This window comes from Cucurbita maxima, unplaced genomic scaffold (genome assembly GCF_002738345.1).
Source record: "Cucurbita maxima cultivar Rimu unplaced genomic scaffold, Cmax_1.0 Cma_Scf00028, whole genome shotgun sequence".
NCBI lineage: Eukaryota > Viridiplantae > Streptophyta > Magnoliopsida > Cucurbitales > Cucurbitaceae > Cucurbita > Cucurbita maxima.
The window spans coordinates 1823237-1894473 of NW_019272044.1; the positions used below are offsets into that span (position 1 = coordinate 1823237).

The 71237-nt window shown below is 34.5% G+C and overlaps 6 protein-coding genes and 1 long non-coding RNA gene across 12 annotated transcripts; 2 read left to right on the forward strand and 5 right to left on the reverse strand.

Moving 5' to 3' along the window:
- The first annotated feature begins 7821 nt into the window (after positions 1–7821).
- On the forward strand, positions 7822–10196 carry LOC111500252 (pentatricopeptide repeat-containing protein At5g46580, chloroplastic-like). Its single transcript, XM_023151956.1, has one exon. The coding sequence runs from the start codon at positions 7986–7988 to the stop codon at positions 10104–10106; it is 2121 nt and encodes a 706-aa protein (XP_023007724.1). The 5' UTR covers positions 7822–7985; the 3' UTR covers positions 10107–10196.
- Positions 10197–10243: 47 nt separating this feature from the next.
- Positions 10244–16358, reverse strand: LOC111500235 (protein phosphatase 2C 29-like). 2 transcript variants are annotated; one of them, XR_002721059.1, is made up of 5 exons: positions 14311–16358; positions 13310–13423; positions 11347–11611; positions 10722–10917; positions 10244–10642 (listed from the first exon to the last, which is right to left on the reverse strand). XR_002721059.1 is itself a non-coding variant. In XM_023151937.1 (4 exons), exons 1-4 carry the CDS (start codon positions 16222–16224, stop codon positions 10793–10795), a joined length of 2418 nt encoding a protein of 805 aa, XP_023007705.1. In that variant the 5' UTR covers positions 16225–16358; the 3' UTR covers positions 10244–10792. The 2 variants fall into 2 exon arrangements, 1 of the variants encoding a protein (XP_023007705.1); XM_023151937.1 differs by having other exon boundaries at positions 10244–10917.
- On the reverse strand, positions 14538–33708 carry LOC111500298 (beta-amyrin 11-oxidase-like). Of its 2 annotated transcripts, XM_023152028.1 has the most exons (10): positions 33574–33707; positions 32451–32748; positions 31122–31605; positions 28397–28663; positions 28188–28277; positions 27522–27600; positions 27336–27442; positions 26608–26729; positions 26386–26501; positions 14538–14549 (listed from the first exon to the last, which is right to left on the reverse strand). In XM_023152028.1, the coding sequence occupies exons 2-9, from the start codon at positions 32681–32683 to the stop codon at positions 26411–26413; spliced, it is 1473 nt and encodes a 490-aa protein (XP_023007796.1). In that variant the 5' UTR covers positions 32684–32748; positions 33574–33707; the 3' UTR covers positions 14538–14549; positions 26386–26410. The 2 variants fall into 2 exon arrangements, with proteins under 2 accessions (XP_023007796.1, XP_023007797.1); XM_023152029.1 differs by lacking the exons at positions 14538–14549; positions 32451–32748 and having other exon boundaries at positions 26278–26501; positions 33574–33708.
- Positions 21686–37623, forward strand: LOC111465164. Its single transcript, XR_002714162.1, has 3 exons — positions 21686–21817; positions 32909–32914; positions 37612–37623. It is a non-coding gene; the product is annotated as an uncharacterized LOC111465164 (long non-coding RNA).
- Positions 37624–39056: 1433 nt separating this feature from the next.
- On the reverse strand, positions 39057–44354 carry LOC111500299 (beta-amyrin 11-oxidase-like). Of its 2 annotated transcripts, none has more exons than XM_023152030.1 (8): positions 44035–44354; positions 42697–43177; positions 41590–41856; positions 40856–40945; positions 40676–40754; positions 40476–40582; positions 39353–39474; positions 39057–39264 (listed from the first exon to the last, which is right to left on the reverse strand). In XM_023152030.1, the coding sequence occupies exons 1-8, from the start codon at positions 44265–44267 to the stop codon at positions 39171–39173; spliced, it is 1473 nt and encodes a 490-aa protein (XP_023007798.1). In that variant the 5' UTR covers positions 44268–44354; the 3' UTR covers positions 39057–39170. The 2 variants fall into 2 exon arrangements, with proteins under 2 accessions (XP_023007798.1, XP_023007799.1); XM_023152031.1 differs by lacking the exon at positions 44035–44354 and adding an exon at positions 43329–43714.
- Positions 44355–49405: 5051 nt separating this feature from the next.
- LOC111500300 (beta-amyrin 11-oxidase-like) lies at positions 49406–56036 on the reverse strand. Its single transcript, XM_023152033.1, has 8 exons — positions 55762–56036; positions 54597–55080; positions 53480–53746; positions 51062–51151; positions 50910–50988; positions 50732–50838; positions 49842–49963; positions 49406–49584 (listed from the first exon to the last, which is right to left on the reverse strand). The coding sequence occupies exons 1-8, from the start codon at positions 55986–55988 to the stop codon at positions 49491–49493; spliced, it is 1470 nt and encodes a 489-aa protein (XP_023007801.1). The 5' UTR covers positions 55989–56036; the 3' UTR covers positions 49406–49490.
- Positions 56037–63224: 7188 nt separating this feature from the next.
- LOC111500295 (beta-amyrin 11-oxidase-like) lies at positions 63225–68611 on the reverse strand. 3 transcript variants are annotated; one of them, XM_023152024.1, is made up of 8 exons: positions 68339–68611; positions 67168–67651; positions 66085–66351; positions 64860–64949; positions 64711–64789; positions 64538–64644; positions 63680–63801; positions 63225–63428 (listed from the first exon to the last, which is right to left on the reverse strand). In XM_023152024.1, exons 1-8 carry the CDS (start codon positions 68578–68580, stop codon positions 63335–63337), a joined length of 1485 nt encoding a protein of 494 aa, XP_023007792.1. In that variant the 5' UTR covers positions 68581–68611; the 3' UTR covers positions 63225–63334. The 3 variants fall into 3 exon arrangements, with proteins under 3 accessions (XP_023007792.1, XP_023007794.1, XP_023007793.1); XM_023152026.1 differs by having other exon boundaries at positions 68304–68376; XM_023152025.1 differs by having other exon boundaries at positions 63227–63428; positions 68354–68611.
- Positions 68612–71237: the final 2626 nt, after the last annotated feature.

A 71237-nucleotide genomic window follows, 5' to 3' on the forward strand; every position in this document is an offset into this window, starting at 1 on the left:
TACGTGTATGTGCAACTGCGCTTAGATTACTTAGTATATCTTTGGACACTAACATGCGTCCATGCTGCAACATGATTCAAGGGTTAACGGCTGTTGAGGCTTCTGCCTGTGTTTGCGTTTCTCTCCGGGTTGCTAACATTCTCACTGCAGACATTAATGTTCCCCTCGTACTTAACCGATGCAACCAAACTGCTCCTGCTGGAACCCAGTGTGCCATCTAATTTACGCTATACAACTTCAATAACACAACAAATAAAGAACTTGTTTTACTTAATGTCTTTTTAGTTCAATAAATTTGAAGCGTAAGCGAAGGTGGGGAGTGATCGACCTTTGACCTTGAAGTCCGAGGTTTAGATAATCATCTTAACCACTAAACTATACTCTTCTTTGTGTTTGTTATTTTCATGTTTACTTACGTTGTTGTGTGTTGTACGTGTTTATGTACAATCATCAATAAAAATATGTCTGGTATGTGAAGGTAAGTCTATACTTTTCTTTTTTATTTTATTTATTGTTCATCTTACCCTGACAAATAAGAGTACATGATTTGAGTATTTTAAAAAATGTTAATGGATAAATATGACAACAGAGGGTTACAGGGAACACGTCATCATACATAATACAATTCATCCAACCAAGCCTAGGTCGAAGTCATTACTCTCTTGATGCTAGATTAACGTTGCTCTTTGAAAATTAATTCTACCTAAAGAGTCTCATAGTCATAACTTATAATTCTATTATTGATATTGGCTCACCTAATTTTATATAAAATAATTTACATTTTACTTCGAAAAGTTGAAACTAATTTTCAAAGGTGGAAGGGTTCGAGCTTATCAGACTCAAGTTGGATCAGCTGAGAACCTGGCCTGGAGCTGTCAGAAAATATATTATTCAACTGGCTCTAAACCATTTCATGGAGCAATTATTGTAACTTATAAGTCCCCCGAGACACTCATCTAGCAATGCTCGCTCTCATTGTGACACACATGTGCTTCAAGGCCCAAGGATGGTGGGGAGTTGACATCATGTCTCTCCCTAAGGAACATTTTGATGCATTTCCGATCTGAGATATGGTTAGACTTGACTCCAGAACTACATGCAAATTCCCTCTAGTATCTCGACTTTTGAGGTTAAGGCCCGGGGCCCTACCTAATCCTTCAACAAGCCTATCTTTGACACTTTTATCTATTTATTGCCTCTATCTTACTTATGCCTCATCTTCTCTTCAATCCACACATCATATAGTATGTTGGATGATGTACCATCCTCCTCCGTCGCATCATGGCACTCATCTGTCTTGACCCTCGCGTGGCCAAATGGGTACTACTTGAGAGCCACCACTTTGCTTATCACAATGTGAGGATCACAGCATACTCTTTTCATAGTATAGTTGTGATATACTGCACCATTATCGTAGTTGGCAAGAGTTCTAGAGAGGTAGCGTCATCGTTGGCTATCACAATCAGCAGATATACTCAAGGAAGTATACTCAGTGACCAGTTAGGTTAGAATCAAACCATTTAATGATGGTTTTTACTTCCCATCTAATCTTTCTCATTCAATTGAATGTGTGCTTGCCAAACTCTATTATTTAAAAACTGTTTGCCCAACTCAATCAAGAAACTCCTTTTATTAGAATACTACAATCAAATTATTGTATATTTGACTTCTAAAATGAGGAGTTATTAGTGTTTTCTAAAGGGCTTATAATGGCTTTAAGTTAGTACTCCTTAAGAAGCCACTAATACTCATAAAAATACCCCTACTAGCAATTAAATTCCCAAAGACACAAAAGCTTTTGTTGGTACACTTCATCTTGTTATCTACCAATATACAAATCCCAAAGAACAAATCTATGGGCACATACGCAACTTAATTGAGTTGAACAATAAATTTTCTTACTCACTTTGGTTGTCTTCAAACTAAAAAAAAAAAACATTTTACAACTATTTGGATTTTTTTGATAATTTTTTTTTGTATTATTATATACTTTCTAAAAATCTTAATCTCTATTGAAGTTAAAGTGAAATTCAATCTTTTCGTACTCAAGTACCTCTCCTATTTCATCCTTCAAAAGCGGGTTGGTTACCTGAAAATTAAAAACGTGTTTTGAAATATTTTATTTAGTTTTTATAATTGGATTAGGAATTTAAATGTTATTTAGAAAATTGTGAAAATCATGTAACAACCAACAGAAAACAAGCATAATTTCTTTTAAAAAAAATAAAACTATAAAACTAAGATTTTTCCTTTTTTTTTTTTTTTTTTTTTGACTTTGTAATTATAGTATATTGATCTTGTTATATTTTCATACATTTTTTGTGATGGAATCCGAAGTCGAATCACGACAGAAAGGAGGTCCGAAAAGCCTAAAAAAAACGGTAAGAATATGTAGACTTTAATGTTTGAGTGCAATTATATCAAGTCTGTGGGTATCTAAATATTATAAGAAAAATAACAATGTACCGGGATGAAAACTCTACTACTTTTGATGAATGAATTAATTCAATCCAAGTTGTGTGCATGAATATGTGAAATTTCAAAGAAATAGATTGAAATGAATTATCATCGGAATCTGGAAATCGCGCAAGTGCATGACTATCGAAGGGACACACGTCACGAGAAGAGATGCGCAAAGCGTCGCGCAACGTGTCACGAGAAGAGATGCACAAAGCGTCGCGCAACACGTCACGACACCAGCAGTAGCAGAGACTTGATTCATTTGCACGACCCGCAAATCGGGCCCGAGCTCGATTACTCGAACTGAATCATTTGTGACATGTGTCGGAGGGAAAGTCCAACTGATCCACGCACTGTAGGATTTGAACGCGTGCTGTGTGACCGTGGCCACCAATCATCTAGCGACAAGTGGTGGCACAAAGGCGCGACTTTCCCTCCCCCGCAGGCACGTGACACTCGCACATGGTGCCACGTGTGGAAGCTACTCTTCACCTGTGGTGGAGCGGGCAAGATCATTTTTGGACTGTTCATCCTCTGTTCTATTTTTTTTTTTTTTTTTTTGTCTCGGTTTCAATACTAACCATAATTGAGCTTGATTCAAGACCCACTTTATTAGATTTTAGGAAATTTGGAGCCTCTTAGGAGCAGAAACGCAAGCTACAAAGGGCAAGTTTTATTATCGTAAGTAACCATACGAACTCTAGGTGTGTATGTATGTAAAGAGAAGAAAATTACAAAAAGGTTTGTATGTATGTAAAGAAAAATTATGAAAGTACCCCTATATGAAAATAGATGATGCATGTATATTAAATTATTTCCACTTAACTTATATGGAGGATGGGATACACTACAAGTGTTGGATGGACTTTATCTCCCCCATTGAGCATGGTATGGTAGATTCATGTGGTATGTTTGTATGAAATACCTATAGTTAATTTTTAAAAATTGCAAGAACACTTAAATCATGATTTCAATACATTAGATGATTGATACATTATCTCTCTTATGGGGCATCTATGAACTGAAATAAGTTTGGGGTGGTAGAGCTAGAGCGGTATACGCATTAACCTGTTAGTACGTAACCGTCACGATGACTAACCACGAGCAACTTGGTAAAGCGAGATGTGATCTAACCGTCGAAATGCCTTAGAACCTAATATATCTCATGACATTCAAGTGAGATTATGAGACCTTATGAGACTGATGGTTACGTGAACAGAACATCTCGAGGAGTCACTACTGTGTGTAGAATGTGTGTAGAATGTAACTCATCTTGCTAGGAGATGAGAGACTACATAAATAGTTGAATCAGACACTCACTACTACGTGTAGGATGGAATACGCCTTGAAAAGGGACAAGAAACTGCTACTGACCCACCTTGAAGCTTTATACCTATAATGTGCCTAAGAAGTAAATAACATTCAAAAGATTGATACTTGTTGGACGATGAAAGTCTAATTTAGGGAATGATCATGAGTTTATAAGTGAGGAATACTAACTAAATTGGTATGAGGCCTTTTGGGAAGCACAAAGCAAAGCCATGAGAGCTTATGCTCAAAGTGAACAATATCATACCATTGTGGAGAGTCGTGTTCGTCTAACATGGTATCAGAGCGCACTTTGTTCGAGGGGAGGTGTTGGATGATGAAAGTGTAAAAATTGAGTAAACAAGGAGACAAATATTTACGTGATTCGGAGGGAAGAAATTTCACTACATCCACGAGTGGTAGCCAATCACTATAACTTCTCCAATACATCACAACTTACCTTGAGCAGATGACCAGTTTGGTTGTCATCAAGTCAATATTTATTTCTTTCATCCAATGTTGATCAAATCCAATCGATGTCAAAACTTTTCACAAGCAACTACCTTTGTCAACATATTCACAAGATTATCAACAGTTTCAATTTTCAATAAAGAATGTCACTATCATTAACAATTTCTCAAACAAAATGAAAAAGGATATCGCTATGCTTAGTACGAGCATGATGGACTTGATTTTTCGACAAACAAATAGCACTCTGGCTATCAAAAAACACTCCTATGTGTTCTTGAGAAATACCCAAGTGATTAATCAAACCATAGATCCAAATAGCTCCTTTAAAAGCTACTGTGACTATCATATGCTTTGTTTTGGTGGTAAACAATGCAAAATAGACTGCAATATTGAAGTAAACAAACAGGTCCACCAGTAATAGTGAACGGATAACCAGCAATGGATTGATGCTTATCAATCTCCACTCATTCCTTGGTGGAAGCAATTCACATGTCATCAACAAGATCAAATAGATGAACAAGTCATCAACAAGGAACCAAAAATATACATATATCATTGACAAAGAGAGCTGATACAAAGATTTCTTCAATCTAGATTCCAAACGTTGTTGTCCAACTACTCGAAAACCAACCGCTATGCCATATATATTTCTTCTTCCAAATCTCCATACAAGAAAATATTTTTTCATATCAAACTGTGCAAGCTCAAAATTAAATTGAGCCACCAAATCCAACAAAATTCAAATAGACGGAGACCGTCACAATTCTTGAAAATATGATTTTCAAGAACAAATATCACCAACAATCCATGCAAATATTTTTTTCAATCCGCATATCAAATGTTGTTGCCTAACTATTCGAATATTCGAAAATTTGTTTAGTAAAAATGGTTAATTATTGATTTGCATTATATTTTTAAAAAACTATCTTCCATTTTTCAATACTATGACTTTTCTTTCATTTATTGTGATATTAAAAGATATATTAAATAATATCACAATATTTTCAACCCTTGCTCATGCTCATTATTAAAGTTATTAATTTTACCCAATAATTATTGGAGTCAATTTGATTACAACTCAAGAGGCTACAAATATTTTTTTTTTTTTTTTTTTTTTTTTTTTTTTTTTTTTTTTTTTTTTTTTTTTTTTTTTTTTTTTTTTTTTTTTTTTTTTTTTTTTTTTTTTTTTTTTTTTTTTTTTTTTTTGTATGTGCTCTATTATATTATTATGTTAGGTTATAAATTGCGCTATGGTATGACTATGTCATTATGTGGATTTATGTTATCATAAGTCATGTGTAGGGAGATACTACACATCGAACCCTACCCAAATTGAAAAACGAAGCTCAAGGTCATGTCATGATGTTTTTATGAACGGAAGGTCCTACACGATTGCATGTGATTACATTTCCCAACCCCAACAATGAGCTTACTCAAGCCACATGCTATTTTATTTTTCAGGTAAAGTAAGGCACTCTGTACATATGACAATATTGCCATAAAAGTCATGAAACCGAACTAGGGTAGTTGCATTAATATTTAAATTGTAGCCCTTAGGTTAGCTCGTAGCGTTTTTGTTACTTTGAACATATGGTTATTTTATTTCTACTGTTTCGTTGATATTGACTTTTATTGAAATGAATTTACGAACGTTTGAGTATATAGCATCAGTTACAAAATGTTTAAATGAAATTTTTCGTGCAAAATAAACATGTCATACATACTAAACTACTCAAATTTAATAAATAAAAAAATAATGCCATAGGTAGTTCTTCAAAAAAAAAAAAAATTATATTGCAAATTTTTATTTTTTTAAAAATTTTCATATTATATTGTTAACAATATTCATGTGATGCATTAATTAAGACTTTGTCGTATGATGATTCAAAATTTTCGTTTTTATTTTTTAAAATTAAGCTTAAACATTTGCTGCAACGACGTATGTTCTATCCTTTGGCTCCGATTCAATAAGTTTTATAAAACGGGGCAAGGAGATTTCGAAGTTTTGAAAGCAAGATTTGAGAGACTGAAATTGGTGTTATATGTGATGAAAGCAAAAGGCAATAACAACGGCTTACAACATATAACTATCGGGTAAGGAGAAGTTGACAACTAGTTATATCCCTTATACTACATTTTGGGGCATTTTAGCCATTTCAAATGTAGACATGATTTTGGTGAACGGTCATACACCCCATACTGACCCAATATTGAATACATCTGTAAATTTGTTTTTAACATTATACGCTTTCTAATATATCTCATGACATTCAAGTGAGATTATGAGACCTTATGAGACTGATGGTTACATGAACAGAACATCTTGAGGAGTCACTATCGTGTGTAGAATGTGTGTAGAATGTAACTCATCTTGCTAGGAGATGAGACTACATAAATAGTTGAATCAGAGACTCACTACTACGTGTAGGACGGAATACGCCTTGAAAAGGGACAAGAAACTACACGAGTAGACTACGCGAGAAACTGCTATTGTATGCACAATAACTCACCTTGAAGCTTTATACCTATAATGTGCCGAAGAAGTAAATAACATTCAAAAGATTGATACTTAGGCGGCTATCCTAATGGGGTAATTGGATGTGTATTTACTGTTCTACACACGGTTCACATGTGCGAGTATGAACCCACCAGTCGATTGCACACCTTCTGGGCCCCTTTATTGTCAGGCGAGCATTCTCTGGTAGTTGTTGATGTTGGACACTCATTTAGGAATAGAAACCGTCGCAGCATTATAATAAATACAATAATCATTTTCCTGGCTCGCAGTGTACGTGCCCGTACCATCGTAAATGAAAAAGAGGAATCCCTCGATGCATGAACACACAATGATGCATGACAACATTTTTTCTTTTTCATTATCATGCATTACATTCTGTCTAGTGTTTTCCTTCATATCATATCATATCATTATCACTACTTTTCATGTAATTTCGGGGTTGTGTATCATGTCGAAACATTTTATTGCATGTCATTCATATCATACATCTTATCATGTCATATGTATCATATCATATGCATATCGTGTCTCCTAACATATCATGTCATACCGTACACATAGCATATCATAGAGCATACAAGTAGACTGAGAGGGGACGAGAGACTACACATGTAACTGATTGAGAATATACTATTGTGTGTAGAAAAAACCCGTCCAGAGAGTGGACGAGGGATTACATAGATAGTATATAGAGATATTGTTATATGTGTTGGGAACCAACCGTGAGAGGAGATGAGGAACTACATAAATAGTTTAGCTTATGAAAGATGCCACCACGGTGTGTGGTATTAGGTTGAAGATACCTCAACTAGGCCTAAACTTCTTAGAGCCTATGACAAGCCCGTAAAAACTTATTAAGAAAAAGATGCTATGAAAGCCTACACGGATTATTTTTATACTCACCCACTTTCCCTTTTCTATCTTCAATGATTATGGCCACACCAATATCATTTAATTTAAAGATAGATGGTAAAGCTTTAAATTTTTAAATTTGTAACAATTAAATACTAAAAATAATTTATCAAAATTAAATGTCATTTTTAATTATTGTTAAAATTTTGTGATTTATAAACATATTGAAACTTGGACCAAATTTCTCCGAACTCTCGGCGGCCGCTGCCAATCAGGCTCCTCCGTTGATCCTTTGATATTTGTGTTGGGGAATGGGATAAGGCACTGGAATCACCCATCTGCGATATTTCTTCCTCCAAGAACTAAGCTTCCTCCCATGGCGGCTCCTCTTTCTTCCTCTCTCGATATCAAACTCAGACTCAAACTCAAACCAACGCCGCCCTTGTTCTTCACTTCCCCTCTCCGGCGAAACAATTTCACCAAGCGATTAACAGTTCTCTGTACCTCCTCCAAATCCCCTCGATCCACCGACAAAAAGAACTCATCTCTATCGGAGCAGCTCAAAGACCTCTCCACATGCACGCTTTCCAATGCATCCAACGACGAATCCCATCTCTTATCGAACCCTAAATCCATTTGGGTGAATCCCACCAAGCCCAAGCGCTCGGTTCTGTCACTCCAGAGACAAAAACGTTCTTCTTACTCTTATAACCCCAAGATGCGAGAGCTTAAAACCTTTGCCCACAAGCTCAATGCATCCGATTTCTCTGAAGCTGCTTTCATGGCGGTTCTTAAGGAAATCCCTCATCCACCCACTAAAGAAAATGCCCTTCTCATTCTCAATAGCTTGAAGCCATGGCAGAAAACCCATTTGTTCTTCAATTGGATTAAGACCCAGAATCTGTTTCCTATGGAGACTATCTTCTACAATGTGGCTATGAAGTCTTTGAGGTATGGTAGGCAGTTTCAGCTTATTGAAGAACTAGCTAATGAGATGATTAACACTGGAATTGAGCTTGATAACATTACTTATTCTACTATTATCACTTGTGCTAAGAAATGCAGTAGGTTTGATAAGGCAATGGAATGGTTTGAGAGAATGTATAGAACTGGTTTGATGCCTGATGAGGTTACTTACTCTGCTATTTTAGATGTTTATGCAAATTTGGGGAAGGTTGAGGAGGCTCTTAGTTTGTATGAGAGAGGGAGGGCTAGTGGTTGGAAGCCTGATCCTTATACGTTTTCTGTGTTGGGTAAGATGTTCGGAGAGGCAGGGGATTATGATGGGATTATGTATGTTTTGCAAGAAATGAAGTCTATTGAGGTGCAGCCTAATCTTGTGGTGTATAACACCATGTTGGATGCAATGGGGAAGGCTGGGAGGCCTGGTTTTGCGAGAAGCTTGTTCGAGGAAATGATTGAATCAGGGATAACGCCGAATGAGAAGACGTTAACTGCTCTGGTTAAGATTTATGGGAAGGCAAGGTGGGCTCGGGATGCTTTGGACTTGTGGGAGCGGATGAGGTCGAAAGGGTGGCCGATGGATTTCATTTTGTATAATACATTGTTGAATATGTGTGCAGATCTTGGTTTGGAGGAGGAAGCTGAGAAGCTATTTGAAGAGATGAAGAAATCGGAGCATTCTAGACCGGATAGTTGGAGCTATACGGCGATGTTGAATATACATGGTAGCGGAGGTAATGTAAAAAGATCGATGGAGTTGTTTGAAGAAATGCTCGAGTTGGGTGTTGGGATTAATGTGATGTGTTGCACTTGTTTGATTCAATGCTTGGGGAAGGCTAGGAGGATAGATGATCTAGTTCGAGTTTTTGATGTTTCTGTACGTAAAGGAGTTAAGCCAGATGACAGGCTTTGTGGTTGCTTGTTGTCTGTTGTGTCCTTATGTGACAACAATGAAGATATTAGCAAGGTATTCACTTGTCTACAACAAGCTAACCCAAAGTTAGTTGAATTTGTAAATCTACTGCAACAAAATGACATTACCTTCGACGTTATCAAAGACGAATTCAGAACCATACTTGGGGAGACCACCACCGAAGCCCGACGACCTTTCTGCAATTGCTTGATTGATATATGTCGAAACCAAAATCTTTCCAAGAGAGCTCACGAGCTGCTCTACTTGGGAAGTTTATATGGACTGTACCCAGGCCTACACAACAAAACCGAAGGTGAATGGTGCCTGGATGTTCGATCTCTATCGGTAGGTGCAGCTCAGACTGCACTCGAAGAATGGATGATAACTCTATCAAAAATCGTACAACGAGAAGAAGCATTACCTGAATTGTTATCAGCTCAAACCGGTGCAGGAACTCACAGGTTTTCTCAAGGGCTTGCCAATTCATTCGCTTCTCATGTCGAGAAGCTAGCTGCTCCGTTTCGATTGCGAGAAGATCGGGCTGGTTGGTTTGTAGCCACGAGGGAGGATTTCGTTGCTTGGGTACATTCAAGAGTACCATCTGTGGCTACCACAGCTTAACCAGCAGCCATCTTTCATCACTACAATGTATGAGTTAATGCAAAAAGTATATATAATAGAGTTCTTCTGATCGAATTTTGCTGCTAAAAACACACAATTTCAGAGAGAAACAGAGGCCTTCAATAGAGAAAAACTTGTAGAATAAAATTTTCCTCTATAATCCGCAGTGGTGGAATCCACCATACACAAGGGACTGCTCAGTTTTCCAGCAAGTAAAATTATACCCCCCACCAATTTACAAGCACGTTTCTTTTTTTCTTTTTTTGTTCTTTTTGGATCTAAAATGAGAAAAAGGCACAAATGAATGGCAAGTGCCTGTACCCTAAGCAAAAATGTGTTCTCTTCCTTATTAGAGGCGTCTAAATGAGGAAGGAAATAACAGATAACAAATAGAAAATGAAAGAGAAGTTAAGATTTTTCCTTGTAAAAGGCATCATATACCAAAAATCCCATTTGACAATTGCTTGTTGTTCATCCTCCAACGAAGGCACACGTTCAGGAACGTTCATCCAACGGTACCCTGTTGTCGATATTGTCTGTGTGCACTCAATTTCTTCAGTCAGGCATGGTACTTGAGATGTTAAAGAACATAAGGCAATCAGTGCAATTTCATACCACTTACAGAGTGCCATCTGGGTCAAATGCGCAAATGTCGTTTCACTTCACCTGTGATTTACAGAAGTTTTTCAAAGATATTTTCCTGAGGATTTCCAGATTCTTCCTTCAAGTGAAATGACCATAACAGTAACATCATCATGATACTTTCTCCGATCCCCCTGTGGGATGTCCAACAATTCATGAAAGTCCATTCCTGTAAAGCATAAACATTCACACTGACCCCGAATGAGAATCGACCATGGAAAAGAAACCACAGTAAAAAACTCCCAAACACAATCCAAATGCCAAGGAAACGAAAACTAGCAACAAAGGTGTTATTTAATTCAGAATTAAACTCAGCTTCAGAGACATAATTTAAGCCCACAACAATAGAAAATTGTGAATTCATCATATGTTGAAAGTATTAAGAACAAATCTTCTCATAACCAATACTGGTTTGATTAGTATCGATCGGTTTTCTAGAATGTGTATTGTAAATTATGAAGTTTCAGACATTCAATTAGAATAGTTGATGGGCAGCGAAGGTACTCCGAGGGAAGACCAATTATGTGTTATGCTTTGACTCGAGTTATTAACGGAAACAAGAGCGAAAATTTGGCATAGCATAAGATATAGCAACTACCTGCTTTTCTGGCTGCACGGCAAAGAAGCTCCTCTATCAAGTGCTGTGCAGGGTCTCCATCTGGAAACTTCTCCATAAAGTTCTCAACATAGGAAACTACTTCTTCATTGGTTAGATATTGATATAGCCCATCAGATGAGAGCACGATGAATTGATCCGTGGGGCAAAGTTTATGGTGACGAAGAGAAGGTAAGCATGATAAATATGGCGCTGTACCAATATACTCGTTCCGAAACATTTCCAGTAAGACATCATTTAATTTTGGCTGTAGAAAAATGGACAGCAGCACCACTTTGTAAGCTAAATACAATTGGATAAGGTGTTCAAAAATAATAGAGCAAAATCAGGAAAGGTAAAAAACCATGTTATAGTCAAGTTGGTCGAACCAATCCCATCATGAATTGCCACCCAAAATGTAACAACCCAGACCCACCGCTAGCAGATATTGTCCTCTTTGGGCTTTAAAACGCGTCTGTTAGGGGAAAGTTTCCACACACTAAAATATAACCTAGACCCACCGCTAGCAGATATTGTCCTCTTTGGGCTTTAAAACGCGTCTATTAGGGGAAGGTTTCCACACACTTATAAATGGTGTTTTGTTCTCCTCCCCAACCAATGTGGGGCATTACAATCCACCCCCTTCTGGACCCAGCGTCCTCGCTGGCACTCATTCCTTCCTCCAATCAATGTGGGACCTCCACCAAATTCACCCTCCTTCGTGGCCTAACGTCCTTACTAGCACACCGCCTCGTGTTTACCCCCCCTTCGGGGAACAGCAAGTCTAGTGTCTAGCTCTGATACCATTTGTAACGACCCAGGCCCACCGCTAGCAGATATTGTCCTCTTTGAGCTTTCCCTTTCGGGCTTTAAAGCGCGTCTGCTAGGGGAAGGTTTCCACACCCTTATAAATGGTGTTTTGTTATCCTCCTCAACCAATGTGGGACATTACACAAAAGGTCTCCAAACCTAAAAGAAGGCCTCAAACCCAAAAGAATAATGCCTATCTAATAATTACAAAAGGTCTTAATGGATATCGTCCATGAGGAGTTATAAAACCTAATGTTTTCTCAAAGAACGTCCCATCCCACTACAAATCCTATTATTTCTTTCTATTCAAATACACCATAAAACAGCAACCAAAAAAAGAAAGCTTGCTTGCCAAAGAACTCTCTATTTACCCCTAAAAGGATGAAAACACTAGAGGAAGTAACAACCTAAGCCCACCGCTGGTAGATATTGTACTCTTTGAGCTTTCCCTTACGAGCTTCTCCTCAAAGTTTTTAAAATGCGTAAGCTAAGGAGAGGTTTCCACAGCGAGGACACTGAACCCCGAATGGGAGTGAATTGTGAGATCTCACATACGAAGCATTCTTTATAAAGATGTGGAAACCTCTCCTTAGCCGACGTGTTTTAAAAACCTTGAGAGGAAGCCCGAAAGGGAAAGCTCAAAGAGGACAATATCTGTTAGCGTGGCAGGCTTGGGTTGTTACAATCATGGACCATAATCTCTATTAGGCACAAAAGAAAACCCAAAGGAATCCAGAAAACTCTCAAAAAAATTATCAATATTACCCAAAGACATGATCCTATGAAATAACTCAAACTAAAACGATTTTTATAGATCAAGGAAGATCGTCGGGATAAACGTGCACTGGAGTTTAAAATTCCCATCACTCGTGCACAAAAATTTGCAACATGACCACACACCACTATTATTTTGAGGAGTGCAAAAGCATAAGTTTACTATTGTAGTCATGACTATTGCCCATTTTCATATGCAAGCCAAAATCCAAGAGGAGAAATGCAACAATGTAAACAATATAATTGATGGTACATGATACAGAAGAAGTAACTCTCATTATGTCATGTGCTCTTGAAGCTTTATACATATAATATGCAGAAGAAATAAATAACATTCAGAAGATTGATTACTGATACAATTAGAAGTGTAATAAGTACAAACCTGTTTCAAAAATCCTGCACCAAACGCCCTCGTAACCTTTAGACGACCCTTCACTCTATCGTTGACAATGCACCGTTTGTCATCAGGGTGCTCATTCTTTATTCTTCTTACTTCCTGCACGTGGCAGGATCAAAGTTGTTATTGTTGGATGATGAAAGTCCCACATCGGCTAATTTAGGGAATGATCATGGGTTTATAATCAATGATACTCTCTCCATTGGCATGAGGCCTTTTGGAGAAGCCCAAAGCAAAGTCATGAGAGCTTATGCTCAAAGTGGACAATATCATACCACTGTGGAGAGTCGTGTTCAACTAACAGTTATGCGAATGAAAAAACCAATCAACTTGACATGCAAATGCTTAACCATCAAGTACCATGCCTGCAAGGCAGTGTACTCTTTTTGTGTGTAGTTTTTTCACTACAAAACCCAAATTAAGACAATTCAGACAACAAAACCCATAAGAATAAATGCAAACAAGCCTATGAAACCTCAGCTACAAGGACAAGGAATTTGAAAGAAGCTTTTACACAAGAAATAGGTCTTCTCTAATCATCCAGGACCATCAGGCACTTCAGATGACCAAAAAAAGACAATTTGAGAAAGAAGTTTCATTTCCAGCCTTGTGTCATCAGCCAAAGTGATTGAGAAGATAATCAAATATAAGTTCACTTGTTCAGATTAATCGAGCACAAGAAATCAAGGCATGGATGCTTACCGTTTCAAATAGCTGACAGACAAAAGATTAGACATTCTTTTTCATATTCAAATGGTTATTTGTTTGACTTTTACCGATTCGATCTCTGGTGCATCATCCACTGGCATGAGAGGGGAGGGGGAAATTAAACCAATGCCTTGGGAACTTGGAAATTATTAGGATCTAATACCATTTCCTAACATGCGATATATCTTCATTGAATGTATGTGCATGAGTAGAAGGAAAGAAACTAAGAGGTATAAGGGCATTGAATACATTAACAAAGAACAAAGAACCAATCTTACTTCTTCAATGCTCGTGCTATGATCGGTGGATAGCTGCAATGCAGTCAATCTCGTCGTCTGAGCTGAAGGTTGATTCGTTCGAGTTATTTTCCCTTCGCTCGTTGTAGACTCCTCAATTATACCCTCCATGCCCGTCCCTTTGTCGCCCTCCTCCTTCATGTCTTCACTAGGGCCAACTTTTTGTTGCTCATACTGTGCAACAATGGCACGGCTATCACCCAAATTCATTACATACACATCTTCATCCCTCATTAACACAACCAGTAAGCAAGAACCCATCAAAGCAAGCTCTGGATTGGTATCAAGCAACTTATCTGTCATATCCAAATATGCTAATTCAGTTATCTCAAGAGCTCGTGATAGTGCCCCCAACACCAACTTATGATCAATTAAACCTTCCTTTCTCCTCTTACCACTTCGATAAGATGTCTCTTCCACCCTATTCTCAGCCTCAGCCTTCTCCTTATCTCCCAAACCATACTTCCATGGGAACAAAGTCTTAACATTACCCTCCTTATGCTTTGACAACCCTTGTTTTAACTTGGACAATAACAGCCACCTTCTACCAGCTACTGAACCTGCACTATTTACACTAAGCGCATCGTCGACCGAAAATGCAAATCTCTCCGACCCCGAAAGATCAAGTCCATCTTGTGTATCATCCTCCGCTAAATACTCCCATAACCGCCGCCTCCTCCTGTTCTCCGATCCAACCTCGGATTGAAATGTAACCCTCTTGACCGATCCTCGATCAGTAGCCGGTGGTTCCACTTCCGCTTCATTTCCATTAGTTTCAATCCTTTGACTAGAGGCTCTGGAAGAGGGGTCAGCATTAGTTTCGTTCACACTGACTGTACTCTCTTCAGCAATGTTTGAAGGGTTGGAATTAGCAGCCTCATCGTTATCATCAATTTCCCAAAACAATCCCTGAAGCTCATTGAAGACAGCTCTGTAGAGATTACCCATCAAGAATTCAGGCGCATCAGGGCCATTGAATCCATCATAAATCCCAACAAACAACCACCCTTGCTCTTCCGATACAGCCACATGTACCCGATCCTCCCCAGCCTTCCCAAGCGCCCATTGAACATCACTCTCATTCCTCACCTCCGGCTCATCTCCCGCCGTCGAGCTATCCTTCCGGCCAACGAAATTCAACACCGGCACAACCCACGGCCGCTTATCTGAAAAATTCCTCGTAAATGCCTTCCTAAACCCCGAAATGCTCTTCTTCCTCTTCTTCTTCACGTACATCCCACCCAGCGGAGCGGAGAAATGAACTCTCCCAGCACCGCCACTGCCACCACCGCCACCACCAGCGCCGCCACCACAACCACCACCACCATCGACATTTGCATCGAGCGGACCAGACAGCGCCCCACGCTCAATTGGACCAGAGAGAAAGAACCCACCTCGCTCCAAAGGTTCGGTACCACCTCTCGGCACCGGCTGAAGCGGAAGAGCAGTAAAAGAAGATGTACTCTCGAAGCCATTCAAAATACTCCCTCTCACTCCACAGCCACTACCACAAGCCCCAAGTGCAGTGTCAGTGGCATCGTCGTAAACACTATCGACCATAAAAACAGATCTGGGAATAGAACTATTGGCACTGACAGAAGCGCCGGAGATGGCCTTGAAGGCAGTCTCCGGCAGGCCAGTTCTAGTCCTAGTCCCGAGCGGCAGCGGTTCGTGAGGAGGCGAAAAACGAAGCGACTGAGAAGGGGAAAGAAAGCGATCGGAATGAGAAGGAGAGAGGAAGCGGTTGGAAGAGCGGACGTAACAGAAGGAATGGCCTAGGGTTTCATCGAGAGGCTCGGAGGCAGAGAAGAGGAGGTCGGAATTGTCGGCTGGAAGGGCGGCGGGGCGAGTCTCCGGCTTAAGGCACGAGAAGAGGCTGGAGACTCCGCTTCCCATCACATTTGATTCGAACTTCTGTGCGCTCTGCAAAGGGGGGAAAATGGCACCAAAAATTACTTTTCCGGCGGTCTCTCTCTCTCTCTCTCTCTCTCTCTCTCTCTCTCTCTCTCTCTCTTCTCTCTCTCTCTCTCCCTCACAGCAAAAACAAAAGAAATAAACAAATGAAGTGAACAGAGACTCAGAAAGAGAGAGAGAAGAGAGAGAGAGAGGAGAGAGAAACCTTGTTAGTTTTTTACTTTGTTTTTCTTTTTTTTTTTAATTACAATTTTTTTTTATGGTCCACCAAAATTAAAGATTTTGAATCTAGTCGTACATGGTTTAAGGTTTACTGTCAATTCGAGATTACAGATTTTGAATCGTGCCATACATGATTTAGGGATTAAGGTTTACAGTCGACTCGAGGTTAAAGATTTTGAATCGTGACATACATGGTTTAGGGATTAAGGTTTCCCGTCAACCTCAAGGTTAAAGATTTTGAATCCTGACAATCGACCCTAGGGTTAAATATTTTAAATTTAATGTACATGGTTTAGGGTTTAAGGTTTACGGTCGACCTTGAGGTTAAAGATTTTGAATCCTGATGTACATGGTTTAGGGATTAAACACATTCGACCTCGAGGTTAAAGATTTTGAATCCTAACATACATGGTTTAGGGTTTAAAGTTTACGGTCGACCCCGAGGTTAAAGATTTTGAATCTTTACGTACATGGTTTAAGGTTTAAGGTTTACGGTCGACCCCGAGATTAAAAATTTTGAATCTTGATGTATATGGTTAGGGTTTAAGGTTTACGATCGACCTTAGGTTAAAGATTTTGAATCCTAACATACATGGGTTAGGGTTTTAGGTTTACGATCGAGCGCGAAGTTAAAGATTTTGAATCTTGACGTACATTGTTTAGGGTTTAAGGTTTATAATTTGAATCCTAATGTACATGGTATAGAGTTTACGGTTTACGATCAACCTCAAAGTTAAAGATTTTGAATCTCGACAAACATGATTTAGGGTTTAGGGTTTAAGGTTTACGGTCGACCCCGAGGTTAAAGTTTTTGAATCCTGATGTACATAGTTTAGGGTTTAAGGTTTATGGTCGATCCCGAGGTTAAAGATTTTAAATCCTGGCGTACATGATTTAGGGTTTAAGGTTTAGTAACGTCGATCCTTCAACTTAAGTATAGGAGTGAGACCAATAAAATATATGCTCTACTAAATTATTCATAAAAAATTATCATGCAAAAATGAAAAATAAATATTATAAATTACCCTTTTAATTAATTAATATAGCATTGCATATTATTTTTTACTCTTATTATTTAATTTATTTGTTAAAAAGAAAAAAGAAAAAGAAAAAGAAAAAGAAAAATGGTTTGAATTTTGGTGTACATGGTTTAGGTATCGGTTATGCATTTGTTGGGACTGCACATCTGGCATTACGCGAATACAAGGGGTATTGTGTGCCACGTAGGATGCCAGGTTGTCAAGGGGATGGGTCCACGGAAAAGTAATAAGCGAAATGACGAATTTGGGGCTGAAAATTTTGTAAAAGGACGGGGGAGCCCTCCATAGTGTAGGGATAGGGTCAATGTGGAAAACCGAGACGAAACGAAGGGCTTTTCTGGGATTGCATTTGTCTTTTTCGTTGTTTGTGTGTGTCGGACTTTTTTTTTTTTCTTTTTTCTTATTATTTTGTCTTTGTACCCGAACCCAAAAAAAAAAAAAAAGAAAAAAAAAGTGTTTATTTGACCATTTTACCCTTACAAAATGTAAAAAAAAAAAAGGAGATATATGGACAAATTTGACGTTTGAATTGGATTGTCACACTGTTCTAAGTTATTTCCATACTACTCAAAACTCTCGATTTCCATCTAATATTTTAACAAGGGTATAATTGTAACAACTCATGTTTAGGATTCGAAATTCGGAATTGACACTTGATGTCTCTGAAATTCCCTTAAAGACTATCTGCACAAATGAACCTGAGTCAAAACACGATTAATTTTGGAGTTTTACTGAAAAGGGAGGTACATCTTGTTGATATTTAAAAGTCAAAATCTTATAAGAGAAGACCCTGCCACTGTAATGACCTATTAAACAAAGTTGCTCGAGAATATTAAACATATAAGTTTGACTTAAAACATGATACAATTTTGTCACACAAGTGGCAAGAAAACAAAAGCAAGGGTAAAATGGTAATTTAGGAAAGATACCATTTTTTTTAAAATAATAATAAAGAGTCAAATGGGCCAAAAGGTCCAAAGAGAAAATGAGGGGGGTTTGACTTGAAGAAGCCCAAGCCCAAAAGTTATCCTTCACATATCCCCATCACTGCCACTCACGGATCCTGGTCGGGCATATCCGACAACAACAACCGCACGATCAATCTCTGACCACATACATCAACGGCTCACATTCACTCCCTCTACGCCGTACTGATTAGTCAAACCCGCTACTCGAATTTCAATTTATTATTTATATATTTATTTTCGTTTCTCGCAAATTAAAAAAAATAATAAAAAAATCGTCACTATTGATACTTATTTAATAATAAATTGAATAATATTTATTTTGGGGAGTCGACAAAAAGTCCTACGTGCCCACACGGTCAACAAGTAGGAAAAACAAAAGTGTTCATTTGACCATTTTACCCTTACAAAATGTAAAATTAATTCAAGGGTAGAGTTGGAATTTCGCATTACAAGGCGGGAAGCTTTTTGTTTATTTATTTTAAACGGGGTAAAAAGAAATTAAAAGAAAAAGTATAAATTCTGGAAAGTCAAAGTGTTAGTTAGTTTAGGGAAATTCGTTAAAGACAAAATATATTTAATATAAATAAATTTCAACTTCATGTATTATTTTTAAAATTACCATATTAACCTCAACCTTTTCTCAAAATTATTTTTAATAAAGATTAATATTTAATTAAAAAATCAGGGTAAATTTATAATAGTCAAATTAATAAATAATATTTTTTTAATCTGAAATTAATGAATAATAGTTTTAATTCAAATTTAAAAGTTTGAATTAGTTAAAGTACTTTTTCTTATTTAAATTTATTTAAAAGGAAAGAGAGAGAAAGAGAGATAAAGGAAACCGTTTAAACGTTTCAATGCTTTGGTGAGCTGTGGGGTCCATGACACCTCAGTAGTCAACGACCCATGACAAAAGCTCCTCGGAGTGGGGCCCACTCTTTTCAAAAGTGGGCCATACAGATGACGTCATCTTGTCGGTTTTTATTTTTATTTTTATTTCTCCCTATTAATAAATTTTAATTTGATATATAATATATTTAATAAATTTTTTAAAAAATTAAATTGAAAGTTAAAAACCTCTTTTAAAAGATTTTTAGAGATAAACTTATATTAGTTTAATTAATTACAATGTTAAAATTTTAATATTTAAAATAATGCAACAAACCATTTTTTCTCCCATTTTATAATTTTATTTATAATACTTAATTTTAATTTACCTACTTCAATTTAAAATTATATATTGTCTTTGGAGACTTTTGACAAAGTAAATTGAAGGAATTTTGAAAGTTGTAAACTTTTTTTTTCCCAAGCATTCTTATTTTGGTCCCGCTCGATTAGACATGTTTGATTTGGCTACTCTTGTTCGGTGTAGTTTTAAGGCTAATATGCTTTGATTTTTTTTCTTATTTAAAGCCAGAATCATCTCGTGTAAGGTTGTTAATTGACTAAGTATTGACTATCGAGCCAAATGGGATGTATACTCCTATTTGGATTGAGTTTGATTTATCTTACTGGATGCACTTAGTGAAATAGAGACTCTTCAATGAATTGGTTAGCCGTACCACTATAGTCGCAGATTAGATGACTTATGTTTTGGTTCTTAACTTTAGACACGTGCTCGATGACCCATGTTTTATATTATGGGTCACGTACTAAATTATCACGATTTCTAACGTTTGATTAGGGTTACAAGTTAGATGATCCTGTATCTGAGGCAGGTCACAAACTAGATGACCCATTTTTCTAACGAATCATGTCTATCAATTTATGTCATATTTTTGTTGTGTGTATATGTCTATCTAACCCCAATGAGAGCAACTTACGAGTATGTTCAATATTCAACCTGTAATAGTTCAAGCTCACTACTAGCAGATATTGTTCTCTTTGTTTCTTTTCGAGTTATCCCTCAAGATTTCAGACTAGAAAGAGATTTCCACATATTTATAAAGAATGCTTCATTTTCTACATTACATATACGCGGAAGTCAAAACCTTAATTTTCAAGTATAGGTAAAAATGTACTAGAGACGTAACGAACAGGGTTGTTAGCAATGCTACGGGTTCATGTATTCTTTTTGAATTCCAACCATTTTTCAAGTAATTTGAAAAATATATAAAAATACAATTAATGTGACATATATTTCAAATTTTGTTATTATTATTTTTTTTTATTTTTATGGAAAGTTATTAATTTCAAATTTGACTTTTGAAATGATTATGCCAAAACAATACATTTGGATTACATTCATTCGATATATTTTATTTCTATATTTCAAATTAATTTTCATTTTTTTCATACATTAAATGAATTATTTAATCTCTAAAATAAATGAATTATTTTAAGATATTTTTTAAATATTTCTATGGGTTAAAATGTTATTTTTAAAATAAAGTATTAACCGTTTTCATCCCAAACTAATTATAAAAGATTTTTTAAAATTTGGACGTTATTGAAACTTTTGAAATTTTAGAGGTATTTTTGAGGCAAAACGAAAGCATTAGTCTTTTTTTTAGGTTATAACGACATTTGGTCTCTTGAGTCGGGTTTGTTGATCTACATAATCAAAGAAATCTTGTGCATAATTTAGAAAATTCAAAAATTAATTAACGAAATAATTAAGCGTTTGACTTATATTTAAAAGTCTTCTCAAGCCATGAGTTTGAATATTGACATAATTTGAAGGATTCTTTTGTTGAAAATAAATGAATAGTCAAAAGATGTTTTTTTTTTTTTTTTTTCAAATTGTTACAATTCAAAATTGATGCTTTTATTTAATAAGTTTTCAAGTGAAATTAGGGGAAATCTCAATCCTTTATAGCATATAGAAGTCAAACTTTGTTTTTTAAAAAATAATAATTTAATTCAACTTTTAAATTTTAAATCCTTGCTAAATAGTAGAAATATTTGGTCATAAAGAAAATAATTTTTAAAATTGTTTTCTTTTATTCTTCTTGAAAAACCATAATTTTCTCTTTGACTATTCATTATTATTTGAATTTCAAGTAATTTTGTCATTTTCCCTATATTACTTTCAATTTCATTAAATTAAATTATAATTTTGAATAAATTGTGAGTCAAATAGAGGAGGGAATGTGAGATCTCAAGTTGGTTGGGGAGGAAACGAAGCATTTCTTATAAGGATGTGGAAATTTCTCTCGAGTAGATGCTTTTAAAACTGTGAGGTTGACGACGATACGTAACGAGCCAAAACGGACAATATCTGCTGTGATAAGCTTGAGCTGTTACAAATGGTATCAGAGCCTGACACTTGGCGATGTGCCATTGAGAACGCTAGGCCCTCAAAGGGGTGGATTGTGAGATCCCACATTGGCTGGAGAGGGAGTGAAACATTCCTTATAAGAATGTGGAAATCTTTCCCTATTGTTAAAACCGTGAGGTTCACGGTGATATGTAACGAGCCAAAGCGGACAATTTCTGCTAGCGGTGAGCTTGGGCTATTACAAATTGTATCAGAGCTTGACACCTGGTAATGTACCATTGAGAACGCTGGACCCTCAAACAGGGTGGATTGTGAGATCCCACATCGGTTGGAGAGGGAACGAATCATCCTTATAAGAATGTGTAAATCTCTCCCTAGTAGATGCTTTTAAAACCGTGAGGTTGACGACAATATGTAATGAGCCAAAACGAACAATGTCTGCTAACAGTGAGCTTGAGCTGTTACAAATGGTATTAGAGTATGACATCTGACGGACGATGTGTAATTGAGAATGTTGGGCCCTCAAAGAGGGTGGATTGTGAGATCCTACATCAGTTGTAGAAAGAAACGAAACATTCTTATAAGAGTGTGAAACTTTGACTATTAAAAATGGAAACATTCTTATAAGAGTGTGAAACTTTGACTATTAAAAATGGTATACCAGACCTAGGTGATGTGTCAGTGAGAATGTTGGGTCCAACGAGTTGGATTGTGAGATCTCACATACATTGGAGAGAGAAACGAAACATTCCTTGTAAGAGTGTAAAAACCTCTCACTAGAAGATGTATTGTAAAACCGTGAGACTGATGATGATAAGTAACGAGTCAAAGCGGATAATATTGAAAAACTTTTTTTTTTTTTTTTTTTTTTTTTTTTTTTTTTTTTTTTTTTTTTTTTTTTTTTTTTTTTTTTTTTGTAAAACCACGAAAAATTAGATGGTGAATATAATATTAAATTTTTGTTGACATTTAACATTTTGCACATAATTATGAAGTTGAAGTCAACATAAGTGGTGAATCTCTAGTATATCTAAAAAAGATTAAAGATAACAAAAACATCATTAATTTTGGACATACTTTTGATAATAATATATTTTTTATTTTTATAATATTTTTAAAAAATATCAACTCATGCCTATTCGAGTAAGAATTCGATACTTGATGGCCCTGACACTCTCCTACATCCCCTGCGACATGGTCACGTTATAGGTATATGCAATGACTTTCAATTCTTTTTAGCTTTTCTTAGTCATCTCATCCTCACGATTGCTCTCTTTTAGATTTGGTCTCTTTTCATTCATGTACACCTCATTTATTCGAGTATCATATGCTCACCCGTTTTTGCGTTGTTTCGTCCCAAAACCACATCTTACTTTGAGTATTATCACTCTGATGCCATTTGTAACGATCCATGCCTAGTATTCATATCAGAATTTCGAATCATAGACATGGGTTGTTACAATTTGTGACGGAGTAAAGGAGAGACACATAAATGAATCAATACTTGAATAAGAGTGATCTTGAAGATATGATGGTCAAGAAATATTTTAAAAAATCAATAGTCATTACCTAAAACCCTAAACCCTAAACCCTAAATACATTTTTCGACAATTCAATCGTAACAACTCCAAAGTTAAGCATATTTGGGTAGAAAAATTCCATGTTGGGTGATTTTCTAAAAACTTTCACAAGAAACAGATAAGTGATGACAAAACGAGCTAAAAGAACCCAATTTGAGTTGTGAGATAGTCTTCACTCTTAGAAATAATTCAAGCCAAGAAGGTAACATGATCATGTCACAAGGTAACGTCATGACTATCAAGTGCCAAATCCGAATTTCAAATCCTAAACATTAAGTGGTACAATACTCATAAAATTGTGTAACGATCGAACAAACTCAAAATTTTTAAAATTGTAGAAACAAAATTGGAACTAAACCCGAACAAAACTAGAATTGAACTCGAACATAATAAACGAGAGTAGAGACAAAAAGTAGATTAGATTGAAATGAATGATATATGAACATATAAATAAATGTGATTGGAAGGGAGAGTGGAAAAAAGAGAGTAGTGGGTGAAGAAGGGATATTGGATTATGGGGTCTAACAAAAGTTTATAATCAATACGTTATGTCACTCAACAAAATGCTATGGTTGACTTAATCCAATCCTAATAAATGCTATTCCCACTTTCCCACTTCAAATCATCTCTAGAAAATGGTCAAATTTTAATAAGCGGACGGTTAATAAATATTGTCGATTCATATCGTCGTCAATTTCATAGTTTCACATCTTTAGAAGGAAAGTTCGATTTTCCTGATCTGTGATATCACAATCCAAATCCTTATAAGGGATTCTTCGTTCCCCTGTTGTGGGATATCATAATCCACCCACGCAATCTATCTTGTTACTTTCTCCAATCAAGGTAGGATCTCACAATTCACTCCTTTAGTTGGCTTCGGCCTGTATTCGCGATTAGCCTAACTGTTTTTAGAGTGTGTCTATTATAGTGAGGGTACCCTCTTGAATAATCCATTCCCTTTAGATGGATTGTAATATTGCATTGTTTTTTTTTTTACTTTTTAAATTTGAGATTGAAATTTCAATCTCACTTTGTAAATAACTATATTAAAAAATTTATGGGCAAGGTTAAAGTCGTCATTTCAAGTATTTTTATTTTAAAATGAAATTTGTAAAAAAAACACACTTAATCCCATATCATCGTATCAGATCTCACTTAGATACTAAAACCAATAAAAAAAACATAATCTCATTATGCAAATAGAGTGGTTGTCACTTTTTCTTAATCATTAGGGTTTAGAGTTTTATTAATTTGACTTTAGGTTCAAATCTTACCATTTCGTGTTTGTGTGGTTATGATCAATCTCAATATTTGTTTCTTATATGATTATGATTATGAAATTGAATCTTCAATCTTTTTCTTATATCATCATGAACAAAATTAGGACAGGATTATATATTCCCGTCCCCATCTCCATTTTCACCTCATTTTCTATCCACCTTGTTTTATATATATTTTTCTGTCCACTGAATGTCTCTATTGAGATGATCGACATTCAGGATCCATAGAAGTTCATTGAAACCTTCACTGGAGATGGAATAAATATAAAAAATTTTGAAGATTTAGAAGTTAATCAGAATGATATTCAAAATATGGCAGTAGACACTATTGATATTGAACTTTTACCGATAGAAAATGTAACACAAAGCTATTGCGTACATAAAGGCGGAACTCAATCTACAAGCTACCATGATATTCAAAATCTGTATCGTCCCTAGTCATAACTCAATAGGTAAGACACTACCGATAATGGCACTTACAAGACGGAATATGTGATACAAGTTAAGCCATGATTAATGAGTCCATATAGAGACAGAAAATGAGACACCCAAATAACATTTTTAATAGACTCAAAGTAGTTTAGCCAATGATAATTAGTCGAAAGTTACCTTGATGATAGGGAGAATTCAAGAGCTCTCGATCGCTCTAGAATCCATGATGTCGTTGGTTAACCTCTTTGTATACTATGTATTTGCATGTTGACGGTCCTGACCAACCTCCTATACCTGCATTGTGCAACAGTTGGTTCACCTCTTGCCATACACAAGCGGCTAAGAGTTAGGGAGGTTATAGCTGGGTACTATATGATGGCTAGATCCCATGGGGCATCATTAACACACATCCCTTTCCATTGAACCAGTACTGAGGTGGTCCACAAATTCAACACAAATGGTAAAATCCGGGACTAAAACTTGAGAAGCCTTGTAACAGTCCAAGCTCATCGTTAATAGATATTGTCTCTTTTAGCCTATTATGTATCGTCATTAATCTCATGATTCTAAAATGCGTTTACTAGGGAGAGATTTCCACACCCTGAGAAAAGCTTTATTTCTCTCTCCAACCGATATGAGATCTCACAATCCATCTTCCTTAGAGGCTTAGGATCTTTGTTGGTACACCACTTAGTGTTTGACTATGATATCATTTGTAACAACTCAAGTTCAATGCTGGTAGATATTATCATCTTTTAGCTGTTATAAATGGTATTAGAGTCCGTCACCAGATAGTAACAACTTTCTATTACAAAAATATTGTCCACTTTTGGCTGTAACAAATGGTGCACAAAAGCTTTTCTATGTTTCATAGGATTTAAGAATTAACAACTTCCTATGTGATCATTATAGCTATAAAATAATTATATGTTTTCTTTTTTGTTTCTTTACTCTTTCAAGGATGATACGTGCAAAGTGATGCATGTAGAATCATTATATATGAAAGTGATACATACCCAATCACACTTAGAAACTATGAACGTATATGAAAATAGTACATATCTCCAATATAAGAATAGAACTAGAATCAAAGACTAAATTCTATGTCCCACTACAACCACAATAGCTATAGCCATGTTTGCATGATTTTCATTTTTTGACCTCCAATAGGGGAATCACGGAGTATTTATGATACTTAACATTTTTCAATATTTTTTCAAGTAAAGACAACAACATCTCGGGCGATTGATTGTGCTTGCTAGTCAGAGTTCAACCTCTATACTCGATTCCTTTTGTTATGCAATTAAAATTCATACTATTCATATAATAACGAACTAAACTGTACTTTAAAAAGTAGAGTCATAAGTATAATATAGTTGAATCAGGTTCTATGTATACATACACACTTATATATATGTATTCATTAAACTTTATGCACTCTTGCCAAGCATTTGTCTTTAGGATGAGGAAATGGCATGTAAGTCATCGGACATTTTGGATTAAGCTGTTCAATCCTGCATTATTACAAAATGATTGTGTAGTAATTAAGAAAAGGTTTTTGTTTATGTTTTGTGTTGAAGTTAATAGAATTAATTAATGAGAAGTTAAGAGTAAACTTACTTGTAATTGAGGAGAAAATAATGAAGAAAAATTGAGATTTCGAGCTTGGCAAGATCACTTCCGGGGCAATACCTGCTTCCTGATCCAAAAGGGATGAAAGCTCCTGGCGTGGCTACATAATTCTTTACAAAGCAAGAAAAATTCCATTCAATATGCCATTAATTAGATCAAAAGAGAAAAAAATGTGAGATCTCACGTCGTTTAGAGAGAAAAATGAAGGTGTAAAAACCTCTCTGAGATCCTACAATGGTTAGAGAAGGAAATAAAACATTTCTTCTAAAGGTGTGGAAACGAGGATTCCTTATAAAGGCGTGAATACCTTCTTGAGATCCCATATTGGTTAGAGAATGAAATGAAACATTCCTTTTAAAGGTGTGGAAACGAGAATTACGTATAAAGGTGTGAAAGCCTCTTTGAGATCCCACATTGGTTAAAGAAGGAAACAAAGTCTTCCTTCTAAGGGTGTGAAAACAAGGATCAAAACGGAGAACTAAGCACGAAACATTCTTTGTAAGGGTATGGAAACGGGGCAATAAGCATCCCTTATAAGGGTGTGAAAACGGGGCACGAAGAATGTCTTATAAGGGTGTGGAAACGGGGCATAAAAAATCTCTTATAAGGGTTTGGAATAGAGCACGAAACATCTCTTATAAGATTGTGAAAACGAGGAACGAAACATCCTTTACAAAAATAAAAAAGGCTGGCAATGATATAAATAAGTTACATACATCCCATCTTGAAGGGTTGAACTCTCGTGGTGAAGGAAATAGCTTTTCATCCATATAAAGCTCCCCAAACCAAGGTATGACTTTCCATCCCTTTGGTATAATCTTACCTAAATAAAGTACAAGAAATCATATTTCATATGTTAGAAAGACAAACATACATATATGTATAGAAATTTAATCACTTACCATTAATTTCGACATCAACTACTGCTTCACGAAAAAGCATTAATGTGACACCACCAACACGTAACGTCTCATCTATAATCTGAAATATCAAAAAATGTATTCTTAATTTTGATTTTCTAATGTTCGTTTGGGTATGTTATGTAACGTTCCCCTCTCCAACCGAGGTGGAATCTCACAATCTACAGGAGAGGTTTCCACACTCTTATAAGGAATGCTTCGTTCCCCTCTCCAACCGAGGTGGAATCTCACAATCTACAGGAGAGATTTCCACACTCTTATAAGGAATGTTTCGTTCCCCTCTCCAACCGATATGAAATCTCACAATCTACAAGAGAGGTTTCCACACTCTTATGAGGAATGCTTTGTTCCCCTTTTCAATCGATGTGGGATCTCACAATCCACCCCTCTTGGGAGCCAGCGTCCTCACTAGCACAAGGTGTCTAATTCTGATACCATTTGTAACAGCTCAAGTCCACCGCTAGTAGATATTATTCGCTTTGGCCCATTACATATTGCCATCAACCTCATTGTTTTAAAACTTGTATACTAGGGAGAGGTTTCCACACTCTTTTAAGGAAGGCTTCATTCTCCTCTACAACCGATGTGAGATCTCACAATATAAATGGGTAATTTCAATCTCAAGAAAAATAAATATTAAAATCATACCTGAGAAAGAAATTTCATCCGTTTAACCTCAGAGAGAATTATACCCTTTTGAGTTGTGGGTCTTTGTGCAACGATAAGTTCTTGCTCTTCCTAAAACATAGAGATTTTATAATATAATAGATCATATAATGAATACTACAAATCCCAAATATTATATAGTTGAATAGAACATGAAATGTAGCTATGTTAAGAAAGAAATAATCACTAACCTTGGCTCTTTGGAAAATATGTGGATGTTTTGTAAGAAACAAAACTGCCCACATTGCTGTATAAGCTGAAGTTTCATGGCCTGCAAATAGCTTACCAAATATCAAATCTCTAATGGTTTCATCATCCAACTCTTCACCATCTTCATCTTTCACTTCCATAAGCAAATCCATCATGTCTTTAGCTTCCCAACTTGTTCCTTGCCTTTTCCTCACCAATCTCTTTTGGTCGATGATGGATTGAAGTATGTCGAGCAACTTCTTTCTAGCCTATGTTTAAATTTGTTAATAGAGAAAAAAAATAAAAATAAAATACCACTAAAGTTTGCTATTTGTTTTAAACATGCTTACGTTCTTTCAAAAGTTACAATATTGTCCTCGATAAAAATTGAGACTTGGAGTGAGTATGACGTTGATATGGAATGGTATAACACTGACTTTGAATAGTTTTGATGCTAAATTAATACAAGTACCTATAAACCGTTTACTTTTATTTCAAAAATACCCTAAAACTTTTCAAAATTACTCTAAAAACTTTTGAACGAGTCTAAAAAAAAAAGTACCCGCCCTCAGTTTGGATGGAAACTATTAGTACGTTAAAAAATATCCTTGATTTTTTAAAAATTTCATTAATATCTCCCGTTGCTAACATGTTTAAAAATATCTAGAAGGAAGATACTTTTTTGAAACATAATATTAAGGTGTTTTTGAACTTTTTGAAAGTTTAAGGTTTAGACAAAGTGCAAAATTCTAGAGTATTTTTATTAATTTAACCTAATTTTGACCCGTCACACGTTTGAATTTGGCATAATCAAGATATTAACTGCAAAATATATTTAATTACAATAATAAAAGTATTATTTTGCATTGATCAAATGGGATAGAGAAAGCATATAATAAGTCCAACCTAACAATGATGAATTAGTTTCAAATATTATAGTTTAAATCTCTTAGCGGTAAGATAGTGACATAAATACAATAAGTATTTGTCATTCTCAAGTATTAGTAAATGAACACATTTTTTAATCTACAATGAACTAGAGAGGACGATGACATGCTAAGGATTCAAACACGACCTTGTATTTGATACTGTGTTAAATTAGGACAGTGTAAACTTGTTGATAAGTTGTTAGTAATCACGACCCTCTAATTGTAATGACCAAAGCCTACCCCTAATAGATATTGTCTTCTTTAAGATTTTTCCTTTTGAGCTTCTCTTAAAAAATTTGTTTCGTTCTCCTCCCGAACTGATGTGGGATCTCACAATAATGGTATGATATTGTCTACTTTGAACATAAGCTCTCATGCCTTTACTTTTGGTTTCCCAAAAGGGCTAATATCAATGGAGATGTATTCTTTACTTGGACTCATCTCCCAACAATCCTCAATAACTCTCTCCTTGAACAAAGTACACCATAGAGTCTCCTCTGAGGCCTATGAAACCCTCGAACAACCTTCCCTTAATCGAGGTTTGACTCTTTCTCTAGAGCTCTCAAATAAAGTACATCATTTGTTCGACACTTGAGTCATTTTTGACTATATGTTCGAGGCTCATAAGTTATTTGTTCGAAACTTGAGAATTCTATTGACATGACTAAGTTAAAGACATGACTCTAATACGAGGTTAGTAATCATGATCCTCTACAATAATATGATATTGTCCACTTTGAGTATAAACTCTTATGACTTTGCTTTTGATATTCTCAAAAGGTCTTGCTTTTGATATTCCCAAAATGTCTCGTACGAATAGAGCTCTATTTTTTACTCAAACTAGTATTCTTTGTTTATTTTTTGGGTAATGTACTAAGTGTTATCTTGTATATTTTAATCTAAAATGAACTAGAGATACCATGACATTATAAGGATTCAAACATAGAACTTTGTATAATACTATGTTAAATTATTGCTACGTAAACTCGTGGATAAGTTGTTATTAATAACGACCCTCTTATGATTTTACTTTCGATTTTTTCAAGAAGGTTCATACCAATGGAGATGTATTCTTTACTTGGACTCCTCTCCCGACAAAGTACACCATATGTAACAACTCAAGCCCACTGGTAGCAGATATTGTCCTCTTTGGACTTTTCTTTTCGAACTTTTAGGTTTTTAAAACACATCTACTAGGGAGAAGTTCTCACACCCTTATAAACAATGTTTCATTCTCCTCTCCAACGGATGTGGGTTCTCACACCATAGAGCCTTCTCTGAGGCTTATGTAGCCCTCGAACAACCTTCGAGGCTCGACTCCTCTGAAGCTCTTGAATAAAATACACATTTTGTTCAACACTTGAGTCACTTTTGACTACACCTTTGAGGCCCACTATAACAGCTCAAGCCCATCGCTCCTTTCGGGTTTTCCTCAAAGTTTTTAGAACACGTTTGCTAGGGAGAGTTTTCCTAACTCTTTTAAAAAAATGTTTCGTTCTCATCTCCAACCAATGTGGGATCTCACAATCCACCTCCTTTCGGAGCTAAGTCAAGGACATGACTTTGATACACTTTAAGAATAAACTCTCGTGACTTTACTTTTGATTTTTTCAAAATGCCCCCGTACTAACAGAGATGTATTCTTTATTTGGACTACTCTCCCAACAATGCTCAACATAATTACGGTCAATTTAGTCTTTTTAACCGTTTCGATGATTAAATACAACTACTTATCCAAACCCCACATGAATTATTGACAAGAAACAAAGTAAAAAAGGAAAGAAAAGAAGGGGCTTACCTTGAGTGCTTTATGGAGGTTGAAGCCAGGAAAGTTGATGGGCAATGATATGAACCCTAAAGCAACTTCAGAAAACAAACCCTCCATTTCTCCAATGGAAGACTCTAAAGAAGAAGAACCCATGAAAATGTTCCAAATAATTTTGAAGGTCAGCTTCTTTATCTCTGACAATAGCTCAATTGGGTTCTTCATGCTTGCCCATTCCTCTAACCCACTCATCACTGTGTGTTCAATATGATTGATGTACATCTCCAGCGCGGCGTGGCCGCTGATCGGCGCCATCGTCAACCGCCGAAGCCGCTTGTGCTCCGCCTTGAAGACTTGTACCAGTGACTTTCTACCGGTTAGCATATTGATGTTCTTGGGTAAACTAGGTTTGAAGTTGTCTTCATCGCCTAAGACTTGACGACAAAGTTCAGATGAACAAACAATTATAGTTGCTCTACCAAGTAGGTGTGTTTTGTACATATCTCTTTTCCCATATCTGTAAAAAAAAAAAAAAAGAAAGTTTTGATGAGAGATATCAAAATAGTATCTCGATTCTTGTCGTTCGAGCTCTGATCGAACTCTATTCTTTTGATCGACAATTAGCTAATATCGCCTCTTCATTTCCGAGAGTAGTTTCTAAAGTAGCAATTATGTGTCAAATGAAAGCTAAATTATACGAAATACTCTTGAACTTAGGAGTAGTAATTCGTTAGAAGGTTTGAAAACGATGTGTGACTTGGAATGAAAATTAGGATCCAAACACCTGTTAGTAACAACGAACCTCCATAAATGGAATGAAATTGTCCACTTTAAGCATAAACTTTCTTGACTTTGGTTTTGGTTTCCACGTAAGGGTTTCAATTAACCACTCCTACAATCTTCCTCAAGAACAAAGTATCATTGAAGCTCTTTTTAAATAGTCATCAATTCATCTAGCACTATCCTGCACAACAACTCTTTTTTTTTTTTTTTTTGCTAGTTTAATCGAGCTCTACCATAAATCTTTAATTTGTTCGACACCTGAAAATTCTATTGACATGTCTATTAAGAACATGACTTTGATACCACTTGTTAGTGACAACGAACCTACACAATGGTACGATATTGTTCACTTAAAGTATAAAGTTTCATGAGTTTGCTTTTGATTTGGTCTCATATATAGTGTTTCCTACTTATATACCCATGATGTTCCCCTTAATAAGCCAATATAAGACTCCAACAATACGATTACGCCGGTTTCAAATATCAATTTCGATGCACACTCTAAGTAGAATGAGGGGAAGAAACATATTATTTGAACATATTAATCATAAACTTGAATGAAATGGATGAAGAAATGACCTTATGTAAAAGTTGGCAATGAAATTACTTGGCTGACCAGAGATGAAATTCTTGATGTATGATATGGTAGAACCAAGAAGAGGCCAACCCATATCACCAGGAGGAAGCTTAGGCCATGTTTTACCAAGCTTGGCCGCATAATACCAACCATTTAGTCTCTTCAAAATCCCCAAAACAAACACAAAGGCTGCAACAATCAACACCAACCAGTTCTTCACCTCCATTGCTAACATTTCTTCTTCACACCTCCCCTACCTTCCTGATCCCCTTAATAATAATTTGGTTGAAGAATCCAAGACTAGATGAAAAATTTTAAAAAGTTAAGCATTAAAGAGAAAAAGATAGAGATTATTTAAACATTAAAGAGAAAAAGACAGATTATTTAAATATTAAAGAAAATAAAAACTAAATCATTCAACGGTTGACACATACAACGGGATCAGAGACTGCCGGCTGAGAATGAGGTGTACACAGGTTAACTTGTGAGATCAGATTTTAGTTGGAAAAGAGAACTAAACATTGCTTGTAAGGAAAAGCCCAAATAGTAGTGGGCCTTGACCGTTACAAATAATATCAGAGCTAGACATAAGGCTATGTGTCAGCGAGGAGGCTGAGCCCTAAAGGAGTAGACACGAGGCAGTGTACCAGCAAGGGCGTTGGGCCTCAAAGGGGAGTGAATTAGGGGTCCCACATTGATTAGAGAAGAAAATGAGTGACAACAAGAACATTGGCTCCGAAGAGGAGTGGATTGTGAGATCCAACATTTTTTGTGTAGAAATCTCTCACTAACAAACAACTTTTTAAAAATATGGAAAGGAAGTTTGGATGAAAAATTCCAAGAGATGGGTTGGAGAATTTTTTTAGACTAGTTCGAGATTTGGGTCGATTTGAGCCAATCGAGTTCTTGAAATTCTAAACTCGTAGAAAGAGAAAGACAATAAATGAAGAGACGAACAGAGAAGTCAACCACAAGATCAAACGTCAACACAAATAGCAAATCAACAACGAAATTAAACATGAACACGAACACAAATACGAACACGAGCAACACGAACTATGAGATCGGAAGAAGAAAAGAGAGAAAAGGGAAGGAAGTTGGAAAAAGAAAGGCAGAAACTTTTACCTGGTGTGGTGAAGAGATGAAGAATTAAAGGCAAAATGGTTGAAAGTTGATGATTTGGCCCCAAATCCAGATCGAGTTGCAGACATTGCGAGCGGAGAGTGTGAGGCTGTCTCTCAACTTATAAGACAAAACGTGAATGAAAGAGAAGATGCTCAACTCTTTGTCTTTTTCTTTATACTTTTAATTATTTTTAAATTTTAAAAAAAAAATACTTTAATATTTTATTTAAACAAAATACCTTTAATTTTTTTAAAAATTCAAAAGTATTATGGTTTTTATAAAAATGCCAATTTTAGCTTGCCTTAAATGTCTATATTACTTTTTTACGGTCTTACTTCCATTTAATATTTAATTCTCTAATTTGAATTTATACTTTAATAATAGGAATATTTTCATTTTAGGCCATTATTTTATACATTTATGATAGGTCTAATTTTTTAATATATTGTATTAATTATTACACCTTAGGTAATGAACTTCGATTTCTTCTAACTTAAAGTTACTACCATCATCTTAATTTAAGCTCTTATGCAAAATAGACGAGATCCGACGAATTCAAATTTGTGTCGAACCCATCTAAACTGACCCAACCTATAGCAACCCATAAGAAGTCCTCCCGCTCATAGCCAGAGACCCGCACTCAAACTCAACAACCTCGCGCGTCTCCGCCCACGCACACTACACCCAATACCCACCTGCAGCCTGCATCCATAACCCGAGGCCCAAATCCATTGCCTCAGCCTAGATTTGCAGCTAGCCCAACATCAATCTATGACCCGTGCCTCGACCCGACTCGACTTGCATAGGCGTTAGCGCCTCGCTGTGCCACGTGTCACACCTGCATCCAGACACTCCTTCAACATACACGGCTTAGTCGGCTCGGCTTGGCGGCTCAAAAACTAGCACTTCAGCTCAATAAAGAATAAGTTGAGCAATTTCCATTGTTCCTACCATTCCGAAGCTAATTTTGACCCTAATTAAGGTAATTAAGGTCAATATGATGCCCTATTTCATAAATTCAAGTTAAAGTTCATTAGAACTGTGAAATACTGATGAAACGAAATTGACATCCTAATAGGAAACGACTTCTAGCGACATTTGGAGCAACTTTGAAGAACGAAAGATTAGCATACTAGAATTTAGGGAGACGCCGGCTAAGGCCAACCAAGTAAGTGGCCTTACTATAGGATAGGTTGGACAATTGTTTGATGTGTGACGACACGTGCCGAGTGGCTCCTGCACGTGTCATTTATGTTTTCTCTTATGATGCTTTGATGATGATGTATGATGTATGATGTATGATAACGTGAATGAGTTGTATGATGATACCTTATGAGGTTACATGATGAATATGATGTTGTTATATGATAACATTGTATGATGATGATGATGCATGATGACATGACGAGGTGAGATTGTGGAATTTCTTTAATATGAAGTTATTTTCCTATTAAGATGAGATGAATGTTTTAACTGTCATATTGCATTATGAGGATGATTTTCCTAAGGCACCCCCTAGTTAATGTTAATGATGACGAATGTATGAAAACCAATTCACGTATATTACTTATAGTAATATAAGAATGGAACTGCGGGTTGTGTCGTAAAGATGTTTTAAAGATGAGAAACTATAGGGATAACATGCATTCTATGTGTATATAAACATCAGGCTACTTCCCCTTTTACGATGGCGAGTCTTGATGTGTACCATCAAGATGATGGTGGTGTTCATGCCTCGCGTGACACTCAGGGGTCTGCTGACCTCTAGACGTTGCTACGGACAGCTAGCTTGACTATGATGGGTCCATGGGGGTGCGAACGTCTGGAGATTCACGCTCGCACGTGTGAGTCATGTTAGTATAGGTCATTTTGCATTTCATGTTTATTTTACTTATTATTATTATTTTTATTTTATTTTTAAATTACGTTTTCAAACACGTAAGACTATGATAGTGTTTTAAGTTGATGTTATGTTTTTAAGATAAGTTAGGATTTAGAATGATGATTTAAGAGTTAGACCTTCGAGATTTTAAACTTCGAGATTTCTTTTTTAAATCTCTCTTCACCGCATCTTTTTCGTCGCTCCTTTGACTCTCGTGACTATCTATTCTTTGTTCCCTTCATTTTCACGGTGTGTTATGCCTCCAAATGTACATATAAACACAGATTCATGGATGTCTTCGAAAATTGGAACTCAAGTTCTGACGGTGGCATAAGAACTTAAGACCTTGGGAGTGTAAACATCTTACCATGAATATGTTTGGCTCGTAGCTTCGTTCTTGTCGTATGTATGTAACATTCCCTCATTCGCCTTACCAGAATCCTCGAGGCTTCAGGCGATTGCGTTTATTTTTTTTAAGAAAAAAACTGACCATTACACGTGATCTTTTATCAGTATTCCACAATTTGTTTTCTATAATTAATTATGAAAAATAGAAAAAATAGTTGGCTTATTCTTCATTTCATTTTTGTCATTTTCTTATTCTTGTTAATGTTTTTTTATATTATCAAATATACCCTTTATTTGTGCACAAATTGCTAAACTAAAATAGCCTTTTAGATAAATAAGCCAAAATGTGGGGTTTCTTTTGTAAAACGACTAAATGTGATCGTACTTTAAATTTTTATGGACATATATACCCTTGTCGAGAAATTCCTTCTATTATGAGATATTTCCATCTAACAGCCAAATTAAATAAAAATACAGTATAAATAGAAATGTCCATTTAACGACATTTAGGTTTACGTAGAGAATGGTAAAGAATTAAACAAAATTTTAAAAAAAAAATTTGTCGACGACTAAATGGAGAAGGAGAATATATTCTCCGTTCCACCTCACTAAATTTTGGCAATTGTTATTACATTTAATTTTAGAACGAATTAGTATCTAAACTCGAGTAAGTTCGTTTTTGTTATTTAAACTGCTTCCCTTACTGAATCGGAATCACGGAGATTAGTGATTTTCTTGTTGTCTTTGCTACAATTACCTTGTTTGCTTCAATTAGCTATATATTAGTATGAAGAACTGTATTCTCAATGGATTGCATCAAAATAGGGTCAAACACAATAATTGTTTAGGCAAATTATCTATAAGTTTATAAGTTAATAGAACTTTTAGAATTATGTAGAATATCGAGATATTTAAAGAATGTTTTAGAAAGGTTTAGATATCTCGATATTTACTATTCTCGAGCATTGATAGGAACTTTGACTTTCAATTGGTTTCTCTCCCGATCTTTTACCTTCATATCTCTCTCATTTATTGATTGATTTGAATGATTCAAGAGCCCATACTGATACTCCACGAGGTTACGAGCAACTTTCGTGAAGAACTTTCGACTGGAAAATGCTTATAAGTGACCGGATCTAGGAACCTACGATCTTTTTCTTTTCTTTTCCTCTCTCCTTCAAGGCTACTTTGAATTATTTTATAAAAAAAAATTAGACTAGTTTGTTTATATATTTTTTTAGGTCTTTGGTCATATTTTCAATTTTTTTTTTCTTCAACGGAAGGCTTTCGATTGATATATATTATTTATGGAATATATCTTAAATATTATCTTAATATTCTTCTATTTATGATTTGATTTGGAGTATATTTTATTTTATTATCAGTATTTAATTATTTTTATTTTCCTCATTTGTACTTCTTGTATCCTATTTAAAGGATATCAATATCAATAATAATATATGTCTTCTCAATTCTATTTTCTATCTCATTCTTAACACTTTACTTACGTTCCAATTGAAAGCTTCTAGTTTTGAATGAAGGTTCAACCTTGTCGGGTTCCATGAACAATAGTTGCTTTATCTTGATAGCTAGCAACTTATTTTGATTCTACTCCTTGAGTGGAAGCTTGAAAGAAAAAACTCAAAAGAACAATATTTACTAGCAATGAGCTTGGTCGTTACAAATAGTATCAAAACTAGACATTGAATGATGTGCCAACAAGCAGAATGAGCCTCGAAGGGGAGTAGACAAGAGGCGGAGTGCCAATGAGGAGACTAAGCCTCGAAGGGGGTAGACATGAGGCGGAGTGCCAGCGAAGATGCTGGGTTTGAAGTGAGATAAATTGGATTGGGGTCCCACATCGATTGAAGAGGAGAACGAAGGATTTTGTACAAGTGTTTGGAAACCTCTACTTAGCCATTTTAAAAACATTGAGATTGACAACCATAGGACAAAGCAAAACAGACAATATGTGCTAGCAAAGCCTTAAAAATCGGGTCATGACACTTTTTCTCCCTCACTAGCTTTATGCTTTAGAGCTAATCTAGATCCCAAATTAAGCAAGAGGGCCAAAATGACCATTTTTCCCCTCGACAACTTTTCCCAATTTCTCACTACTTTCTTTTATATTTTTCTCGAGTTTTTGAAAATTTCTAAGTATTTTTCTCTTCTACACCATCTTGAAGTCTACTTTTTGGGTTTCCCCTCAAAGCTTTAAAGGTAGGTTTCTATACCCTTATAAAGAGTGTTTTGTTCTCCTCCCAACCAATGTGGGACATCACAATCCACCACCCTTCGGGCCCAGCGTCCTCTCTAGCACTCTTTCCTTTCTCCAATTGATGTGGGACCCCCGCGGGAGGTTTCTAATGTAGGACATCACAATACACCCCCCCCCCCCCCCCCCCNCCCCCCCCCCCCCTTCGGGCCCAGCATCCTCACTGGCACCCTTTCCTTTCTCCAATTGATATGTGACCCCCACGGAGAGGTTTCTATACCCTTATAAAGAGTGTTTTGTTCTCCTCCCAACCAGGACATCAAAATCCACCCCCCTTCGGTCCAGCGTCCTTGCTAGCACTATTTCCTTTTGATGTGGGACCCCGCCTAATCCACCCCCCTTTTGGGCCCAGCGTCCTTATTGACACACCTTCTCGTGTTTACCCCCTTTGGGGAACAACCTCCTCGCTGGCACATAGTCCAGTGTCTGGCTCTAATACCATTTGTAATGATCCAGATCCACCGCTAGCAGATATTGTCCTCTTTGGGCTCTCTTTCGAGCTTCCCCTCAAGGCTTTAAAATGCATCTGCTAGGGGAGGTTTCCATACCCTTATAAAGGGTGTTTTGTTTTTCTCCCCAACCAAAGTGAGACATCACATAATAGGTAAAAATTGAAAAATTAATTCTCATCAGAACTCTGGTGTTATACATAATGGGTTCGTGTGCATGAAGTGATGCACACAAAACTATATATTTTGAAGTGTATGAATGTGATATAAATCTCGAGTATAAAGAAAAAAACTACAATCCAAGACAAGGTTTTCCCTACTACAACCCTAATAATCATAGGCATATTTATATATAAGCATTGGTATTTGACATTTTAAACAATTGAATGTACTTGCAATAAAGTCATCGAATAGTTAGTCAGAGTTCGATTTTCAAATTTTAAAATCCTTTGTTACGTAGTTTAAAGTTTATTTTTATGATTTAAATTTTCCATTCGACTTTTTTTATCTTCTACGTACATTTACTTGATTAAGCTTAGAATTTTTTTTTCATAGCATTCATATAGTAATGTTCAAATCATATAAATTGTTACAATTTATTTTACAATCACAAATATACAATATAGTTGAATCATATATATTTTCATTCAACTTTATACACTCTTGCCAAGCCTTTGTCTTTGGGATGAGGAAATGGCAAGCAAGTCAACTTACAATTTGGATTAAGTAGTTCAACCCTGCATTATTACAAAATAATTGTGTAGTAATTAAGATAATGTTCATGTTTAAATCTATTAATTAATGAAAAGTTAAGAGAAAACTGACTTGTAATTGAGGAGAAAATAATGAAGAAAAATTGAGACTTCGAACTTGGCAAGATCACTTCCGGGGCAATGCCTGCTTCCTGATCCAAAAGGGATGAATACTCCTGGCGTGGCTACATAATTCTTTACAAACAACAACCAAAATTCCATTCAATATGTGCCATTAAATCAAAGGGGAAAGGAAATGGATAGCAAACCGTTATACGTTTCGTTGGATGATAGGAATAACGAACGTCTACAATGGTATTATATTGTCCACTTTGAACATAAATTCTTAAAAGATCTCGTACTAATGAATATAGTGTTCCTTGTATACTCATGATCTTTTGTTTGAATTCTAAGTTGATAATCCAATCTAAATATGGGTGGCTTAAATTCTTAAGGTTATATAATAACTCAAGTTCACCGCTAGCCGATATAGAATCTCATAAGGAATACTTTGCTAGCTGACTCATGACTTTAAAATGTCTTATAAGGAATGTTTCATTCCCCTCTTCGATCAAGGTGGGATCTCACAATCTTACAATGAATGTTTCATTTTCCTCTTTAATGAATGTGGGATCTCACAATCAACTACTCTTTGAAATGTTTCGTTAGGAGCCTCACGGTTTTAAGAAGTCTTATAAGAAATGCTCACAATCCACCACACCCTAAAATGCTTCGCTAGCCACCTCACGATCTTAAGAAGTCTTATAAAAAATGCTCACAATCCACCACATCCTAAAGTGCTTCGCTAGCAGCCTCAAGGTTTTAAGAAATCTTATGAAAAATATTATGTTCCCTCTTCAATCAATATGGAATCTCACAATCCATCAATCAATGTGGGATCTCACCATCTCAAGACCACCCCTTGGGGACTCGCTGACACACATCACGGTGACTGCTTTGATAGTCAGCCTCACGATTTTAAGGCGGCTAGAGAGAGGTTTCCAGAATTTTATAAAATTGCTTTGTTTCCTCTCCAACCAATATGGAATCTCACAAGTGATGGAGTCTTTTTAAAATATGATTAGGAGAAGTTATTAAATTAAGCTAAGTTTAGCATAATGATATCTCACATATTGCATTAAAAAAGTGATTAATCCAATAACTTCGATTGGAAAAGAAAGGGTTGAGAAACATACATCCCATCTTGAAGGGTTGAACTCTTGTGGGGAAGGAAAATATTTTTCATCGGTGAAAAGCTCTCCAAACCAAGGTATGACTTTCCATCCCTTTGGTATAATTTTACCTAAATAAAATAAAAAACAATAATAACATAACCCAATATTATTAAAAATAAATTATTATAATTTCTTCTTCAAAAGTATATTTAATAACTTACCATTAATTTCGACATCCGCTAATGCTTCACGGAAAACCATAAATGTAACTCCACTAGCACGAAGCGTCTCATCTATGACCTAAAATATGAAAAATAATACTCTTGTAATATATATATATATACCTCCTCAATTTTAATTTTCTAAATCAATTTCAAGGAAAATAAATATTAAAAATATACCTGATAAAGAAATTTCATCTGTTTAATATTCGAGATAGTTATACCCTTTTGAGTCGTGGGTCTTTGTGTCACGATATGTTCTTGTTCTTCCTAAAACAAATATATTTTATAAATAATGGATCATATAATAAATACTAACATATATAAATTAAAATCAACTATTAAATAATTTAGGTAGATAAATTAATAAAAATATCTTTAAATTTTGTACATGGTTCCAAAAATATTTATAAACTTTTAAAAATTTCAGTAATACTCTTACCGTTAAAAAAAAATTTAAAAATACACCATTAATTTTGGATAGAAATGGTACTTTTTTTAAAAAAAAGTTATTGATACCATGCTAAGAATATGATGCTCTAATATCATGTTTAAAATGAAAGCATCATTCTTAATAAGTATTAGAGAACATCATTCTTATGTTAACATGATATTTAGAGCATTATTCTTATATTAACATGGAGCTTCTCGACATTCAAAGAATTTTATTAATATATTTCAACTTTTTTTAAACGATTCAAATATATTTATATGGTTAATACTATATTAAAAAAAATGATAAAATTTTAATAGTAGCATTAACCCATTTTAATGTTACTCTAGAAAGTTCATGAATAATTTTAAAACACTGTACTAACCGTAAAAATACTAAAATTAAAAAGTATTTTCGAACTTGTATTGAAAGTTTTTGAAAATTTACGATATTATTGCAACTTTTAAACGTTAGTACTAACCTTGGCTCTTTGAAAAACATGTGGATGCTTTGTAAGAAACAAAACAGCCCACATTGCTGTAATAGATGAAGTTTCATGGCCTGCAAATAAGTTACCAAATATCAAATCTATAATGGTTTCATCATCCAACTCTTCACCATCTTCATCTTTCACGTCCATAAGCAAATCCATCATATCTTTGGCTTCCCAACTTTTTCCTTGCATGTTCTTCGCCAGTCTCTTTTGGTTGATGATGGATTGAAGTATGTTGAGCAACTTCTTTCTAGCCTATATAAGAAAAGAAAAGGAATCAATTGTTCTAAGCTATAATTTACACGAACATTTATTAATTCAATTAGCGTTTTTAACGAATTCTCTGTCAATTCTAAAATTTAAGTTAAACTACAAAAATACCACATACTCACATTTTTTTCAAAAGTTGTAATATTACTCTTGAATATATATATATATATTTTTTTTAGAAATGAGGAGAAATCTATTAGAATTTTAGGATGAAAATTGGGGCTTGGAATGATTGTGATGTTGATATGAATAACAGTCTAACAAATTTCTAACCAGGTAAGTTTTGAATGGTATGCCAAATTCCGCTCCGCCCACTTTATATATATTTATGTGTGAAATACTATGTCGTAATATTGAAATTTGAGTTTCTAGATATTATATTGAACATTATATTATATTTTTGTCATGAAATATTAGTAAATTTATTAGGATGACTTAATCAATATTCTTAGTATAAAAGATGAGAAGAAGATTGTTTTGAGAAACCAGATCCTTGAAAAAAAAATGAAGAATTTCACGGAGATGAAAATTGAAATAGGAGGCGGAGACGAATATAAGAAATGCATCTCTACCCTATGGTCTGACTTCGTATTTTGATACAAGTTAATTATTATGGTGTAATGGCCCAAACCCAGTACTAGATATTGTCTTCTTTGACTTTTTTTTTCAGGCTTCTCCAAAATCTTTTTAAAATGCATCTGCTGTGAAGAGGTTTCTATATCCTTATAAAGAATGTATCGTTCTCCTCTCCACTCTATATGCAGGTCAATTATTGACTAATAAAGATAAAAGGCAAAACAGCCAAACAAGAAGATAGGGAGTTACCTTGAGTGATTGGTGGAAGTTGAAGCCAGGAGAGTTGATGGGTAAAGATATAAAGCCTATTGCAACTTGAGAAAACAAAACCACCATTTCATCAATGGAATACTCCAAAGAAGAACCCATGAAAATGTTCCAAATTATTTTGAAGGTCAGCTTCTTCATCTCTGACAATAGCTCAATTGGGTTCTTCATGCTTGCCCATTCCTCTAAACCACTCATCACTGTGTGTTCAATACCATTGATGTACATCTTCAGCGCTGCGTGGCCGCTGATCGGCGCCGTCGTCAGCCGCCGAAGGCGCTTGTGCTCCGCCTTGAACACTTGTATCAGTGACTTTCTACCGGTTAACCTATTGATGCTTACAGGAAAACTAGGTTTGAAGTTGTGTTCATCACCTAAAACTTGACGACAAAGTTCAGATGTACAAACAATTATAGTTGCTCTACCAAGTATGTGTGTTTTGTACATATCACATTTCCCATATCTGTAAAAAAAGAAAAGAAGTTCGATGAGAGATATCGAAATAGTGTCTCTATTGTTATCATTCGAGCTCGTAATATTTTGATCGATATCTTAATAATCAATCATATTGATAATTTGCTGACATTCATAACAATTTCGGTAATGGCTCTTACCCACCGCTAGTAGATATTGTCTGCTTTGACCTGTTATATTTACGGAGATATTTTCTGTAACGGCTCTAGCCCACCGCTAGCAGATATTGTCCGCTTTAGCAAGTTACGTATCGCCATCAGGCTCAAGTGGATATTTTCACTTACTTACCCCTTTCCAACTGATGAGGGATATTTCCACTTCCTTACCCTTCTCTAACCGATTTGGGATATTTCCACTTCTTTTCTCCTTTTCAACGGATGTGAGATCTCACAATCCACCTTCCTTATGAGCCTAGTGTACTTGCTGGCACACCACTCGTTGTCTGACTCTTGTACCATATTGTCCACTTTAGTCCGTTACGTTAGTCTCACGATTTTAAAACGCGGTATACTAGGGAGAGGTTTCCACACCCTTGTAAGAAATGTTTTGTTCCCCTCTCCAACCAACCTGGGTTTCAAAATAGCTATTACATGTTAATGAATGCTAAATTACACAAAATGATCTTGAACTTTACAGTAATAATATATTAGAGGGTTTGACGAAAATTGAGACTAAAAAACGGTGTGTGACAGTGACTTTACATGAAAAATAGATTCCAAATATCGTACTTTTTGAACTTTTATGAAAGATTACTTTCATAAAAGTATTTTTGAACAAAATGATGAAGAAATATATTATTGGAACATATTGAACATAAGCTTTGAATCAAAGGGATGAAGAAGAGACCTTATGTAAAAGCTGCGAATGAAATTTCTTGGCTGACCAGAGCTGAAACTCTTGAGGAACAATATGGTAGAACCAAGAAGAGGCCAACCCATATGACCAGGAGGAAGCTTAGGCCATGTTTTCCCAAGCTTGGCCGCATAATACCAACCATTTAGTCTCTTCAAAATCCCCAAAACAAACACAAAGGCTGCAACAATCAACACCAACCAGTTCTTCACCTCCATTGCTAACATTTATTGTTCATAGCTCACCAAGCTTCCTGTCCCCTTTAATAATTTGGTCGAAGAATCCAAGACTTGGAGGAAAAAAAGAAAAAAAATTAAAGAGAGATAAAAGGAAACGTGTTGTAATAAATTATGGTGAACTCGTGAAGCATAATTTAGATTATAATATAGGAAACTGAATCCATTATCTTTCCTAAGTTGACCTTAATGAATTGTTTTTCAGGTGTTAAGAGATCAGGGGCTTATAAGATACTAATAATTGCTTTTATTTATTTAGTAGACTTCAATTAAAATATTACATAAAATAAATCCTAAATATTATGACATTTGACGCATTCTCATTGTTCGGGCCTTGATTGAAGCAAACTAAAATCAATCGATAAGATAGAAAGAACAACTTGAGTTTGCTTGAGACACCGAGTCAAACTTATTGATCCACAATCTCTCTATAAGCTTGATTTTGCTTGAGATTTTTCACTTTGAACAACTCTCTCATATTTGTAAATTTAATCCTTGCTAGGGCCTTAGTGAGAATATCCGCACGTTGCTCTCTAGTGCATATAAACTCCACAACAATCTATTGTTTCTCTGACTCACAAATGAGGAAGTGGAAGTGAGTGTCGATGTGTTAACTGCATCTTTGAAATATTAGATTCTTCATCAATGCAATCACATATTTGTTGTAGATGTAAATTTTAGAGAGAGCACAATTTTTTTGGTCCACCATCTATGCTCTCGCGTGAGCTCCCTTGTTCTGAAGAATTCGTCACAACTTTCAGTGTCATTGGTGATTGTATGTATGTACTTTTTGTTGTTAGTATCTGTGCACTTTCAAAGTCTACCACTTCTCCCGTCTTTTAGAGTTATGAACTTTGCAATAGTTTGTTTGTTGTCGCCAACACTACACCAATTCTACTTCTTCTTTTCTTCGAATACAACATCTATGCTAACATGATTTTTTTTTTCATGTGGAGGATTATACAACCGGGGAGCCATGATCCCATTTTCTACGCCAAAGTGTAGTTTTTCAATCAAGCTTCTTAATAAATGGTTTTGCAGTCTTAGTATATGCTGTACATCGGAAGACTCTTCGATGCTCGAACTACGGTTTCATACCAAACCATGCTTTGATAGGGGTATGAGTGTCCATGCCTTTGTCTAAAAGTAAATTAGAAGATAACTCGTATGTCGTATTGTCTTGCCCCAAAAAATCGTTGGACTAGCATGCTTTTGAGTAAGCTTCTGTGAGTATTCATTATGGTATGATTTCTTCGCTCAACCATATTGCTTTGTTGTGGGGTGTACAGTGCGGTGAGTTGATGCTCTAATGCCTTCCTTTTTGCAAAACTTTGAGAAGTTCTTGGATAAAAACTCGTACCTCGGTCTCGGAACATGATTTTTAGCTTGTGACCAAATCCGTTTTTAACAAATTTTTTAAAATTCTTGAATCCACATAATGTCACTTTTTTCTTTGAGTATGTACATCTACATAGCTATAATTGTTAGCAAATAAGAGAAAATACTTTTACTAGCAATTAAAAATGTAGTGATCGGGTCACATAAATCTGCATGCACAAGTTGCAAGGGTCGCCCAATACGGAAACTAGTTTGAGCTTGAAAAAACAATCTTGCTTGCTTTGAGACTTGACAACTTTCACATAATCATTTTGGATGGATGATTTTGTGTAGCCTCGTAGCCATCTTCCAATCATTCATGATTGGCCAAACCATTGATGCAAATAATTTCCAAATACCAAAATTTCCCCGGTATATTCTCTTTAAAGTGAAAGAAGCTCTTGGAAAGATCAAAGAAAGAACTTGTTCTTGTTCGATAAAGAATTCTTCCGAATTCTTCCAGTAATTACTAATTTAATCTTTTAAGTAGAGTGCGTACAATACTTTTGTGTTTACAAGCCAGCGTTTTAATACAATAAAGGCGAAGTATATACTCGACACAATTTTTGATCCATTGTAATAATGAGAAAGATTTTTTTTTTTCCATCATTTCTAAGGCCCTCAAAAAATTCAAGTAGTCTAAAGTTAAAAAGAGAGAAACTTATAAAGTTTATGTACCTGTCGGGATTGGTGTTATAGAAAGTTTCTATGTGAGCCTATTGGACTAGCAATGTTCTCCAAATAGAGAAATATTTAGAATAGTGATAGAGGACAGATGATTTTTTAAGAGAGACCCAATGGTGTACTTTGTTCGAAAAGAGAATTATTGGAATCTCACTTTGCCTAATTAAGGGAAAGATCTAAGATATATAAGTAAGAGATACTATCGTGAAACTTTTTAAAAAACTAAAATAAAATCCTAAAAGATTAGGCTCAAAATAGACAATAGTTCTTAACACTCACATCCATATCAAATAACAACATGATCAAGAGGATTAGAGGCGAGCTAAGTACCTTTGCTTGAAAATGTAGAATATACCCGAGTTAAATTGAGTCGGATTAGAGAATATTTTAGACCAATTTGAGATTTAGATCGACTAAGACTAGTTGTTTAGATTAAAGAGACAATGGATGGGGAGATATATAGGGATCTTAACAACAAACTTCAATAGCCAGTCAACAACAAGTTCAAACACAAACACGAACACGAACTTCGAGATTAAGAGAAAAGACAAGAAAGTTGGAAAAAGAACCCATAGAAGTTGGAAAACATTGATTACAAAATTTATAGTCTTTATTACCGTTTGACTTGGGTTGTTACACTTACAACCTTTATACTCATTTTCAAAAACTGATTCTACAGATCATCCACATCCTTGTCCACCTTTTCACATTTTTGAATTAAAAAATAAATGTATGGTTGGGTGTCTTAAACGATATTTAGTCTTAAATTACGATATATATAGTTTAGCAGTTTGTTACCGACAAACATCTTACGTAGGGCTTACCTATTTGCCTTTTTATATGATATTCATTTATTATTCTTCTCTTATGGTTCTTTCACTATCATTTGTAATTTACCATAATTCTTTGTTTTGTAAATGATTATAAATATAGGTGTGGTGGTTTAATCATATGGTACCAGAGGCCTTCGTTTAACACATATTATGTACTTTCCATTTCAAAGTTGCTGACATCTTCAAAAAAAGTGTTTCTTAACCTCTCTTTAAATTTTTCGTATCCAAATTTTACGTTCGTTCAAATCCGACGCTCAGCTTGCGGGAGAGGTGTTAAGGATATTTATCATTGAATTACCGTGTACCATATGTATCATATTTGACCGTTTATTATAGGCAAATATTTTATATCACCATTTACATATTTGTGTTTTTATTAAATGCAAATATCTTGTATTCATTTATTATTATTTTATTATTCTTTGATCAGATTTGTAATTTATCATAATTTTCTATCGTGTAAATGATTATAAATAGAGAACTTTTACCACCATTTAAATGTGGTGGTATCAGCAAATCTTTTTAGGGCAGAATAAGGACGGAGATCATAATCTCTCTATCCCCGGTCTCATTTAGCCAACATAAAAAAATTTCTTCTCACTCTATCTTCCATTTCTCTTTTAAACGGAAATTTTGCAACTTATTCATAATGGTTTCTTGCGGGTTAAATGAATATCTTTATTAACAAGGAGCTTACCTCATCGATACTTCTCGTGTGGAAGAATTATGCAGCTAATACCTTTGCTTTCGATCCCTTGCCTTATCGATACAATTTTGTATTGCCTCCTGGTGTTGAATCTCTCATCCTAGTGATATTAAATTAAAGAAGCTCGTTTTCTTAAGAGAAAAGCTAATCAATAATATTTTTTTATTTGCCCCCCATAAATAAATCTTCTAGGATAGAGATGAGCTGCAATCTATTTTCTTTATTCAAGAACAGTTAAGCGGTCGTTTTCTTCCTTCCTATATTTCTAGCTTTCAGCAATATATATATTGAATAAAGAAAAAAGAGTGTCAACGATAATATTAGTAAAGAGGTAGCTGCGATGACTATTCGTTATGCTTGGAATGAAGAAAGTTCAATCAATAATTTTAAATTCTTTAGTTTCAATGTGAAGAAATTATTTTTAATTGCTTACTTTCGTTGGAATGAGAAAGATTTGAAATTTTTGTGATTAAGATTTCTATGCCTTTGTTTATTTCATGTCATTTTCCTTAATTAAATTTAAGTTTTTCCCATTTTGTCTTTTGTGATAATTTTGCCAAATGTTTTGTAAATTTTTTTAATCGAAACATAAAATATAGATTAAATTGGCTGGGATGGATTTCGTCATTTATTTAAATTTTTATTTTTCTTAAGATAAAAATATTAGATAGGAATACGTAATCTCTACAATGGTATGATATTATCCACTCTACCCATAAATTCTCATGACTTCACTTTTGGATTTTTCAAAACATCTCATACCAATTGAAATAATATCCTTTAGTATACCTATGATATTCCTATTCGTGAGTCAACGTAGGATTCCAACCATTCTAAATAACTTCAACTTTTTTTCTGTCGAGAAAAAGGAAGAGAATCCGAGAAAAATTGATTTACTTGAAGACTTCTCAACTTCTTATCGTGGAAAAGGGATCCAGGAAGCAAATAATGCAGATGATGGTGAGGTTGATAGTATAAAGTTCACCACTTTCAATTTTCCAATTCGATCCGGTTCATTCGTTCTTCGAGTTATTTACTTGATCCAATTCATTCGTTCACAGAGGGATAAATAGCCAATTTTTAGAGATTTATTGTGAACATCGGAAGAACTTGCATCAATATCTCAGTTTCAATTCAAATATGGATTAGATTCACATTCCATGTTCTGAGAAAAATTTACCATCCGAAAAGAGAAAAAAGTAGGTGAAAATGTCTAAGTTGAAAATGTTTTTAAGACTCTAAACGATGATGTGAGTGAGCCGTGAGTAAAGAGAAGAACTTCTTCCATAGGGTGAAGGTCGATGTGTTCTAAAAGGGAATTCATGAAGTTGATACCTATAGTTAAATCTAGAATATGAAAACAATAAACACTATGCCCAAAGGACATACAATGTTCATAAATGAAAGGAAATGCAGCAAAAATATCTAGTTTGTACCTTGAAAAGTTTTGTACAAAATTAAATTCTTTCATGATTATAGTAATAACAAAGTATTAATTATTAAATTTGGATGAGTACATAAGCGCACAAACATATACCATATTTCAAAAGCTTAATACAATCATAAAGTTCATTTGTTGGGATAAATAAGATTGATAAGAACTTATAGTCGTTGTCATGCAGTTTTCAGCACTCTTGCCAAGCATTTGTCTTTGGGATAAGGAATTGGTAGATAAGTCAATTGGCATTGTGGATTATAACGCTCAATCCTACATTCACGAAACACATATATATTAACGATATATTGTGAAAGAATTAAGGTATGTTCGATAATGATTTTATTTTATGAACTCTGTACTCAATAAATATTTGGTTACTGTTCATCATTCTTGTTTTTTATTTTTTCAAAATGCTTTTTTCTATTAAAAACGGAATGAGTAACATAAAAACGTCACCAAACAAGTCTTTAAAAGCTTATATTTATTTGTGGTAAGAGTTTATAGAAGAAAAGTTGGAACAAACTCACTTGTAATTGAGGAGAAAATAGTGAAGGAAAATTGAGATCTCGAGCTTGGCAAGATCACGTCCCGGGCACATTCGGACTCCTAATCCAAATGGGGTAAAAGCACCTGGATTGCTGATAAAATTCTGTTCAACATAAATTATCAAATGGTAAAAAACAACATTAACGGTTATAAATAGTTTAACAACGGGAGAGAAAAATACAATCTTCGTCTATGAATTTTGAGTATAGTTTCCATTTAATTGATACGTGTCAAAATGTGTATTATTCATTTTGAGTTTAGTTTCAATTTTCGTCATTAAATGTTAAAACATTACATCTTTACCTTAGAATTATGAGTTCAATTTTCATTTGGTTCATAAGATTCCAGATCTTATACAAATTCATGAATTTTTCGAGTTAAGCTTTAACAATCCACATCATAACTATTTTAAACTCGTTAATCCAAAGTCAAAGACTTGACACTAAAAATGAGCATTATTGACCTATGAGTAAAAGTGTAAAATCTAGATGGTACAAAAAAAAAAAAATAATAATAAATCAAATGGGTGTGAAAAACTAAACTAGGTAAAACCGTAACAATTTGAAATTGAAGGACAAAATAGAAATTGTATTTAAAACTTAGTATGAGATCCGAAGACGGGGAACGAGACATTTCTTAGAAGAGTGTGAAAATCTTTCTAGCAGATGCATTTAAAACTGTGAAGCTAACCCCGATACATAACGAGTCGAAGAAGACAATATCTACGAAGGATGGACTTAATCTGTTATACTTAAAAGACTAAAATGATATTCTAATTAGTTTAGACCTATATTTATTGCATGTAGACTATGATTTTAAGTAACAAAAATAATAATAAAGGATTTAACAAATATGGAAAATGATTGCATACATCCCATCTTGATGGATTGAAGTCTTGTGGGGAAGGATGTAGCTCTTCATCCATGTAAAGCTCTCGAAGCCAAAGTATGACTTTCCATCCTTTTGGTATAAGTTTACCTAAAACATGATTAAGATCAATCAAAATAAGGATTATAATTCAAACGAAGCTTTCTTTATTGATGACTAACCATTGATATTAACGTCAGTTGTTGCCTCACGAAAAGTAGCAAATGTAATACCACTAAGACGAAGTGTCTCATCTATCACCTGAATATTACAATATCTTAGATATGCAGTTTATTTAAGCATCATAGCCAATATTGAAGATAAAAATATATACCTGAGAAAGAAATTTCATTTGTTTAAATTCTGCGAAATTTATACTCTTTTGTGTTGAAGGTCTTCGACTAAGGATATCCTCTTGTTCTTCCTAAAACAAATTAATCATAAAAATTACCATAAATACCCTCCCGCCTAAGGTTTTCATCCAAAAAAAAATCTCAAAAAATTTCAAGCACATATATGTTTGAGTTGTGTTCAAAAGTCAAGTCAACCTGTATTCAAAAGTTAGATCAAACATGTTTAACAAAATTTTTATGATTAAGTCACTAAAAAGTAACCTGGATCTTGTTATTATAAGTAATAAATATTTATTGTTTTTAAGTACTTATTAATTATTATATTTTTAAGATCACTCTATTTAGATATGGTATCGGTTTATTCATATACCCTTTTGTTACTTGAACATCACATTCATATGGTCGTAAACCCAATAACTTTGGATAAACAAGTAGATTTCCTAATGTTATTGTTAAGGATATTTAGTAATAAATTATAGTTTACCATATATATACTATATTTGATATTTTATTATAAGGCAAATAAATATTTGCCTTATTATTATAGGTATCTTTCCATTTATTGTTATTTCCATTTATTACTATTTCCATATCCTTGTAATTCATTTGATTATAAATAAGATAACTTTCACACCATTTAGGTGGTGTGGTGGATTAATCAAACATTCACATGGTATCAGAGCCCTTTCGGTTTAACAACCCTCATTCTTTCTTTTCAATGGCTTTTGAATCCTCTAATCTTCTTCTCCACCACCCCTGCTGGTTTTGACCCCGCAGGGGCAGTCTTCATGGCTGCCGTAGTCGGAGCCGATTGATTACTCTTCGGCTCCACCCTATTGACCTCCAAATCACCTTTCGTCATACTCTGTACATACAACCTCACCTTTTCCAACCCAATCGGTTTTCCCCTTNCCGGGTTGTTAGCATCTTCATGAAAAGTGTTTCTCAACCTCTTTGAATTTTTCAGATTCAAGCTTCACGTTCGTTTAAATCCGACGCTTAGCTTGCGGTGGGGTGTTAAGGATATTTAGTAATAAATTATAGTTTACCATATATATTATATTTGATATTTTATTATAAGGCAAATATCTAATATTTGCCTTATTATCATAGGTATCTTTCCATTTATTGTTATTTCCATTTATTACTATTTCCATATCCTTGTAATTCATTTGATTATAAATAAGATAACTTTCACACCATTTAGGTGTGGTGGATTAATCAAACATTCACATGGTATCAGAGCCCTCTCGGTTTAACAACCCCGATCCTTTCTTTTCAATGGCTTTTGAATCCTCTAATCTTCTTCTCCACCACCCCTGCTGGTTTTGACGCCGCAGGGGCAGTCTTCATGGCTGCCGTAGTCGGAGCCGATTGATTACTCTTCGGCTCCACCCTATTGACCTCCAAATCACCTTTCGTCATACTCTGTACATACAACCTCACCTTTTCCAACCAAATCGGTTTTCCCCTTGGCCACTCTAGTCTCTCTCATTTTCTTCCCAATCAACCTTCATCCTTCACATAAACCCTAACCTAAACCTATCAACCTTTTGCAGAGATATACCTTCGGAATCTGGGTGCCGCACTGGCCTATTCGCCAACCAAGTTGCCGCCGCCCTTCCTGCCAAAATTGGCTTCTTCGTCCGATGAGGCGACTCTTCCGACTGCCCTTCTCGCCAAAATTGGCTCCTTCGCCCAATGTGGCGACTCTTCCGGCTTCAACATTGTCTTTGTCCCTTGCTCTACGTTTCCCCTTCTACTTCTTGGGGTTAGAAATATTCTCACCAGAGCCAAGGCAGCATCGTCGCTAAGCGACAATCCCTCTTCATGGGTTAGACATTTTCTCGCCGAAGCCAAGGCAGCATCGTCACTGAGCGGCGATCCCTCTGCAATTTTTGATGGCCAAGAACCGGGTTGTTAGCATCTTCAAGAAAAGAGTTTCTCAACCTCTTTGAATTTTTCAGATTCAAGCTTCACGTTCGTTTAAATCCGACGCTTAGCTTGCGGTGGGGTGTTAAGGATATTTAGTAATAAATTATAGTTTACCATATATATACTATATTTGATATTTTATTATAAGGCAAATAAATATTTGCCTTATTATTATAGGTATCTTTCCATTTATTGTTATTTCCATTTATTACTATTTCCATATCCTTGTAATTCATTTGATTATAAATAAGATAACTTTCACACCATTTAGGTGGTGTGGTGGATTAATCAAACATTCACAGTTATATACTACACAACTCTAATAGACGAGCCAAATATTTTTGTATCAAACCACAAACGCATTCGAGAGAAAATTAATACGCAATAACTTAGAAAAATAGATACATCATAAGATTGAGACAAATGAATGCAATTAACAAGTTAGAAAATTAAAGAACTCTAACCTTGGCCTTTTGGAACAGATGTGGATGATCTGTAAGAAATATAATTGCCCACATTGTAGTGAAAGCTGAAGTCTCCTGGCCTGCAAATAACTTACCAAAAATCAAATCTGCAATGGTCTCATTGTCCATCCCTTCTCCATCTTCATCTTCCACTTCTATCATCAAATCCATCATATCTTGTGCTTCCCAACTTTCCCCTTTGCTTTTCTTCATCAACCTCTTCTCATTCACAATAGATAGAAGTATTTCATGCAATCTTTTTCGAGCCTGTATTCGTACATTTATTTTCGTTAACCGATCATATGTGAGATTAATGGCAAATTTATATGTGAGATTCCACATTGGTCGGCGAGGAGAACAAAACATTCCTTATAAGAGTGTAGAAACCTCGCTCTGGTGAGATTAACGACGATACGTAATGGACCAAAATAGACAGTATCTACTAGCGGTGGGTTTGAACTATTACAAATGGTATTAGAGCCAAATACTAGGCGGTGCGTCAGTGAGGACGGTGGGCCCCAATGGGATGAATTGTGAGATCCCACATTAGTTGGAGATAGGAACAAAACATTTCTTATAAGGATGTGTAAACCTCTCACTAGCATACACATTTTAATACTATAGACTGACGGTCATACCTAAAAGGCCAAAGCGGAAAATATCTACTAGCGGTGGGCTTGAGCTGTTACAAATAATATCAGAGCTAGACACCAACCAGTGTGCCAACGAGAACACTCGGCCCCCAAGGGGATGAATTGTGAAATCCTACGTTGGTGGGAGAGAATAACAAAACATTTCTTATAAGGGTGAGAAAATCTCTCCTTATCATAGGAGGTTTCAAACCGTGAAACTGATGATGATACATAACAGACAAAACGAACAATATCTACTAACGATAGACTTGAATTGTTACATTATATGCGGGATGATAAAAAATTTACTTAAAAAATACTTAAATTTTTGTCCAAAGTTACCATTTATAAATGAATCACCTAAATATCTTAAGTTTGAAATTATTTTTTGAGTTAAAACCTCCTATTGAGATTCGAATCTATAACATTTTAATGTCTCACTTGTAGCCTTAATATACATAATTAGAAGGAAAAAAAGTGCTTACCTTGAGAGATTTATGGAAGTAGAAGCCAGGAAAGTTGATGGGCAAAGAGAAGAACCCAAGTGAAATATCATTATACAAAGCCTCCATTTCTTTTGTGGTATAGTCTATGGAAGTTGAACCCATAAAAATGTTCCAAATAATTTTGAAGGTAAGCTCCTTTATCTCTGTCAACAGCTTCAATGGCTTCTCCACACTTGACCATTCTTCCAACCCGCTGATCACTGTGTGTTCAATATGCTCGATGTACATCTCGAGCGCAGCGTGGCCGCTGATCGGCGCCGTTGTCACCCGTCGGAGCTTCCGGTGCTCCACCTTAGAGACTCGGTGCAGCGACTTTCTACCAAATAACGTTTTCATGCTGGCGGGATAACCAGGAACAAATTTGGTTTCATCGATTAGTACTTGGCGACAGATTTCAGGTTTGCAGACAATTATGCTTGCTCTCCCAAAAATGTGTGTCTTGTACATGTCAACTTTCCCATACCTACCTCAATAAAGATTAAGGTAAAAAAAATGGTCAACTCTCTCGAACACCTCATTCATTTATAACTACAAAATACATACGTGTTAGAATTGGTATCACTCCTAAAACACTTATGTTTACGGTTATTTTCGTAGGTTAAAATTAAAAAATTCATGTTAGTTTTATTTTTTTAAAAATATGTTACTTCAACTATTCTAACAAAATTTAAAAAGACATCTCACTTTACCTCATTCACTTATAACTACAAAATATAGATATGTTTGGATTAAATTCACTCCTATCACACTTAACGTGTAGCTATTCAAAAAATATGTTGCTTTAACTACTACTCTCATAATAAAAAGTAATTCTCTCCAAAACATCATTTGTATATAACTACAAAACCAAGAACCTGTTTAGATTGGTTTCGTTCCTATCACAAGTATATAAAATATGTTACTTCATGACGTTTGAAGTCAACCCTTGCAAATGAAAGCTTTTTCTTAAACATTTAGAAAGTCATTCCAAACCAACTATGATAGTCATTGAATTAGCATTTCTAGAGGCATTTTGGTAGAATGATGAAGAATTTTATTGATTATGATCAAATAGACATGAACGAGAAAAGACATCTTATGGAAAAGATTCACCAAAAGCAAAGAAAAAAAAAGTTTTCAAATCAATTCGAAAGAAAAGAAAGACCTGGTGGTAAAGGCACGAATAAAGCTTTCTGGTGGACCAACCGTGAAAGATTTGAGGAAGGATAAAGTAGAGCCGAGAAGTGGCCAAGAGAGATCACCAGGAGGAAGCTCGCCCCATTTTTTCCCCAACTTCAATGCATAATACAAACCATTCAATCTCTTCAAAACCTCAAAAACTAAAACAAAACCCAAAGGAAGAATCAAGAAAACCCCATTTATGAACTCCATTGATTTCTGAAAACACCTTTGCTTTGGATCCCTTGCCTTAAGAACATAATTTTGTATTGCCCCTTGGTGTTGAATCTCTCATCCTAATTGCATTAAATTAAAGCTCCTCGTTTTCCTTAGAGAAAGGCTAATCAATAATATTTTTTTGATTGGTAACTAAGAAATAAGACTTCTTGGATAGTGATATGTGTTGAATTGTGAGTTGTAATAGAGTTTCTTTAGAAAAAAAACAGATAAAAGGGGTCGTTTTCTTCCTATTTTCTTTCTTTTAGCAACATATTTATTGAATAAAAAGACGTAGGCCGATGTTGGTAAATGTTTGTTAATATGTAGAACACCGATTCTAGCCAACGATATAATTACCTAATTACCGTACTTACTAACTTCGATCATTGTTGTTTATAGATATTGGAGAAGTTATAGAAGATCTACTTTAAGATCAAACAATTATATCATATTGAGGAGTTGTATTTTATAAATGTATTAAAATGGGAGCACTAACGTCAATGAGAATATCGAGACACCATCAATTTGAAGCGTGAGACCTACTAAACTTCTTGCAAAGAAGATGAGAAAAGGATGGGAAAATTTGACCCACTTTTCCTCCCACTTCGATTATGATTCAAAAAAGGGGAACCTAAAAGAAAAGATAAAAGTCCCATAAAAAATAGCTAGATTGAATTATGATTTGCAACTCGATTTCCATATATATTTTGATAACGTTTATCTTGCAATACCAAATACAGTTATCTGATTCTCAAGCATCCTATTCCCTCCTCTTGCAACATCAAACACAATTATCTTATTTTAAAACATAGACATCCAACTCCTCTTAGCATCCATGACTTGTTACCACTTGGTTGTATTACGACATCATAGAGGGACTCTGGTTTTCCTTTATCAATCAGCAACAAATAGTGTGCTGAGGGTGAATAACTATATCGTACTCTAATATTTCTAGATGATCTTATTAACAGCTGCTGAGGTGTCACATGCTCCACCTTTGGTTCCTCGATAATAGTCTCAGGAGTTTTTTTTTTAGTAACTGCTACAACATTACTAGGTGAATCTTTCTACAACTCAACCTCAACTCCCACTTGCTTCGTTGTCTTGAAATTCTTCTTCTTTTTGTTCTTGTACCGGACATTTTCATCAAAAGTCACGTCACAATGTCTAAGGACTTTTCTGTTCTTGTCATCCAAAAACATGTACTCGAACATGTAAGAACCTTAGCCTAGGCACTTCAAAACCTCAACATCAAACTTGTCACTTTTTTTTGGATCAACATGAACATATGCAATTCAGATAATATTTGAGTTCTTTTTCTGCCCATACTTCTTCTAACAACTTGAACTCTAAGGGTACTGACGACTCTCTATTGATCAAATAGACTGTTGTATTTACAGTATCGACCTAGAATGTCCTTGGCAATTCAAAATGAATCATAATACTCCTTGCCTATTCATTCAATGTTTTGTTCATCCTTTCAACACCACTATTTTGTCTTGCTTTATTGGAAATTGTTCTCCTTTGTCTAATTCTCTCAGTTGCACAAAATGCTTTGAATTCTGACTTGTTATACTCTTCTCCATTGTTAGACCTCAGACATTTGATCTTCAAGCTGGTTTGATTTTCAACTTCAGCTTTCCACTTCTTGTGTTTCAAGAAACAAATTCACACTTTTATGCTGAAATCACCGATAAAGGTGACATAGAACTTTGATCCACCAAGTGATGAAACTAGAGATAGTCCTTAAACGTCTGTATGGACCATTCCCAACCACATTTTCTTCAATTCTCTAGTAGCTTTTGTGAAACTAACTCGTTTTTGTTTGCTCATAACGCAAATCTCACAAGGACCCATGTCAACAAATTTCAAACCTTCTAAAACTCTGTTCACAGCCAACATCTTTACTCTTTTGACGTTCATATGTCCAAGTCAATTGTGCCATAGACTTGAATTGAAAGCACTCTTAGCAACAACAACCATGTTCATACACCCTGAAGTGGGGTATAAGGTTCCAGATTTTAGGCCACGTACTACCACCATAACACCCTTCACAATCTTCCGTGAACTCTTCTTAAACTCTATTGCATAACATGTGCTGTCCAACTCAACAATAGAGATGGGGTTCTTTTGACCATGAATATATTTGATATCCTTTAATGTCCACTGAACTCCTTCAGGAGTTTTTATGAAAGGATCTCCCTTTCATTTAATCTCCAAGACTTTGTTTTCGGATTTGAAATTAAAAAAACAACTCCTTATTTAGGGGCGAATGAAAAGATTCACCAGAATCCAAAATCCAAGATTCAACATAACTATCCAAGAATTATAACATTTATAGAATGGTTATCCTCCTCTAATTTGTGATTCTGTTTCCTCTTTGGTCTTGTACAATCTGTTCGACCTTTTTCTCCACAATTCCAACATGTTATGTTTGGTTTGTTTGGAATATTTTTTTTTTTTTGTAAGCTTTTTGGTTTTGATTCGCCTTTGTTTGGGCAATCTAATTTACTTCTTCCCATTGGATCAACACTGAGAGCATTGCATGATGAATCCATAATATCTCGTTTCCGAATACTTTCGCTAAGAACTACATTGCGAATTTCATCGAACTTCAGTTTTTTTCAAATTCTCAAAAACTGCTAATTATAACAATAACAATATTACACGACTCGGGTAAAAATGACATCAAAATCAATGCTTTAATTTTATCTTCAAAATTAATGCTCACCAAACTTAGTTGACTTATAATCATATTGAATTCATTTATATGATCTGCAACAGATCCACCTTCAGACATTAGAAAAATGAAAAATCTTCGCATCAAATACACCATGTTTATAGCCGACGATTTTTCATACACATTTGACAGCGCCTTCAACAGATTTGGCATTGTTTTCTCCTTGATGATGTTGAATGCCACATTTCTTGACAACATCAACTGGATACCGTGCATCATTCTTAATACAATTACACGGTTAATTTTAGATACACGGTTAATTTTAGATGAAAACGGTTAGTACTCTTTTTTAAAAAATGTTCTTAAAAGTGATGCTATGATACCGTGCATCATTCTTAATACAATTAGAGCATCATAACATGGTATTTAAAGCATCATTCTTAATATTAACATGGTATCCGAACTTCTCATTCTTAACATTTAAAAAATTTTATTAATACCTTTAAACTTTTTTTAAACTATTCAAAAATATTTTTACCGTTAATACTATATTTAAAAAAAATCGATAAAATTTTAATAGTAGCATTAACCCCATTTTAACTTTAGTAAAAAATTCAAAAACAAATTTACCATCAATATGTGGATGTAAAACATTTATATCATAGATTATTTACATACATTTTAACGTTACTCTAGAAAGTTTATGAATATTTTTAAAACATTGTACTAACCGTAAAAATACTAACACTAAAAGTATTTTCAACTTATATTAAAAGTTTACAATATTATTGTAATTTTTAATCCTTAAAATTACTAACCTTGGCTCTTTGAAAAACATGTGGATGGTTTGTAAGAAACAAAACAGCCCACATTGCTGTAATAGATGAAGTTTCATGGCCTGCAAATAAGTTACCAAATATCAAATCTATAATGGTTTCATCATCCAACTCTTCACCATCTTCATCTTTCACGTCCATAAGCAGATCCATCATGTCTTTGGCTTCCCAACTTTTTCCTTGCATGTTCTTCGCCAATCTCTTTTGGTTGATGATGGATTGAAGTATGTTGAGCAACTTCTTTCTAGCCTATATAAGAAAAGAAAAGGAATCAATTGTTCTAAGCTATAATTTACACGAACATTTATCAATTCAATTAGCGTTTTTAACGAATTCTCTGTCAATTCTAAAAGTTAATGTGTTGGGTTATGATAAATTTAAGTTAAACTACAAAAATACCTTTGAAGTTAAAAGCATACTCACATTTAAAAAGTTGCAATATTATTCTTGATTTTTTTTTCTGTAATAAATTAGAATCTTGGATGAAAATTGGGACTTGGAATGAGTGTGGTGTTGATATGGAAAGGTATGACAATGACTTAGGTAGTTTTGACCACCTATATAACGGATAACAGTCTAACAAATTTCTAACCAGGTAAGTTTTGAAAGGTATGCCAAATTTTGTTCCGCCCCCTTTATATATTATTTATGTTTGAAATATTATGTCCTAATATTGAAATTTGAGTTTCTAAATATTATATTGAACATTATATTATATTTTTTTTCATGAAATATTAGTAAATTTATTAGGATGACTTAATCAATATTTTTAGTATAAAAGACCTGAAAAAAATCTTTTGAGAAATTAGATCCTTAAAAAAATAAATGAAGAATTTCACGGAGATGAAAAATTGAAATAGGAGGCAGGGACGAAGATTAGGAATGCATCTCTACCCTATGGCCCATGGGCATTTCTACACAAGACTTCGTATTTTGATACCAAGTTAAATTATTATTGTGTAATGGCCCAAACCCACTAACAAATATTGTCCTCTTTCACTTTTCTTCTCGGACTTCTCTAAGTTTTTTAAGACACATATGTTATAGAGAGGTTTCTATATCCTTATAAAAAATGTTTCGTTGTCCTCTCCAATAGATATGGGGCTCAATTATTGACTAGTAAAGATAAAAGGCAAAACCGCAAACCCGCAAAACGAGAAGATAGGGAGTTACCTTGAGTGATTTGTGGAAGTTGAAGCCAGGAAAGTTGATGGGTAAAGATATAAGTCTTTTTTACACTAAAAACTGATTCTAGAGATCATCCACATTTTTAAATTACCACAAAAATAATGTTTGGTGGGGCGTGTTAAGGATATTTAGGCTTGAATTACGGTTTACCATATATATTCTATTTGACCGTTTATTATAGGCAAATATCTTACATTATGGCTTATGTATTTGGCTTTTTTATGGTATCCATTTATTATTATTTTCTCTTATTGTTCTTTCCATATGGTTTGTAATTTACCCTAATTCTCTATTTTTGTAAATGATTATAAATATAGGTGTGGTGGTTTAGTCTAATGGTATCAGAGCCCTTTGGTTTAACACATAATATGTACTTCTCATTTCAGAGTTGTTGACATCTTCACAAAAAGTGTTTCTCGACCTCTCTTTGCATTTTTTAGATCCAAATTTCACATTCTTTCAAATTCGATGCTCAGCTTGAAAGGGAGGTGTTAAGGATATTTATCTTTGAATTACGATTTACCATATGTATCATATTTGACCGTTTATTATAGGCAAATATCTTACCTCACTACTTACATATTTTCTTTTTTATTAAAGGTAAATATCTTGTATCCATTTATTATTCTTTCATTTTATCATTTTTTCCATATCATTTATAATTTACCATAATTATCTATTCGGTAAATGATTATAAATAAATTATAAATAGAAAACCTTCCCCACCATTTAGATGTGGTGATATGAGTAAATATTTTCAGGGTGGGATAAGGACGGAGATTATAATCTCTATCCCCTCAGTCTCATTTAGCTAACACCAAAAATTTTCTTCTCACTGGAATTTTAAACTTTATTCAGAATGGTTTCTTGCCAATTAAATGAATATCTCTATTAACAAGGAGCTTACCTTATTGATACTTCTCGTGGGAAATAATTCTGCGGCTAATACCTTTGCTTTTGATCCCTTGCCTTATCGATACAATTTTGTATTGCCCCTTGGTGTTGAATCTCTCATCCTAGTGGTATTAAATTAAAGAAGCTCGTTTTCTTAAGAGAAAAGCTAATCAATAATATTTTTTTATTGGCAACAAATAAATAAATCTTAGGCATAGCGATATGAATTGAATTGTGAGTTGTAATAGATTTTATTTATTCAAAAACAGTTAAGGGATCGTTTTCTTCCTATATTTCTAGCTTTCAGCAATATATATATTGAATAAAGAAAAAAGAGTGTCAACGATAATGTTGGTAAAGAGGTAGGTGCGAGGGCTATTCGTTAGGCTTGGAATGAAGAAAGTTCAATGAATAATTTTAAATTCTCTTTAGTTTCAATGCGAAGAAATTATTTTTAATTGCTTACTTTCGTTGGAATGAAAAAGATTTAAAATTTTTGTGATTAAGATTTCTATGCCTTTGTTTATTTCATGTCATTTTCCTTAATTAAATTTAAGTTTTTCCCATTTTGTCTTTTGTGATAATTTTGCCAAATGTTTTGTAAATTTTTTTAATTCAAACAATCTTTATTAAATAATGAAATAGACTCAATTCAACCATAAAATATCAAGATTAGATTGGCTAGGATGGATTAGGTCATTTATTCAAATTTTTATTTTTCATAAGATCAAAATATTATAGAGGAACAAGTAATCTCTGCAATTGTATGATATTATCCACTCTACATATAAGTTCTAATGACTTCACTTTTGGTTTTTCCAAAAGATCTCATACCAATTGAAATAATATCCCTTAGTATACCCATGATATTCCTCTTCTCTGAGTCAACGTGAGATTCCAACAATTCTGAATAACTTAGATTTTTTTTTCTGTCAAGAAAAAGGGAGAATCTGAGAAAAATTGATTTACTTGAAGACTTCTCAACTTCTTATTGTAGAAAAGGAATCCAGGAAGCAAATAATGCAGATGATGGTGAGGTCGATAGTATAAAGTTCTCCACCACTTTCAATTTTCCAATTCGATCCGGTTCATTCATTCGATGAGCTATTTACTCGATCCGATTCATTTGTTCACATAGAGACAAATAATCAATTTTGAAAGAAGTTATTGTCAACATCTTTCATATATGAATCAATTTGATTCAAAGGGGAGGAACTTGCATCAGTACCTCAGTTTCAATTCAAATATGAATTAGATTCACACTCCATGTCCGGAGAAATATTTACCATCTGAAAAGAAAAAAAATTAGGTGAAAATGTCTAAGTTGAGAATGTTTTTAAGACTCTAAACAGTGATGTGAGGGATGAGTATGGAGAAGAACTTCTTCTAAATAAGTTGAAGGTCGATGTGTTATAAAACGGAATTCATGAAGTTGATATGTATTGTTAAAACTAGAATATACTAGAATATGAAAACAATAAACATCACGACATGAGGTCCAAAGGACATAAAATGTTCATAGATGAAGGAAATGTAGCAAAAATATCTAGTTTGTACCTTGAAAAGTTTTGAACAAAATTAAATTCTTTCATGATTATAGTAATAACAAAGTATTAATTATTAAATTTTGATGAGTACATAAGTACACACATACACACAAACATATACCATATTTCAAAAGCTGAATACAATCATAAAGTTCATTTGTTGGGATAAATAAGATTGAGAAGCACTATACGTTGTCATGCAGTTTTCAGCACTCTTGCCAAGCATTTGTCTTTGGGATAAGGAATTGGTAGATAAGTCAATTGGCATTGTGGATTATAACGCTCGATCCTACATTCATGAAACACGTATATATTAACGATATATAGTGAAAAAATTAGGGTATGTTCGATATTATTCCTATTTTATGAACTCTGTACTTAATAATCATTTGGTTACTAGTTCTTGTTTTTCATTTTTTCAAAACACTTTTTTCTATTTTAAACGGAATGAGGAACATAAAAACGTCACCGAACAAGTCCTTAAAAGCTTATATTTATTTGTGTTAAGAGTTTATAGAAGAAAAGTTTGAGCAAACTCACTTGTAATTGAGGAGAAAATGGTGAAGGAAAATTGAGATCTCGAGCTTGGCAAGATCACGTCTAGGGCACATCCTGACTCCTAATCCGAACGGGGTAAAAGCACCTGGGTTGCCTATAAAATTCTGTTCAACATAAATAATCAAATAGTAAGAAACAACATTAAAGGTTATAAATAGTTTAACAACGGGAGAGAAAAATACATTTTTCGTCCCCGAATTTTGAGTATAGTTTCCATTTAATTTATACGTTTCAAAATGTTACATTTTTATCCTTCAATTTTGAGTTTAGTTTCAATTTTTCTCATTAAATTTTAAAATATTACATCTTTACCCTAGAATTATGAGTCTAGTTTTCATTTGGTTATAAGATTTGAGATCTTACACTTTTATTCATGACTTTTCAGAATTTTGAGCTAGGTTCACTTTAACCATCCACATCATAACTATTTTAAACTACTTAACCAAAAGTCAAAGACTTGACATAAAAATGAGCATTATTTACCGATATGAGTAAAAGTGTAAAAATGCAACATTTTGAAATTGAAGGATGAAATAGAAATTGTATTTAAAACTTAGTATGAGATCCCACATTGGTTGAAGAGGGAACGAAACATTTCTTATAACAGTGTGGAAATCTCTCTCTAGCAGAAACATTTTAAAATTGTGACGCTGACACCGATACATAACAAGTCAAAGAAGACAATATCTAAGAAGGATGGACGTGATCTCTTATACTTAAAGACTAAAATGATATTCTTTCTTCTTTCCATTAGTTTAGGCCTATATTTATTGCATGTAGACAATGATTTTAAGTAACAAAAATAATAAAGGACAGCAAATATGGAAAGTGATTGCGTACATCCCATCTTGATGGATTGAAGTCTTGTGGGGAAGGATGTAGCTCTTCATCCATGTAAAGCTCTCGAAGCCAAAGTATGACTTTCCATCCTTTTGGTATAAGCTTACCTAAAACATGATTAAGATCCATGAAAGATCATAATTTAAAGAGAGCCTTCTTTGTTGATGACTAACCATTGATATTAACGTCAGTTGTTGCCTCACGAAAAGTAGCAAATATAATACCACTAAGACGAAGCGTCTCATCTATCACCTGGATATTACAATATCTTAGATATACAGTTTATTTAAACATCGTAACTAAAATTGAAGAAAAAATTTACCTGAGAAAGAAATTTCATTTGTTTAAATTCAGCGAGATTTATACCCTTTTGTGTTGAAGGTCTTCGACTAATGATATCTTCTTGTTCTTCCTAAAACAAATTAATCTTAAAAATTACTATCAAAATGATAAAATTCGGAGGAATGAACATGATATTAGAAAGAAGTATATGACAATATTGTTGTAATATCTTAAATTTCACTTGGCTTTTTGAAGGGATTAAGATTTATATGAACATAAATCTACATACACGAGCCAATTCTAGCCTTTCTTATTTGTTTCTTGTTCTAAAACTTGTAGCTTAATTAACTTTTTGAAACAAAAATAGAAAATAAAATCCAAGTTCATTGCAACAAAAGACCTCACAAATCAGATTAGGATTCATAAGTTAACTAATGACCCCAATATTTAGTTGTATTTCGTAGGACATTATCACATTCCCTAATTGTCGTGAAATTTTTTAGCAAGTTTTTCCTCAATCATATGTTGATAGGAAAATTTTCAAGAGGTTAGTGTTAAGATATATCACTAGCTGAATATGGTCAAGTCCAAAAATTGTATTAACCCATTGTATATGGAAATAATCTAGTATTTCAGAACAAAGATATCCAGATATTTTAGGAAAATAATTTAGACTCCATATTCATATCTAAGCATTTTATGAATAAATATTTAGATATTTAAGAAATAAATTGTATAGCATCTATTATCAATACCTTCCAACCTAGTAAGTTTTTATCCAAAAAAATCTCAAGCAATTTCAAGCACGACAGAGTTCGGTCGTTTCTACATATTGTCTCTTGTAATCTTTTCTTAATTGGTATTTAAGTCGTTTCAACATATGATCTCGTGTAATCTTTTCTTAATTGGTATTTCTTAATTGATTTTAATAAAGAGGGAAAGTGTTACCCAGAAGAATTTCAAAATTACATGTGTTTTTATGTTTTTATGCCCTTATTAATTATTATATTTTTAAAATCACTCTCATTTAGATATGAACTCATATATTCATATACCATTTTTTTACTTGAACATCATTTTGGATAAACAAGTAGATTTCTTAACGTTAGACTACACAACTCTAACATACGAGCCAAATATTCTTATTTCAAACCACAAACGCATTCAAGAGAAAATTAATATGCAATAACTTAGATAAATAAAGATATCATACGATTGAGACAAATGAATGCAATTAACAAGTTAGAAAATTAAAGAACTCTAACCTTGGCCTTTTGGAACAGATGTGGATGATCTGTAAGAAATATAATTGCCCACATTGTAGTGAAAGCTGAAGTCTCCTGGCCTGCAAATAACTTACCAAAAATCAAATCTGCAATGGTCTCATTGTCCATCCCTTCTCCATCTTCATCTTCCACTTCTATCATCAAATCCATCATATCTTGTGCTTCCCAACTTTCCCCTTTGCTTTTCTTCATCAACCTCTTCTCATTCACAATAGATAGAAGTATTTCATACAATCTTTTTCGAGCCTGTATTCATACATTTATTTTTGTGTGAGATCCCACGTTGGTTGGAGCGGGGAACAAAGCATTTCTTATATGGATGTGAAAACTTCTCCCTAACAGATGCAATTTAAAACCGTGAGGTTGACGGTGATACGTAACAGACCAAAGCGGACAATATTTGCTCGTGGTGGGCTTGGACAGTTAGAAATGGTATTAGAGTTAGACACCGGGTGGTGAGTCAGCGAAAATGCTAGGCTCCAAGGGGGTGGATTGTGAAATCTCACATTAGTTGGAGAGGGGAGCAAAACATTCCTTATATGGGTGTGAAAACCTCTCCCTAGCATACACATTTTAATACTATGAGGTTTACGGCGATTCGTAACGGGCCAAAGTGGACAATATCTACTAGCGGTAGACTTGGGCTATTACAAATGATGTCAGAACCACACACCAACCGGTGTGCAAGTGAGGACACTGGGCTGCAAAGGGAATAGATTGTGAGATCCCACATCCGTTGGAGAGGGGAAAAAAACATTCTTTATAAGAGTGTGAAAATCTCTTCCTAATAATAGACGTGCTTTAAAATCGTGAGGCTGACGGGTTGCATGATAAAAGATTTGCTTAAAAAATACTGAAATTTTTTCAAAAGTTGCCATTCATAAACAGATCACCTAAACATCATAGGTTTGAAAGTATTTTTGAGTTGGGACATATACGATTGAGATTTAAATCTATAACCTTTCCGCAGATTGTATAATGTTTTAGCTTATTGAACAGCGTTCTAATTGTTAAACAACACTCTTCATCTAATATACATACTTAGAAGGAAAAAGTTCTTACCTTGAGAGATTTATGGAAGTAGAAGCCAGGAAAGTTGATGGGCAAAGAGAAGAACCCAAGTGAAATATCATTATACAAAGCCTCCATTTCTTTTGTGGTATAGTCTATGGAAGTTGAACCCATAAAAATGTTCCAAATAATTTTGAAGGTAAGCTCCTTTATCTCTGTCAACAGCTTCAATGGCTTCTCCACACTTGACCATTCCTCCAACCCACTGATCACTGTGTGTTCAATATGATCGACGTACATCTCGAGCGCAGCGTGGCTACTGATCGGCGCCGTTGTCACCCGTCGGAGCTTCCGGTGCTCCGCCTTTGAGGCTCGGTGCAGCGTATTTCTACCAAATAACGTTTGCATGCTGGCGGGATAACCAGGAACAAATATGGTTTCATCGCTTAGTACTTGGCGACAGATTTCAGGCTTGCAGACAAGTATGCTTGCCCTCCCAAAAATGTGTGTCTTGTACATGTCAACTTTCCCATACCTACCTCAATAAACATTAACAAGAAAAAAAACGGTCATTAACCGTTTGGTTCCTAAACTTCGTATCAAGCTTTTGTAGTTTCAAAATTATAATGAAATCAATTTGTCCCGATTCAATTTTGTGTTTGATAGGTTTAATTTACATAAATATGTATTATATGTCCATCAAAACAGCTAGAGTTTGATTTTGTTTCTATTATACTTGAGTGTATGGTTGGTTATTTTATAGATTAGATATCCAAATAACATAATGTTTAAAGTCAATTCTCTTTCTAACGCCTCAATAATTTGTAACTATAAAACGAAGACATGCTTGGATTGGTCCCTCTCCTATTAAATTTATGTGCACGGTTATCCTCGTAAGTTCAAACGCTCCACTTTAAAAAATAATAATAATAATAATAATAATGTTTGAAGTCAACCCTTTCCAACACTTCATTTGTTTATAACTACAAAATCAATAACTTGATTGGATTGACTTTTAAGTCCATAATAAAAATTTGCAAACCAAAATTTTTTCTTTAAGAATTTAGAAAGTAATTCCAAACCAACAACCAACAACCAACGGTATCAATAATTCTTAGAAAATTAGAATGACAAAAAATTTCTTTGAATTATAATCAAATAGACATGAACGAGAGTATATATCTTACCGAAAAGATTTAAAAGGAGTTTTCAAATAACTCACGAGAGGGAGAAAGACCTGGTGGTAAAGGCACGGATAAAGCTTTCGGGTGGACCAACGGTGAAAGATTTGAGGAAGGATAAAGTAGAGCCAAGAAGTGGCCAACAGAGATCACCAGGAGGGAGCTCACCCCATTTCTTCCCCAACTTCACAGCATAATACAAACCATTCAATCTCTTCAAAACCTCAAAAACTAAAACAAAGCCCACAGGGAGAATCAAGAAAACCCCATTTATGAACTCCATTGATTTCTGCAGCTAACACCTTTGCTTTGGATCCCTTTCCTTAAGAACACACTTTTGTATTGCCCCTTGGTGTTGAATCTCTCATCCTAGTTGCATTAAATTAATTAAGCTCCTCACTTCCCTTAAAAAATAAACCCTAATCAATGATATTTTTTTGATTGGCAACCAGCAATTCAAACTTCTTGGATAGTGATATGTGTTGAATTGTGAGTTCATAATTGATTTTCCATAGAAAAAAACAAACGAAGGGTCGTTTTCTTCCTATATTTCTAGCATTCACCAACATATATATTCAATAAAATGACATTGGCCAATGTCAGTAAATATTTATTTATTTATCTTCTAGAACTATTTGAGTCAAAACGGGACCTATCTCAACGTAGAGGACCAGCTCTAGCCATTGATATAATTACTATGCTTACCAACTCTGATCATTGTTGAGACACGGTCAATTTGAAGTGTGAGGCATACCGAAGCAAAGGAGATAAGAAAAAGATGGGAAACTTTGACCCACTTTCCCTCCCACCTCGATTCTAGTTCAAAAAGGGATGAACCTAAAAGAAAAGATAGACCGAGCAAAAGAAAAAAATTGCTTAGTTGAATTAAAATTTGTAACTCGATTTCAATATATACTTTGAAAACATTTACTTACAACACTTAACATAGTTTTTGACTCTCAAGTATCATATTCCCTTCTCTTGCAACATCCACAGTTATCTATTATCAAATAAGTTTGTACTTTATTTAGTTTTTTTTTTTTTTTTTTTTTTTTTTTTTTTTTTTTTTTTTTTTTTTTTTTTTTGGTCCTTCCATTTTGTTTATCTCTAAACTTTGTAGTTTTCTTTACCGGAAAAGAAAAAAAAAAAGTGTAGTAATGTATAAAAAAAAAATTATTTGTTACAAGTTTAACTTTGTGATGAATGTAATTGTTGGATGACATGTGATATAGATCTTAATATTGACCATTTATTTTTATGAGGTGCAAGGGTAAAGTCTCTTCCGACTTCCAATTGATGTCTACTCGCCTAGAATAAGAGATAATAAAAAGTTTATACCGTTTGAATTCAAGTCCCATTAACTTTATGAAGGACCCGATGCTCTCATTGATACATCGCCTGATGTCTGGTTCTGATACTATTTGTATACAATCAACTACCTAGTGGGCCCAACGTCCTCACTAGTACACCGCTTGGTGTCTGACTCTAATACCATTTATTTACAATCTAGCCCCTTAAGAAGCCCAACATTCTCACCGACACACTTTCTGGTATTTGGTTCGTATACCATTTGTAGCAGCCTAAAGTCTACCTCTAGTAGATATTATCATTTTTAGACTTTCCCCTTATAACAGCCTAAAGCCCACCTCTATTAGATATTGTTGTTTTTGGACGTTTTTGGACTTTTCCCTCAAGGTTTAAAAATGTCTTCTAAATAAGTTTCCAGACCCTTAAATTTTAAATCTCAAGATTGATATGCACTATTGACATTGTTATAACTAGGATATTTAATTTGTTAATTTGTTTTTATCATAAAACATCTCTTTAGTTTCTATGATATTGATTTTAATTACAAGATAAACAAGTAGGTTTTTTCGATTTTGTTTTTTATTTTCTTTACTTGTATACTCGGGTGATCGTTTTCATAACTAACCAATTTGGGACTCCAATAATCCTCTCCTCGTACAAAACCCACAATTCAGTCTCTTCTTAAATAGTCATTTATTGGTCTAAAATTATCTAGACGACTTCTCTTCTCTAGAGAATATTGTTAGTCCAATAAAACTCTATCACATATCTATATTATGACTAAATGTTCGAGGTTTACAATTTTTTTTATTTTTATTTTTTTTGTTTGAACCCCATTGGAAGCCCAAAACAATAAAGGCCAAATTCCATTAATTGGCCCAACTTTTTCCAACTTGAGAGGCCATTTATAGGCGTCGTGACGCTCCAAATAGTGTCTCAACGCTTGCCTCTTTAGAATTTAGATAGCAAATTATGCTTCTAATTCGTTGTATTTGGTGTTTATATTCACAAATATGGTTTGAAATAGCCTTAAACGCGTCATTGAAAATGCAAACATAAGCATATAATTGGTTAGACGTATATATATAGCTTAGGTTAGAATTTCTACTTGGATATGGAATCCGGATTCGACATATGATGGCTCCGATGTTTCTCTATATCTCAACAACATAGTCAGGTTATTTATTTATTTTATGCTTCTACGAGTGAAAATTACTCCAACAAACCAATTCATGTTCTTTTAACATGTTTTGTCCTCATTGACATAGTTTCTCAAGAAACTCTCGGGAGGTAACCTAATATAAGATTGTTTTAAGCCAAACACGTTTAAGTTTGGAGTTTTTATGTTTGAGCCACCAAAAAGAAATGTACACTTTATTAGAATAGGTAGTGACTATCAAGTTTGGTAAGGTGATCAAGTGTTAGTAAGAGAGCCCATATTGTAAAGTGATCGTATTGCCGAAAATGTTGAGGTCATCAATTGTTAAATATGGATTTCAAATCCTAATATGAATCCTAGGCATTAGAAGTTATAGATGGTATTAGAGTCGAATCTCTCTCAGGAAGCTAGTGGGCATGTGAGGCTTGATCAAAAGAACGATAAATAAATGAACCAAAACTGCATTTAAATTA

Excerpts from the sequence above, each read along its gene's own strand:
- LOC111500252 (XM_023151956.1), top strand. The coding sequence starts at position 7,986 with ATGGCGGCTCCTCTTTCTTCCTCTCTCGATATCAAACTCAGACTCAAA.
- LOC111500235 (XM_023151937.1), bottom strand. The coding sequence starts at position 16,224 with ATGGGAAGCGGAGTCTCCAGCCTCTTCTCGTGCCTTAAGCCGGAGACT. Across the intron at positions 13,424-14,310 it reads ATAGCACGAGCATTGAAGAA|GAAGTAAGAAGAATAAAGAA; the intron begins GTAAGATTGGTT and ends TGCCACGTGCAG. Across the intron at positions 11,612-13,309 it reads GTGCAGGATTTTTGAAACAG|CCAAAATTAAATGATGTCTT; the intron begins GTTTGTACTTAT and ends ATTTTTCTACAG.
- LOC111500298 (XM_023152028.1), bottom strand. The coding sequence starts at position 32,683 with ATGTTAGCAATGGAGGTGAAGAACTGGTTGGTGTTGATTGTTGCAGCC. Across the intron at positions 28,664-31,121 it reads ACCTCCATAAAGCACTCAAG|GCTAGAAAGAAGTTGCTCGA; the intron begins GTAAGCCCCTTC and ends ATTTAAACATAG. Across the intron at positions 27,601-28,187 it reads GGATGAAATTTCTTTCTCAG|ATTATAGATGAGACGTTACG; the intron begins GTATGATTTTAA and ends TTGATATTTCAG.
- LOC111500299 (XM_023152030.1), bottom strand. The coding sequence starts at position 44,267 with ATGTTAGCAATGGAGGTGAAGAACTGGTTGGTGTTGATTGTTGCAGCC. Across the intron at positions 41,857-42,696 it reads ACTTCCACCAATCACTCAAG|GCTAGAAAGAAGTTGCTCAA; the intron begins GTAACTCCCTAT and ends TTTCTTATATAG. Across the intron at positions 40,583-40,675 it reads AGCGGATGTCGAAATTAATG|GTAAAATTATACCAAAGGGA; the intron begins GTAAGTTATTAA and ends TATTTTATTTAG.
- LOC111500300 (XM_023152033.1), bottom strand. The coding sequence starts at position 55,988 with ATGGAGTTCATAAATGGGGTTTTCTTGATTCTTCCTTTGGGTTTTGTT. Across the intron at positions 51,152-53,479 it reads ATCTGTTCCAAAAGGCCAAG|GAAGAACAAGAGGATATCCT; the intron begins GTTAGAGTTCTT and ends AATTTGTTTTAG. Across the intron at positions 49,585-49,841 it reads TATTTTCTCCTCAATTACAA|GATTGAGCGTTATAATCCAC; the intron begins GTGAGTTTGTTC and ends TCGTGAATGTAG.
- LOC111500295 (XM_023152024.1), bottom strand. The coding sequence starts at position 68,580 with ATGGAGTTCATAAATGGGGTTTTCTTGATTCTCCCTGTGGGCTTTGTT. Across the intron at positions 67,652-68,338 it reads ACCAGGTCTTTCTCCCTCTC|GTATGGGAAAGTTGACATGT; the intron begins GTGAGTTATTTG and ends TTATTGAGGTAG. Across the intron at positions 64,950-66,084 it reads ATCTGTTCCAAAAGGCCAAG|GAAGAACAAGAAGATATCAT; the intron begins GTTAGAGTTCTT and ends AATTTGTTTTAG.